The sequence below is a fragment of the Malaya genurostris genome, chromosome 1, assembly GCF_030247185.1.
Source record: "Malaya genurostris strain Urasoe2022 chromosome 1, Malgen_1.1, whole genome shotgun sequence".
NCBI lineage: Eukaryota > Metazoa > Arthropoda > Insecta > Diptera > Culicidae > Malaya > Malaya genurostris.
Window position 1 is genome coordinate 92,742,488 of NC_080570.1, and position 61,223 is coordinate 92,803,710.

General features: G+C 35.9%; 1 protein-coding gene across 1 annotated transcript; it reads right to left on the reverse strand.

Annotated features, from left to right (window-relative positions):
* Positions 1 to 527: 527 nt before the first annotated feature.
* Positions 528 to 51,221, reverse strand: LOC131440740 (TWiK family of potassium channels protein 7). Its single transcript, XM_058612270.1, has 7 exons — positions 50,620 to 51,221; positions 5,287 to 5,448; positions 5,105 to 5,228; positions 1,386 to 1,553; positions 1,053 to 1,250; positions 882 to 997; positions 528 to 822 (listed from the first exon to the last, which is right to left on the reverse strand). The coding sequence occupies exons 1-7, from the start codon at positions 50,824 to 50,826 to the stop codon at positions 553 to 555; spliced, it is 1,245 nt and encodes a 414-aa protein (XP_058468253.1). The 5' UTR covers positions 50,827 to 51,221; the 3' UTR covers positions 528 to 552.
* Between the last annotated feature and the right edge of the window lie 10,002 nt (positions 51,222 to 61,223).

The following is a 61,223-nucleotide window of genomic DNA, read 5'->3' on the forward strand; positions in this document are numbered from 1 at the left end:
AAAAGTGGAATGTTCATCTTCGATGAAAAAAACCTTCATATCGATGCAGTTGTACAGCAGCAGATATTTTGTTCTCCTTCTCAGAACGAGTTCTGATTGGCTGGTGCTGACATGGATCAAATCAGACAGGGGTTTCAATAGTGCACTATTGAAACACTTCAATGTTGTTGCAATACACGTTCAAGTTGAAAAATGTCGAATCTATTGGTAGTTAGATTATAAGATACTTTCTAGAGATCACTGAGCTACGAGCTTTCAAAATACGAGAAAGGCAAACACGCGTCATGAGTTTTTCTTTTTGATACTCGTTGATATGAAACATTTCAGAAGTTTAATTTTGAATTATTTGAGATTATGGCATACAACAGAAAATTTCAGATATTCACGATGAAAAACTTTGCACTCTCTCAGAAGGTCAATTTTTCGAAAGGTGCCCCATAGTAAAGTAAGTCCAAATAAAAAGATTCGTATTGGTTGCTGTTGATATTAATTAGATACAAAGCCTTCTCATTAGTTTCCAAAAAGATCGGCAATTTTTTTTATAGTTTGTTATTATACCGAAGACTCGTAAATTACAATTTGAACCACTTCGGGTGGATCCTTGCTTAGCTGTTTCTCTTTTATGTCCTGTAAAATTGCGTTCGTTATTGCTTCTAGAGCTGCCATTTGATTGGGATCACCCTTTTTGCTACCATGGCGTCGTGGCATCGATACTACAGTTAACACACGCCTTAGATCGTTTTGCAGTGCTGTAACGTCTATTCCAGTACCTGCCGATTCCCCTAATCGACGCAAAGTATCAGCAAGTGGTCCGGAAAGAGCCTTCATCAAGAAATGAAATTGATTAGTTTTTACCTATTTATTTTTGGAAGATTAATCACCTGAAGCTTATGCCAGCTTTGAGCATACTGCCGCCGAACAAGTTCGATGATAGTCGAAGTTAAGGCAAGTCCAACCAGAATGTATAACGTGCACAGTAACATGTAATTAGGTTTGCCTACATAAAAAGCATTTAATTGTTTATATTTTTTAATGAAAAATGTAAAACTCACTTGGAACTAAGTCGCCAAATCCAATGGTAGTCATGGTGATAAAACAAAAATAGTATCCATCGAAAAAATTCCAATCATCTTCCCATAATAGCAGAAGCCCAGTTCCTGCAGCTAAATAGACCCCAAGAAAACCTACGGCACCGACTGCATAGAGCCATTTTTTATCAGACATTTTTATTCCGACATCTGGACAAAATCCTGAAAATGATATATAAATGATCAAAACAAAGTCTCTAACGTATGTAAATTCCCGAACATATCAATGCTCGAAAAGTGAGAGCTACGTATATAAGCGAAAGTACAAATATTGTGGAATGCAGCAAAATAATTTACTTGCGAAAGGAAGTATAGTCTTCCAGTGCCGTCCCACGGTAGATACAGCTGTTGCAAATAAACGACCCCAGTCGGCAATTACGGTCAATGTTAGTGGGATTCCTATGAGTGCATAAAGTATGCAGAAGATGCGTCCTCCTAGAGTTACAGGCACGATGTTACCGTATCCTGCGGATAGAAGAAATATTTTATGATATTGTTACTTTGTGAGTAATAGCTTGATAAGGTAAACACCATTGGGGTAGACAACAATCATAACGTCACTCTAATCGTCTAGTTTTTAATAAAAATGTGATTTTTGTTTCTGCAAGAATCCAAAAATGTCAAACTTAGATCTTAATGAAAGGTAGTATGTCCCCATTGGTTTTAATCAATAATCGGCTCTAGGATGCTACGCTACGACATGCCAGTATTTTCGGAGTCGAAACAATACCATGCATTTTTTTCTGAATACGTTTATTTCATAAGCCAATATACATTAGTTTTCCTTTGCCGTAGTATCCACCATGTATAGTACTTTAAACCTAATACATTTCGGATACAATCACAACGGTTAGTATTTAATGAAACATATTACTACTAGTTTCCTTAAATATTATATTAGTATTTCGGTATTTATTAGTTTATTTACTCAAAACTGTTTTTATCAAACGATTCGTTGCTATGAACTTCATTGAAGATAAAAACTGGTTTTTATCCACAGGGCGGTGAAATGATCATTTAGGGGTACGCCAAATTTTGTACTAGAAAACATAACCTTTTTTATTATTTTTACGTTTCGTCTTTGACTCATCAGTGCAGAGCAGTTCAAATTGTACTGCTTAGTGCTAAACACGGCAGTTCAACTTGAACCGCTAAGCAGACGTAAAGTTTCTGATGTTTACAGAACACTTTTTGTTTTGCAACGGAATGCAATGTCTTTTCTGACGTGCCGAACGAAAACGTGTTTTCGACTATTTCTGGCCGATACAGGGTTGGTCATTTAGGGGTTAGCCAAATTTTGTGCTAGGGCACATAACGGTGAAATGATGCCTTTCAATAGCAACTTATGGACTATAGGACCTTTCAATTGTGCCTAAGTTTGTAAAAATCGATAAGTCCATTTCTGAGAAAAATGAGTGATTTCCGTTTTAGAGTTTTTGACCACTATTTCTAGCAACAAGAACAAAAAACTGGGCACCGTTATAACCGAAGTTGGTTCGTTCGGTAAGTAACTAATATAGCATACAAATTAAAACAGTTTTTAGTAGAAGAATTTAGAAGAATTTCACCTTTTTTCATCGCCGCTCTAAATGACAATTTTAAACACATTATGATTCCGGAACCTTAAGTTGGATCCGGATGAGATTCAATAGTAAACTATGGGACTATAAGAGTTTTTAGTTGAGACTTTGAGTTTGTGAAAATCGGCCAAGCCATCTCCGAGAAAAATTTTAAATTATTTGACACATACACACACATTCTTGGTCCACTAGCCTCCAGTTCGGTAACTCCTATCCCTACCTACAGGTAATACAGGTTGGGATACGAGCAACCCTTGCGGAGATCGGGTAATTAACCCCGGTGGAAGCTTTTGTCGTATGCTGGGGCAGAAGGTGTGGAAAAGCGGACATTGAGCGGCTACCTTCGACCAAAGCTGTGGCACAACGAACGTCCTGAGGGCTGGCTTCGTAGGGTGGCAGTAAATTGAGAATTAAAGGCTGTTTTTTCAACTACAGCATCATTAACGTGCGCTATTCACACGGAGAGGGTAGTCTCCTCATGTAGAGACATCCACAAAACTACCTGGAGATCACTTGACGAACAGACCGAAAACCAAATCGACCACGTTTTGATCGATGGAAAAATTTTCTCGGACATCGACAATGTTCGCACCTGCCGCAGTGCGAATATAGATTCGGACCACTACTTGGTTGCTATATGCATGCGCTCAAAACTTTCGACGGTGGGTACCATAGGTTGAAACCGAACGTCGCAATTCATTATCGAGTCGCTCCAAGATGCTAGATTAGCTCAAGATTACGCGCAGCAGTTGGCAGTGGAACTACCAACAGAAGAGCAGCTTGGCGCAGCTACTCTTGAAGAAGACATCCGTATAGGTAGCATTGCATCATCAACACTAGGCATGGCGGCTCTGAATGTAAGAAATAACTGGTTCGACAACGATTGTGAACAGTTAGTGACCGAGAAGAATGCAGCTAGTGCAAGAAAGCTACAACACCGGACGAGAGCAAACAAGGAGCGATACAGACAGGCCCGGAATAGATTAAACTCGGTGTCCCGTAGGAAGACCGAGATCGCGAAGCGATGGAACAGCTGTTCCGTGCTTATGACACAAGCAAGTTCTACGAGAAGGTGAGCCGTTCGCACAGAGACCATATGCCACAGGCCCATATGTGCAAGGACACCAACGTGAATCTTCTCACGAATAACTGTGTGAGTGATCGAAAGGTAGCGGCAGTATTTCGACGAGTACCTCAAGGGCGATGTGGCGCAAAACGAAATGGCGGGACGGTAACTAACTTGGGAACGCGTGCGGAGGACGATAGACTGCCGGTCCCAGACCTCCAACCAGTGGAGAAGGAGGTAGACCGATTGAAAAATAATAAGTCCGCTGGTGTTGACCAACTACCAAGCGAGCTTATTAAAACACAGTGGCAATGCATTAATAAAAGCACTGCACTAGGTCATTACCAAGATCTGGGAGGACGAGATTTTACCAGAGAAATGGATGGAAGGAATCGTGTGTCCCATCACTGAAGGTATGTTTAGGACACTATAAACATTCGGATCCCAAGAACTCGGAAACGTCGCCTTTCATGAAGGCTACTAGGGTTCGATTACCAAATTCGTAGAGTCTCTGACCCTAGAGACGAATGACCACTAGACTAAAACTACTATACCAGAAATGAAAAAACACAAGAATTCCAAGGAGTCGAAACGTTCACTGCGTCGGAGTATCACAATTGACTGATTATTGTTTCCAACAAATGCACCGGATATAGATATAGTAGATTTATACTTTTATACAACCTGTTCGTAAAGGGAAGTTTACATTGAAGTTCAACATTCACGGCCTAACAGTTATCATTTGTTTTGCTGTGTTTCAGAGAGTAAACATAGAGATTTTAAGAATCAAAAATCATTGATCGTTATGTCAAGGTACCATTTTGTCTGCTTCTAAAATTAAACTTTCCTTAAAAGAGATTGTTGTCGTAAAGGCATTTATTGTGGGTAGACTGACTTATAGTATCTTTGCACAGTTCGAAAAATTTTTGTGATTTTACATCTTATAAAATGCACATAAATGGAGCATAGTATTTCATACAAATTTGTATTCGAGAACATGTAAAATTGATTTGATTTAAAAATTACATGTCTTGAATTCGAATGAAATAAAAAATAAAAGATCGATAGCAGCAGCGCGACTTGAACCGAGAAACATTAGATCACAAGCACATCGGCTACTTGACTGGACCGCAGAGCTCATATCTGTTCATTGAGTAATTGATACATATAAATCCATACTGCGGCACTTGGTGGCCGAGGGCAAATTACACTTGGAGCAAGTAAAATTCTGTGCGAGTGGAATATTGCGTTATTTGAAAAATTAAGTAGTTGTGAATTGTATCGTTTGTAGAATTCTGCCACCTGTAAAACTAATTGTTTCTTTCTGTGTGGAAACAATGACAGTCATTGAAAATTTATTCATAGTATACCTATTGTAGTAAGAACTGTAGATGCAAAAAACACTGCCTGTAAAATACTCCATTTTTCTGATTCCACCGGGAAGTTTGTTTCCACATCTATCGATATTCCTCCTTGTGCGGCATCTTGTACGATCTGTTTAAGAAAAAGTGTTTGATATACTCACATATGTAGAGAATTAACGCTCAAGTACCTTTTCGTATTTCTGTAGTTCTAGTGAAAGTAGCACTTCCAGGTTTCGTATGTCAGTGTTGTTAACAACTGAATAAATAAATTCTACTCGCTGCTCAATAATTGATTCTCGCAATCCTCTGGTTCTGGACAGTTCAGCAGGAAGCTCCAGTTCTCTAAATACCTTTAAAAAATAAAAGTTATTTTAGGTTTATTATCGAAAAACAATATTGCATGAAAATAATACAAACAGTTTCATTAACCCTACTACTGATGATTCCTTCAAAATTGCAACACGTGAAATGCATGTATAATGAATAACGAGTCAATCGGTTAATTGAGGCACAACGATTTACAATTCAAATCATGATTTAAACAGCTACGTCTGGTAATATTTTGTTTTCCATTTTGCTAATAGAAATAAATGTGCTCACTACAATATGTTTATTTTTTCGAAATTATTGCGAACATATAATTTTTCAAAAAAGTTTATAATGTAAAATCGATATACTGGTATTAACTTCGTTAGGTGCAAATATACAATATTTATTGTGAGGTTAATGTTCATGAGCGCCTTAAAATGTTATTTCTATAATTTTGCAGTTGGCTAAAGTCAGCTTCGTTAAGAATTTGAACACAAAACGGATTAGTTTTCTTTCAAGATTTTAATAACAAAACTGCTATACAATTTAATACAATTAACATTTATTGAATGGTTTCAATTGACATGTTTTTACAATTGATGGTCAAATTGAACTTTTTTTTAGTTGGATTCATAGAGGTAAATGCAAATATTCACAATCTCAGATTACTGTGACTGTTGACACTTGAATGAAAATACAGATCCATATGGCAGATACTTGATATCGTAGCTTCATTATATAACGGTATATTACATTAAACACTCATCACCCCGTGATACCGGAACCGGAAGTCGGATCTGAATAAAATTAAGAAAATCCATGTGACTTTACTCCTTTGATCAAATGGACACACAAGCATTGCTCACGAGCTAAACGTACTGTCATTGAGGTCGGATTTAAAAGCTTGTTAGGGTAAAGTGTTATAATATGTCCCTTTTAAGAAAATATTGAGATATTTCTACATCTATATATATATATATATATATATATATATATATATATATATATATATATATATATATATATATATATATATATATATATATATATATATATATATATATATATATATATATATATATATATATATATATATATATATATATATATATATATATATATATATATATATATATATATATATATATATATATACAGGGTGATTTTTTAAGAGCTTGAGAACTTTTTTAAACAATAAAACGCATAAAATTTGCAAAATCTCATCGGTTCTTTATTTTAAACGTTAGATTGGTACATGACATTTACTTTTTGAAGATAATTTCATTTAAATGTTGACCGCGGCTGCGTCTTAGGTGGTCCATTCGGAAAATCCGCTTTTTTATCGACAAATTTTGTTCAGCGATGAGGCTCATTTCTGGTTGAATGGCTACGTAAATAAGCAAAATTGCCGCATTTGGAGTGAAGAGCAACCAGAAGCCGTTCAAGAACTGCCCATGCATCCCGAAAAATGCACTGTTTGGTGTGGTTTGTACGCTGGTGGAATCATTGGACCGTATTTTTTCAAAGATGCTGTTGGACGCAACGTTACAGTGAATGGCGATCGCTATCGTTCGATGCTAACAAACTTTTTGTTGCCAAAAATGGAAGAACTGAACTTGGTTGACATGTGGTTTCAACAAGATGGCGCTACATGCCACACAGCTCGCGATTCTATGGCCATTTTGAGGGAAAACTTCGGAGAACAATTCATCTCAAGAAATGGACCGGTAAGTTGGCCACCAAGATCATGCGATTTGACGCCTTTAGACTATTTTTTTGTGGGGCTACGTCAAGTCTAAAGTCTACAGAAATAAGCCAGTAACTATTCCAGCTTTGGAAGACAACATTTCCGAAGAAATTCGGGCTATTCCGGCCGAAATGCTCGAAAAAGTTGCCCAAAATTGGACTTTCCGAATGGACCACCTAAGACGCAGCCGCGGTCAACATTTAAATGAAATTATCTTCAAAAAGTAAATGTCATGTACCAATCTAACGTTTAAAATAAAGAACCGATGAGATTTTGCAAATTTTATGCGTTTTATTGTTTAAAAAAGTTCTCAAGCTCTTAAAAAATCACCCTGTATATATATATATATATATATATATATATATATATATATATATATATATATATATATATATATATATATATATATATATATATATATATATATATATATATATATATATATATATATATATATATATATATATATATATATATATATATATATATATATATATATATATATATATATATATATATATATATATATATATATATATATATATATATATATATGTATAAATGCAGAGGTCATTCTTTGTAACCGCATCACGGAAGAACGAATGGACGGTTTTACACAATTCTTTTTTGTTTGATTAGTTTCTACCCCCGCCGGGTTCGTACATAAAAAAATTTGGGAAATTTAAGTTATTTTGTATGGAAAATGGAATTTTCCGTTGATAAAGTCGTCAATGATTGCTAAATCTACGATTGATGTTTGGCGCGCAACGAGTGTCATAAGTGTTTGGTCGTTGAAGATAAGAATACTAGATCGTTGAAAAAATTGTTTGGCGCGCAACGAGTAGTTTTGTGTGGAGATTTCACATGCATGCATGTACATGTACTTGATCCATGCGATTTGTCATTTCGAGCCACGTGCTTAATTGGGTATCGAAGTTATTTCTTGAAAAATTACAGGATGGCGGAATGCACATGACTGTTTTAACTGACCCAGGGTACCCAGTGAAATTTGTAGACCCGCATAAGTCCGATCATCGGTCCGATTATCGGACCGATTGAGCACGATATGGGGCCGATCGTAGCGCTTCGATCGGTCCGTCATCGGACAATTCTGCACCATTTGCATCAACCGCGTCGATCTGAAAAAGCTTTATGTTTACATTATGTATCGCTATAGAAACAGAGCGAGGGAACATCAAACAAGGCATTTTCGAGCCGACGTCTCCCCGATAGGGTGTGAAATACATTCGTTTGTTTCGATCATAGAGGCTTTGAACTTATGGTCATTCGCCTCTTAGGGCCAGAAAAACTCTGGCCCTATGTTCGGGGTTGAAAATCCAACCCCGATATACCACATCCCCTGAGTATCAGACATCCGCTCTCTGCTTTGGTATTTCTTCACTCTTTTGTTCTGCCGATACACTATGTAAGCTCGAAACGCAATCAAAAGCTTTCTTGCACGATGCGTCCGATGTTCGGATTTACTGGGTAGTTTCATTAAACATACACTTTTCACGAAACTGTGTTGGGTCCGCACTTAGCAACGGGGGTTTGAGCAAACCTGATATAAAAACCAGGTTCGAAACTGACTCGATTTTCAGTCCAACAACGTTGAAACTAGGTTCGAACTCACTTTGAACAAACGGTTTGACAAAAGTTGGGGTGAATACGACATAAATGAATTAATGGCGGAATGCATATGGCTGTATGACCGCTGTACTGTCCATACTTGCATATCAGTCCCATATGGAAAATCGACATGTCGAGAAAAAGACGATAAAAATTTTATTTCCAATTTTTGGATTTATTGTACTACCTAATGCTAAATCATGGTATTATTACATGAAATATCGGTAACACACCTTTGCTATTCCAATATTGCAACAAATAAAATTATTGAAATTTGCACTGAATGGGACTGATATGAGTTGATACTTTCACATTTTACTGAACAATTCCTCAACTTTTAATGCAATTTCTAGAAGTATATTGAGGATAAATTGCATTCCTAAAGCTAACTCAAAATTGGCGAAAATCGATAAGGGACTAATATGCGAGTATGAACAGTGTAGGCAAAAGCAAAAGGTCTGATATCGTTTACACGTTAAAGGATTGTGTTTACACGCAAAAGCAAAAGGTCTGATATCGTTTACACGTTAAAGGATTGTGTGTGATGAAGTCAGATGAATTATAATTTTTTTTAGTGAATCAATGAAAAGATTGAGCTGTACACGGAGAACCCGCAGATCACAAAATTACAATATTGCAATTGTTGTTTCACGCCCTGGTTGTTTCAACTAAAATGTTGTTGATTTAACTAACATATCTGTTGATTTTGACATAACCATTCAGGTAACCAAAATTGTTGTATTCAAATGCTGTCACTTGGCGCAGAACGAAGACAGCGAAAGGCAGAACAAAATCCTCTTCATTTCACCAGAAGCGTTTCATATTGAAAATTTTCAATGGTAAATTAGCGTCATTTATGTTAGTTACGTAGTGGTCGTTTTACGTAAGTGAAAGTATGCAGAAGAATATAACAGTTAATTGTAAAACAAGTTTTCCATGTGTTAAATAGATATTCCTACAGTATAAATGTTTTAATTTCATCTGAGAGTAATGTATTCTAGGACAGTTCATGTCAATGTTATTGAAACCGCTTAACGCTTCAAAATTTGCTGCTAAAGTGAAGTGGTACTATTTGTATTTTCTTGAAAGTGTATCTGTAGTATTAGGTTTACCAGCGAGCCATTCTGCAAGTGAAGGAAAAATTTCCTAATTCCCTGTGACCATTTTTCTGGTGAGTTCACTTTTGAGAATTGTAATCCTTTGGCTCATTTCCATATCCTTTGTGAGTTTAGTGATAAAGATATAAGCAGTTAATTAGATAAAATTTCGTTGTTCAAGCAGTGAACGATTAGCTGCCCTCGAAGAGGCTAACAGTAAAAAATATTTATTGCAATTGGCGTTTTAAGTTCAAATAACTGAATAATTGGTTGAAACAACTGAGACATTTTTTTTGCTTTCATGCATACAAGTAACTTTGCTGGGATTGTGTCTTTGCTCAATTGTGCTTGGCATTGCTCAACTGAAACGTTTCATTACTTGTTGGGTGTCGTTGCTAAGCTGCCAGCACGATAAATCATGACAGATTAGTTAAAACAACAATCGATTAGTTGTACCAAATTTTAACCAATCAAAATCAGAAAAACAACTAATATTTTAGTTGTTTTGCGATCGCTGGCTTTTCCGTGTAGAAGCTCTAAAGGCAAACTAAGAAATTTTTCTTTCATTTTGCTTTCCAATTAATTAGACTACACTAAGCGCACATAATAAGTGACAATTAGATCAATGTTCAAGATGATTACAATAATGGATTGAGACTGCAATTTTATATTCCATGTTCTGTGAAGTTTTTTTCTAATTGGTAAGATCAATACCAAATTGAAATTTAAGCGTCGTCTCTCCAAGCAACCAAAAGTTCTACAGTGCCTGAAAAATATTCACTTTGTTAGAGTTAAACGCACAGAAAAAGTTCTGAGGATACTTTCTCGCTGTTTAAAAACTGTATTAGGAACTGCTTCAAAGTTTGTTCTGTTGCGTCGGGTGAACATTCAAGTATGCGCAATTCCTTAAAAACGAACTCTTCAGAATGCTTTGTGTATTACTAAAGCCAAATCCTTTTAACGAACTTTTGGTTACTTGGGCTAAATACTAATTGTAAATATATTCTTCTCTACCGAATGAACAACTCTAGAAGATAAACTCTTTAATTAGAGATGAGAATCAGTGCATTTGCTCGATTTTTGCCTCACAGAAGTATTTCACATTAATTTTTTGTGGTATTTCTTTTCGGGCTAAAGCAAATGTGTGTCAAATTCCGTTGATTGTAGGTTAAGTAATCAAAAAAATAATGGAGAGAAACGTCAACCACTTAGTCGTTTAAAAATTCTGATGTACGAAAACATAAACTCGAAAAAATTTTTGGGCGAGACGAAGTTCGACGGGTCAGCTAGTGTATTAATTATTTTCTTCGAGAATGTGGGTATTTGATTGCAACACAACTGAGAAACATTTTTTTCTATGATTCTGCGAGAAGTGATTATTTAAAAAAATATATTTTTTAAAACGATCATATTCTCAGTTTCCTCTTTTGCCTTGAACATAATGCTCCAGCAGCCGTATAAAATGCCCCATAACAAATCAGTGGTATGTTCCACAATAATATACATTATACCCCACAGCTGTAATGCATTATATTCCTTGAATTGCAACAATACAAAACCCTCCTTAATCCATATGGTGGTTTGATAATATATTTCTCTTGCCATTGAAATAATTTAATAGCCTCATTAAAAAATTTGTACGATTCTATCCTCGACCATTAGTATTGTGCGCTTTTCAAATAACATAACCAAATAGCTTTCAAGCGAATATGTAGAAATCGATTTGTTTAATTTCGAGAAGTTTTGGTACATTACATTCTTCTATTATAACTTCAACACAGCAAGTGACAACCATTTGATTTTCGAACTTCATCAAAAATTCAATAGTAGCATTCAAACGAGCCTAGAAATCGTCTAAGACATCATTGAGAAAATTTTGCAATAAAAAACCATCTTTTTCTTTTGGCGATTATGTCACGTATACCATTATATCTCCGAAACATAAAGTGACAGCTATTTGAGATTTAAACTTGAACAATGATCTAATAGCAGCATTAAATCAAATCTAAGCCAGACTCAGCCATCTCTTAGAAAATTGAGCTTAGAAAATAACAGCGCTTATTGTCGTTTACGTCACTAATATCATTATATCTCCGCAAATGGAAATGCCAGCCATTTAATCGTTGAACTCGATTCACAATTTAGTAGTAGCTTTCAAAAGAGCCTAGTCTTGTTAAAATCGACACAACCATATCTGAGAAAACTTAGCGGTAGAAAAACGCGCTTTGTTGCTTACGTCATTTATACCGTTATATCTCCGGAACCAGAAGTGCCAACCATTTGATCATCATTAATAATCCACACTTCAATGGTAGCTTTCAAACGAGTTTAAATTTGTTGAAATCGTTTAACGTTTAATGTTTTAACCATCTGTAAGAAAATTGAGCGTAAAAAACAACGCGGTATATCTGTTACGTCACTTTTACCATTATATCTACGGAATATATGGTTGAAGTCGGTTCTACCATCTCGGGAAATTGAGATATAAAAATTTCGTTGTAAGGTCTATACACACAGGTGTGTTTCGATCTCGTCGAGCTGAGTCGAATAGTATATAACACTATCTTTTTATAGAGAAAGATAAAACGAGACTTGTGAAGGGAACTTGTATTCATCGGGTGATACTGATCGCGCTTCCATATTTTCGCACCAATCCAGCTGTATTGATGCTTTGTTTAGTGTTTATATAACCTACTAGAGATCTTTCCATTAGATTGCAAAACTATCCAAAATAAATACGAACTATAAAGTCTGCGTTTGAAATTTTTTTCTAGAAAAGACATGAAAAAACGAAAAGTCGGTAATATTGGGAGCGTTATTGCAAATGTAATACGTAACGTGAATGTAAGGACAGTGAGGACATCTCATCCGTAATGTTGACATCAAGTCAACAAGAGACATCCGAAGCGTTAGTAGTTTACTAGAGCCAAATCAATCTAAACTCTAGACTTATTCAGACTAATAAACTGTTTTCATTCCAAATGAATATCATCTATCCCACATAGTCCCTCTTAAACTTTCAAAGCTTTGATACAAAGCTTATATGTGGGAGGGGATTGTGATTGCATTCTGGTGAAGCATTTTGCACCATCGCAAAGTGGTTCGAATCAATAAAAACGTGGACATAAATCAGTAGCTGCCAAACCGCTCTTTTAATGCATATACTTGCTTTTAAGAAAATATTTACAAATATATACCGCGAAATTTGATTATATCCCTAATTGTTCATGGCCTACTTTGACTAAAAATATAACCATAACTTTTTTTTTTAAGAGATAGAAAATTTTTTTCTTCTGCAAAGTTTTAGAACTATTGAAAATAATTTACTTTGTCAAATATACCAAGAGTCTATGTTGCACCGTTTCGGATATACAAAGCGTTTTTATGGCAGTCCCCTTAAAATCAGTTTTTTTTATTTATAACTTGTTTCAAGTTAGTTTTTTGTGCATACTTTATTTGGAATAATTGAAGAAAATAAAAAATCTCTTATTTTTGTTGAAGGTAGTGCATAGGTTTGTTCTTTCCTGGCAAAGTTATTCAACACTTTACCTTTTTTGCCTTTGATAAAACCTTACACCGAAGCGAAATATGCAACTCTATGCAGCTGATTTTTACAAAATTTATAGGAAAAGATATGCCCAATACTATAAAAAAATTTGAGTGGAACTCGATGGAACTTTTTTTTAGGCCTCTTCAAAGTTAGTTTAAATTATTGAATTATCACAACCCTCTTAAAACTAATTTTTTTAATCATAACTTGTTTCAAGTTATGTTTTTATACATACTTTGTTTAGAACAATTGTAGAAAATATAAAATCCTATAATTTTGTAGAAGGTAATCCATAGGTTTATTCTTTTCTGGAAAAGTTATACATCATTTTACCTATTTTTACCTAGGAAACCTTGTACTGAAGCGAAATATGCAACTTAATGCAGCAAACTTTTACAATACTTATAGGAAAATATATTCCTAATCCAATTTATTTTCTAATGAGAATATCTTGAGTACAATTCGTGTGACTCATTTTCACTATGACAATGCTGAAACCATGAACGGATAAGAAATGGAGGGCGTCATGCGTCTGCTATTTCTGTAACTCACTTTTGCAGTGAGCGTGGAGATGTGCAATTCGCTCCTGAGCTATTCCAGTGAATCGAATCTTCAAAGTGAGCTGATAGCTCACAGTTCTTTTTAAAAGAACCGCAGCTCACCAGTTCACCGCACTGGTAAGCAGGGATGCCAGGTTCACTGATTAATCTGTGTTTCTCAGATTTTCAACCTTTTGCACAGATTCAAAAAATGGTACAGATTTCTGAAAATAGTCACAGTTGAGCACCAAAAATTACAGAGCGGTAGGAAATAGTGAGACCTTACCAAAATAATTCCGATCAGTTATTATGGAAACGGGGAAACGTTCACAGACAAGTTTTTGGCTTGATCACAGACTTTTGAAAAAATTACCTGGCATCCTAGCTGGTAAGGTGGAAACAAGCTACGAACTGAACGGATCTTCGGCTCATGAAGAGCGAGTTATAAATGAATTGTTAAAGTTCTTTAACAGATTGAATGAGCCATTGTCAATAAGAAATCTTACCTCTCACTCAGTAGGCTAAGGTACATTCAGTGATGCAACTTTTGCAGATATTCTCAAATATGACATAATAAAAATTCGCAGACAAGTTAGTTCGCATAGCATTGTTCTCTGTACATCAAAGATTTCGATCGGAGTAATCGGACTTTTTGTTAATTTTTCCATTTTTTTGAATATGTGTTGAACTTTTGATAATTTTTCGGATTTTCAATATTTGAAACTAACTTTGAAAAGGCCTAAAAAAATTGCATCGAGTTCCACTTAGATTTTTTTTTCTGATATTGTTAATTGTCAAAAAGTAAACAAAATAAAAATCAAAAAACTGTTTTTAAAATAAAGTGAATATATATCAAAAAATATTTTTTTACATTATTTATATCTTCAGCAAAAATACTTCAAATGTCTTTTTCTTCAAAATGAGATAGAAAAAACATTTTCTTTGTGAAAAAAAAATTATTTTTATTTGAAATTGGTACTACCCCCTTAACAAAAATTAAGGTGCCGCTTTCTAAAGAAGCGTAACATAATCTTGTAAAACTTCTTCGAAGACACGTTAGCTTAAAAATCAGTGAAAGTCAGTACATACTTTTGACCGTCTTTTTCCAGTTTTGGACCACTGTGCATCGTCTTGATTGACAACCGATTTACTGCAAAAACAACTAGATTGCGGGAATAGTTACTTCAAAGTAGGCACGGGGGATTCTAGAAAGATGATACCGACGAGTTTCCCAATGCGCTTGCAAGTGCCGTACGTAGAGCTACAAAACTACAAATGTGCCCACCGAAGTCTCAGTACTGCTGTATCTACACCATCCATGATGTTCCTGTCGATACCTCCTGTCGAACTGTCGCAAAATTCATTTAATGTTAGTGACACCTGCGTATCACTTCCGGTGAAACCCTTAACGAGTTAACACGTCGTATCGTGTTAGTGCGGTGAAAATTCGAGTATTTCGCGAGAAAGAAAGGATTTTCATCCGTACTTCGGTGACTCCACGTTGTCACATAGCGAGGGTTTCACTTGTAGTCCAGTGAAAAGAAAGTCCATTGGACTATAAACGAAAGCTAACTGGCAATATAGCTAAATCGCTGTGCCATCAATCGGCGTCATCAAGTGAGGTGACGCCACCAGAAGTGAAGAAGAAGAAGAAGACACCTGCGTATGAAAAATAAATTTAAGAAAAAACGATTCTGAGCTTTTACCTTTTCACCCCATGGCCATTTTCGCCCCGGTCTCCGTTAGTCTTGTTATTTTTTGTCATAGTGATGATATAATTTGTGGAAAAGTATGGTAAAAGGTACTGAAAGCATGTGTAGTTAGTAATATCCAATTTTTTATTAGCAATTCTTCTTCATTGTTTTGAACGTTGCAGAAGGATGCTTACCATAGTATCATGGCTTCCCAGATGGGGCTGAATTTACCAGCAACCAACTTGACTGCGGATCGCACACATTTTTATTCCGCGTGCAAATATATCCGTACACACTGCATCCGAGTGCGTTATTGAGACGTCAAATTACTCAATTGGTAGATTCTATATTGTATTGTGTAGTATTGAAAAGGTATGCAATTTTTTCCACTTTCCACTGAACAAATCCACATAAGAGTTTCGCAACTCGATTTTTTGCCTTTCCCATATAGAAAGGTTGTTCAATCACTGTGAAAACCGACTTTTGAACCGAGGCCCGGAGGGCCGAGTGTCATATACCATTTGACTCAGTTCGTCGAGTACGCAAAATGTCTGTGTGTGTATGTGCGTATGCGTGTATGACACGTTTTTTTGCACTAACTTTTCTCAGAGATGGGTAACTTTGAAAGGCCTAAAACTTAGATTCAAATGAAAGGTCATGTGGTCCTATAAAAAATTCCTGAATATTATTTGGATCCGACTTCCGGTTCGGGAGTTATGGGGTAAAATGTGCAAAAAAAACTAAAAGGATCAGCCCCATGGGGTTGTTCGAACCATTGATGTGGAACAAGGCAACCAAAATTTCTAATGATCTACAATAAAAAAAAGTTCAATCAATCCGAACCAACACATTATTTGAATATAAACACGAGAAAAGGTTTTGAGTGCAAATGACAGTTTCTCTTTGTTTACTTTCTCTTTCGAGTATTACGGTCCAATCAGCAATCTTCCCATCTAACACTTCACATAGGATTGTAGCAAAAACCATCAACTTTCGATATACACTGTAGAATTTGTTGGAAATAACTGGAATTTGCCGTAATAATAAAAAGAGAAAGTAAACCAAGAGAAACTGTCTTTTGCACTTGGGACCTTTTCTAATGTTCATCGAGATTTGTCTTGATTTGCATTTGTTTTATAACCGACGAAATTGCACCATTATCCCAAATGTATGCAATTATATCTTTGTACATACTTGCGATTTCGATAATTAAGCTTTTCTTCGCCAAGCTTGTGTTCAAGTTTTTTATGCAAGCAGTTTTTTTAGCGTTAAGTTTCTCTACCATTCTGCGATTTCGGTTGAAGCGATAAACTATTTCTCATTATCAATCGAGTTCATCTAATATAAATTAGAAATTAATCTTAAGCACTCAAAATTTATCCAGAGGTAGTTGTCAATTTCTCATGGGGAAACGACATAACATGGAATTCCGAGCTTGCATGACACAAGATCAGAGCATACCAATCAAGGGCTGAGGCCAGTGTGTGTTTCACGCTTCAAATCTGATTTTCTCAGGAACGGTGACGAATATAAAAAAACCCAACCTCCAATCTCTTTGAAAATTAGTTTAGATTATTCTGTGAAATTTTCAGAATGATTGTTTGACTTTAGCGGTCGGGAAAGTTTTATTTCTGAAGAAAAAATTGCATAGCTGAAAACGGCAACTTTCAACTTGTTCATTGAATATCTCGCCTTCAAAAGCATGGATCAAAAATCTATCCTGACAATGTTTAGATAATTTAGTTTGGAGGCGATTAATGCTTAAAAACATATATGTTGTCGTGATAAAAATAAGTGAATGTTATTTTTGTAATGGTAAGTCCATTTCTATGGCGGCACCTGGTAACGTAACGAAACATTAGAGAGAAATAAAATCGGCTCAGCAAGGCTGCCAAACAAGCGGTAGCTTTATTGAATTTTATGTGATGTACCCGGCCACATCGAGAGTTATTTTACACATTTACGAGAGAGCATGGAGAGAAATGTAATACGCACAGCGAGCAACGCGGTTTCACGCTAACAACTTGCCTCAGCCCTTAAAGCTTCAAATCGTTTTATGACGCGTTTTTGTCTTGCACTCTAGCAACAACCTACCTCTAGCATGCTATGAGTAGAACTGAAACGTTAGCTTTAATTTCGCTTCTATTTATAGATTCGCGTGCTTCCAACAGCTTCGCTTTTGCATCGATTGACCAATCAGAGCGATGCTTTCTCTTTGATACATCGCTTACTCCTTCAAAACCGTCGTCTATGGCAGGGAAATCCGGTATGTCAAAGATTTTTAGCAACCGAATAGGACATTGCTTGCTACTAATCAAAATTTCAATTAAATATAATTGAAAATACGTGGCTTGATACATTCAAATCGAAACGTAGAAATATTTCCTATCAAATGATGAAATAATATTAATAATTGATACAAAATAGACTGAGCTGTAAGTGTTTAAAACCTGACCACATTTCTACGTGTAGTTTTTCTTGAGTTTCTGATTTGCACCACTATATAGAAAATAAAGATGTGTTCCACATCAAAAGAAAATATGTGTTCTAACTTTTCTCATAGATAGCGCGACCGATTTTCACAAACTTAGGTTCAAATGAAAGGTCCTGTGGTTTACTTTCGTGCCGAACGTAAACGAGCTTCGGCTTAAGCTGGCCGATTTAGGATTGAACAATAAATAGTTTCACTCTTCCTTTCTAGCAATTGGAACGCGAAACATACGTAAACAAATACAATGACAGTTTCTTATAGTTCTTTGTATCACTAAGATTGAGATTTTTGTAGAATCCAAGTTTTCAGGAAAAATTGTAGGATTATTAAGCATTTATTTCTAGGAGAGATAAACTTGATTTGTTTACTTTTATAAGATTAGCCCTACTTTGAAAAACAGCTGAAATTACATACATATTATCGAGACGAATGATGTAATTTTCTATCAATAATAAAAGGAAAGAGCTATGACTCAGCTTTTTCCACATAACAAGCTAACAAATATCATTCCAAAACATACTATTTTCATTGGCATATGGTACCCTCGTTTGCAGTACAATGTCAACGTCGTTTATCTTACTGTTACAAGCGATGCTATGTGATGTTATTGGCGAAAGGCGAGCTGGGAATATAGTTTATAAGTAAAAATGCATCCCAAGGGAGTTTATTTCTTACATAACAGAATAGAATGTGAGAGAGCGTCAGCACATCAAACGAATTGAATACACACAGTTCTCGACACTGTTTCCCTTTCCTTTATCATCTTTATTGGCTTCACTGTGTTTCGATGATTCTGTCCATCGTTAGTTTGTGTTTGTTGTGTTTTGATGATTTGTCTCATTCTGATAATGTTTGACATAGTTCGTTTATGTTTTGTTCAATAAACTTGCATGCTTAGGATGAATTTATCACGTTTCATATTCGACTCGAGAGTGCATAGCAGCTCATTATTGAACCACTATCTCTCTTGGCAGTTCAACATAGAACGCTTGGTATACGGAGCAAAATCTGTCTTAAGTTAGCAACTTTTTCACATTTTATATATTATGCCAAATTTATCACTCACTGGTTAAAAGTCCAGCACAATTACGTGAGTGCGTTTGACACTTGTCGATTTTAACACAACTAATACGATGTCTTTGAAAAAGCTTAAACTCTAAATGGATTGCAGGTCTGTTGATAATATGTCAAATTGCATTGTTTTTTTACTTACCTACTTATGTTGATGTTTGATATTTTACGATTCGATATTATTTATACTTTAGAATTTAGAAGATATTTCGACGATTAAGGAAATTGGTTATGCGCTGAATGGCATTTGTGTGTCTAAAATTATTATCGTTTTATATTTCATGTGAAGACATAGCAAATTGTGGTGACCGTAGGTCGATTTAGGTTTAGTGTATTGTCCCCAGATTTACATGGGACTTCACAGATTTCGAGAATATTCCGTTAAGGTTTTTTCATCGAATGCACGCGTCACAAGTGGTAAACATTATTGTTTTGTCATGAGTGGCTCAAATTTTGCATAAGAGGACTAAGCAAAAATACCTTGAGAAAAAAACGCTTAAAATTCAAATATCTCAAAATATGTTTGTATTTTTGATTTTTTTTTATTTTGGATATGTATTAATAGCTCAAAGTAAAATACTGTCCAATTTTTAGAATGAAGAAATAATATTTGAAAATGTTCCAATTTTTCAAAATAATGTCAATTTTTGAAAATCAGTTCAAACATAAAAATGTTTATTTAATATTTTTCAACAAAACTTTATGAATGAACGCAAAATTTCCAATTAAAAAGATGTTAATCTATATTGCTATATGTTCTCGAGATACAGCAGCTTTGAAAAAAATCGGGAAATTTTGTTTGTACATTTTTGGATGATCTTTGAATCTTTTCGCTTGTAAAAATACAATCAGACCTGCCTAACGACCTATTCCATGTATCATCCAAACCATACTCCTTAACGTTTGACGATATCTGGTATAGTTGGTTTATGGTACTCGTCCATTCGGATTGTTAACGTATAAGCATTTTTTTTTAAAAAAGAGTAAACAAATTGTTAAGCAAAAGCTTGTATTCATAATCGTTTATTTATGTTTAAGAAAATATTTAAATGCGTAAAGCCCATAAATCTCATATACATCAAATATACATTTACTCATTCTAGAATACTATCGGATACAAACCATTTCTTCAAAATTTAATGGGAACTTCAAATCAGGGGTGGAAATAAGCAAATTATTTGATTCACAGTAAATAAAAATAGTCAGTATTATCTCTTCATATCACATATATATTGTAGATATTATAATGAATTTTTAAATGAATGATTTTTGATAAGATAAATTTTGGTTTTACTTAGATTTTAAAAACGTCTTCAATCTCATTTCTCACAATTTTAAACATAATCACAATTTTAGTTTTGTTACCCAATTTTTTAATTCACGGTGTTCGGTTTTTTGAATAACAATCGGAAATCTTGATTCACATTTTCATGCGCAAAATGCGCTTATTTCCACCACTGCTTTAAAGTACATTTAAACTAGAATGGTTTGGTCTGCAACTTTTTGCAACCTATTGAAATGATTAGGTACGAAATATGATCGTTTTTTATATAAAACTTTCCAACCCTATTCAAAAAAAGTCATGGAGCTTTGAAGTTTTCTAATATTTTACGTATCTTTACAAAATCTAACACTCTGCTGAGCATACCATTTCCCTAGAAGTAATGTGAAAAAAATTAGAATGAGAAAACTGATTATTTGAAACCTTTTAGTAATACTATAGAACAATGAGTTAACGGTTATAGTAAGCGAAACATTTTCTTCAGCAAAGTTTGCAGAAATTACTATGACTATAATATTGTCTAAGACAAAAACCTTTTATCTGCCTCCAGAGAAAAGGTAATTTTTCTATTTGTCTTCACACATGTGCTGGAACATGGTAGTTCACTTCCGCAAACCGCGCCAATAACCCCTAACATACAACTTTGTCCAACCCCTACAACTGTGACCAACAAAAAATCCAATATTTCGGAGCAATATAATTAATATTCGTACTAATGTACGATATTTTAAGTATTTCTGAGCATGTTGTAAAATTGATCAAACAACGTATTGTTAGATATTTTTACTATAAATGATAGACTTTAGTAAGTTTTACATTGAATAACTTGTTCAAAGCATAATGTTTTTGACAATGTAACACAATAATTTTCTTTCAAACGTCCTTTACCAAAAGGTTGAGCGAAACTTGGAAGGTCGACAATATTCGATTGTATTATAAGACTAAGACAGCCGCATTTAAAAAAATCCAACATTATTGTACCATAAGCTCAATCATCATCATTAACAATCGAAATTAATCATAACTGCTAATGAGTTTTATTTTGATTTAACATCCAATTCCGAAATTGTTGAGTATGATTAGCGAAGGTTATATTATATGTTTTTTATAAATTATACGTCACGACAGAGCAAAACCAAAACTATCCAAAATGTTTTATCATGCAGTAAAAAGCATTCAAGCGAAGAGGTTGTGTTTCGATTATACTGCTCGTGAGTTAACGACTGCAGGTAGTTAAAACTGCTTGTGGTAATTGCCAAGGCAATCTCTAATGTTAATAGAGATTAAATTCAAGTTGTTGTTAACGATTTGAAACAGGCAAACGATATTGTAACCTGTAAATTATTTGCTGTTCAATATAAAGTTTAAAAATGGATTTAGTCGTTTTAAAAACTCCATGCTTACTCGAGTGCAAGCAATTGTACTCAGCATCTATTGTCGATGGAATTAAGTCTTATCGTCCCTCAGATTCATTTCGAGTAACATTTGCCGGATCTGCGTTGCCTAACCATGTCTATATCGATAAAATTCGTCTTCCTGTTCGGCTTTTCATACCGCATGTTATGAATTGCACGAACTGTAAAAAATTCGGGCATACAGCTACTTACTGTAGTAATAAGTCCAAATGTATCAAATGTCAAGGGCCTCATAAGGATAATCTTTGCGATAAAGATGTTGAAAAATGTGTTTATTGTGTGGAGAGTCCTCATGATCTTTCAGTATGCGCTGCATTTAAGTTGCGTAAAGACAAAATGAAGCATTCTTTAAAAGCACGGTCTAAGCGCACATATGCAGAAATGCTTAAAACGATCATTGATGACCACCCTTTGGAAACCGAAAACGGTTTTTCAAATCTTGCGGAGCCAAAGGAATCTGACTCTGATGAAAATAGTGAAGATACCTCGTTTGTCACTCCTCAAGGGTCTGTTAAGAGGAGATTACCAAACCACAAAATACCAAAAAAGACACCTAAAATTACACCTTCAAAAAAAAGATCCATGTGTCAAATCAAAAAAGCCGAATTTAAAACCAAAAACTGTGCCTCCCCTAAATGGCCAAACCTGCATCAGCCAGAAATAGTCGAAAACACGTTTTCGTTCGGCACGTCAGATAAGACATTGCACTCCGTTGCAAAACAAAAAGTGTTCTGTAAGTAGCAGAAACTTTACGTCTGCTTAGCGGTTCAATTTGAACTGAAATTGTCGAAGCCCTTCCTGTTCCACGTTTGATTTTAGGAGATTTCAATTTGCACGGAATGATGTGGAGTTTCGTTTACAATGATAGCAGATCATCTCTAATATATAATATGTGCGACAATTTTAGCATGACGGTATTAAATAAGGGTAGCATGACACGGATCCCAACACCTCCATTAGATTTATCTCTTTGCTCGACTAGATTGCACCTGGAAAGTATTTCCTGATTTACACGGTAGAGATTATTTACCAATCATCATCTCAATTAGTAGTAACAAAGGTATTGCTAATTCAGTTAATATTCTACATGGTTTGACAAAGAGCTCCCCCCACTTGAAGAATATGTTTTCCTCGTTTGTTCGATTCTGGAGGCCGCAGAACAAGCACAAACCAAACGATTGCTTGGTCCATCGTCTAACAGAAGGCCTCCAAATTCTTGGTGGGACAAAGAGTGCTCAGATACTAAACACGTGAAACAAAATGCTTTCAATACGTTTTTAAAGCGAGGAGGAGGAACTCCTCAGAATTTTGAAAAATTATTGACTTTAGAAACCAAGTACAAGAGCATACTTCGGGCCAAGAAATGTTTTCATCGTTCCGCTGCAAACTCTCATATTATCAAACTGGAGCGAATTCAGTATCGTTGTTTGCGAATTGCTTTAGGCTGCATGCATTCGACACATACAATGAGTCTTGAAGCTCTGGCGGGAGTTCTTCCATTGAAAGATCGTTTTTGAGAGCTTTCATCGCGACTGCTAATAAGATGTGAGGTACTGAATCCCCTGGTTATTATTAACCTCGAAAGGCTAGTTGAGCTTCAATCTCAAACAAGATTCATGACAGTATATTTTAACCATATGTCACAGGAAATCGACCCATCAAGCTATATTCCTATCCGTGGTAGCCTCCTAAATGTCCCTGACTCAACTTTATTTTTCGACACATCCATGCAGCGCGAAGTGCGTGGAATCCCGGAACACCTCGATGGAAATCCCAAAAATATTTACCAGTAAGTTCAGGCATATTGACTCTGAGAAAATATTTTACACGGACGGATCACGAATTGAAGAGGCTACTGGGTTTGGTATGTTAAACAACAATGTTTCAACTTCATTTAGGCTTCAAGAACCTGTATCTGTTTATATAGCAGAGTTAGCAGTTCATTATAGCTTGAGTATAATCGTCACATTATCTCCAAACCATTATTCCATTATTTTCTCTTCACAGATAGTGAGATGCAATTGAAGCCATTCGCTCAAACGCTGCTGCAAATATGAACAGTTTTCTTGTGCAAAATAAAACAGTGCCTGAACTTCATATTAAATAATAGTTATCAAATCACAATAGTTTGGGTCCCGGTTCATTGCTCCATTCCAGGCAATGAAAGAGACGATAGTTTAGCCAAACGTGGTGCTATTGAGGGTGAAATTTATGAGAGACCGATTGCTTTCAACGAATTCTATAGCGCGTCCCGCTAAAGAACACTTGCCAGCTGGCAAGCTTCTTGGGATAAAGATGATCTGGGTCGGTGGATGAACTCAATTATTCTTAAAATATCGACAAAGGCATGGTTCAGCGGACTGGATGTGAGTAGGGACTTCATTCGTGTGATGTCCTGACTCATGTCCAATCACTACACATTAGACGCACATCTTCTTTGAATTGGACTTTCCGAGACTAATCATTGTGCTTGTGGCGAAGGTTATCGCGATATTGATCATGTCATTTGGACATACGTGGAGTATCATGATGTCAGATCTCAACTAATACACTGAAGTCTTTTTTTATGCGAATTTACGTACCGCATAACAAAACCGCATAAAAAAAACCGCATAACTCTGAAAATTCGCATAAAAAAAACCGCATAACTCTGAAAATTCGCATAAAAAAAGTCGCGTAAAAAAAACCGCATAAAAAAGTCGCGTAAAAAACCGCATAAAAAAAGACCTCAGTGTAAATTCCTTGCGTACCCAAGGTAGACTATCCAATGTCCCAGTTCGCGATATTCTTGCTTGTCGCGACTTTCCTTATATGAAACTTCTTTATCATTTCAGTAAGTCCATTGGAGTTCCAATTTAAATTTTTTTATGTTAGACTGTTTTCTCTTCCATGAGTTCGGCTATTGGTCGCTATCGTATATTGAATAAAAGTGATGAACTGATACAAACAAACTTTAAATATTTATAAGATCATGTACAAAATGAATGTATTTTATTTAATGTAATTTATAATAGCAAATCGCTTGATAAAAACAGTGTTTAGATTAACTAATGGATACCAAAATACTAATATGATATTCGAAATGTATTATGTTTAAAGTACTATGTATTGCGGATGCCACGGCGAAGAAAAACTTATGTATATTGCCTATGAAATATACATATTTATGGAAAAAATGTTCTAGGCTTTATAGACCTGTATACACTGAAAATCATTTTTACCTATTTTTGAGGAGAAATCTCTCATTGTCGAGCTCTTCTATAAGCCAGCCAAAATTAGGTCGTTATCTACTTGAACTTTGACTTGATCGTAAAAAATGAGTAGCGTGCTTTGTTATGACATTTGGGTAAACTAACATTTACCTAAATTTTGAGGTCATCACTCCTTACCTAAAATTGAGAAGATGCACTTTTGTTGACTTTGGGCTGGTTTTGACCCAAAATTAGGTAGCGGCTGGTAAGGGTATACATCTTTGAGAAAGGCATCATTGTACCAATACAATAATGCGAAATATTGTGTCATTGCGGAGTGGGATTAGGTTTGTTGAATTCTACCGTGACGTAATTTGTTTTTTAACACACACACACACATTCCCTGTAGTTCCGAAATCGAATGTCGGATACGAATTAGACTCAGCATCAGTCTATGGATACATAACACCTTTCATTGTCACTAAGTTTGCGGGAAACCGTGTAGCCATCTCTGAGAAAGTCAGTAACATTATTTGACACATACATACATACATACATACATACATACATACATACATACATATATACATACATACATGCATACATATATACATACAAACATACATACATACATACATACATACATACATACATACATACATACATACATACATACATACATACATACACACATACATACATACATACATACATACATACATACATACATACATTCATACATACATAATTACAAACATTGACGTTACTCATTACATTTCAACATAAAAATAATTCAATGTAGTTTACATAAAATGTACGATGGTACGTCAATTGTCTATAAATCGCGTCTTGGGTCTGTTAAAAATGGCTAAGTGTATATCTTGGTATTTCAAAATAACGTAAAATAATTCGTGATGTATTTAAATAACTGATGTAATAATACTATACTATAATAATTAGGATTTAGAATAGTTTACCGGGTTTTGAAAGATTATGAAATTTTACGAGTGAGCAGTAGTTTGTACGCTTATTGATGGATATTGAATCATTTCAAAAGTTATCCACAATGGGAGACTACGCTGTAATCCTGAAGTAGTTTGTTCTAAATTATTCTCAATAGTTTTCTAAAAATAGTTACAGCGCATTTCACTTGCTTGTATTCTGACCGTCAAAGTACAGTAATTGCCGCACCTACTTATGCATTGATTTATAACCTCTTATTATCACATCTGATATCGCTTGTGTACATACGGACTAGCAAGTGAGAGAAGATCATTCACAATTATTTTTAGTTTTCTACACACCACTTTAAACAGGCCAATTTGGTCGCCTGTTAAATGATTCACTTCCTTCAACGCCGCCGCTGGAAGCCAATGTTGATCATCATAACCACTTTCCGTGCTCATTGACGAGATTGCTCTTTTTAAAGAAATGAATATTTTCATATGTTTAAGCGTCACGATCGCAATGTTACTGGTTTTATCGTGACTGCTTTATTTTTTTTTTATAGTTTTTCGAATATTTTGTTTGGTTTATGAAAAAGATTGAACTGATCTAGACTTTTCAATTGAATGTGTCAATCTCTGTGAATGAGACAAAATATTTTCCTACTTAACAATCAAATCAGTTTTGCTCAAGCTTTCAAATTACACAAGGATTACAGCGCCCTTTTGAAGAAGTGCATTTAAATAGGAATAAAATTACTAGCAAAACATTCATTGATAGTGTAAATGAACATTACTTTTGTACAGTGATGATATTTAAATCATAACTAATGAGAAATTACTGAAATTGAAAAATTAATTGAACATCGTAAGAGTAAATATTTTTGGCTGTATTCGACAATGACTAATTTGTCAAGGTTTTTGAAATCGTTTTGAAAATAGGATCCTTCAAACAGACATGTAGTTTATTTTTTTCTTAAAATAAACACCGTATATTTAATATAGAATGTAATTGTAATACTCAACACAATTGAACTGTTGAGCATAATTATCATCTTTAGAGACCGTACTCGAAAAAATGGCAACACATCCTTATGTGCGACCCCGTAAAACGCAAGGAAAGAATTACTTCATGAATATACCGAACCTTTCGATTCGGTACACCCTAATGGTTCTAGAAGAAAACACCCTTCTTAATCCACCTTTCTCCTGGCAGTTAAATAGTCTCATAATTACATTTATGAGAATATACCCTCAGCCAATAGTGTTGGTTGTCATATGGTGAGATAACTAAGTCCTCACAAGTCCCTATCTCATGCCTCCCCGAGCGTCTATGATGACATTTGGTCAATAGAACTGCGTCGACTGGGTGCTATCGCCTTCTGCGTTAGTAGCAGAATGAGAGGGTGCGAAATGGCTTGTAGGTTGAAGCCCATCCTAAAATGCAGTGTTTATCATAGTATATTACAACATATAATTCTGTTGTTTATTACATCATGTATTATTATTATTATTATTATTATTATTATTATTATTAATATTATTATTATTATTATTAGAAGAGCGTAACTTACACTGCGACATTAACTGTTATATTGTATCATAGCATATTATTTCATATATTATCGTCTTACACTATTTTATGTTATTATATACTATGCTGTATGGTATTATACTGCATTGCATTATATCACATTATATTGTATTATATTATAATATATTTTATTATGTTATATTATATTATATTATATTGTATTCTATTATATTATGTTATATTGTATTGCATTATGTTGTATTATATTATATTATATTATATTATATTATATTATAGGGTTTATTATGAGTAGTACTACGTACCTCTGCGCAAAATATAAATTTGTTTTCCTTATAAGTTATCATTTTTAAAGTAACTTTCAATTGAATATCAAGGTCGTCACAAGGTGAGCTTGGTTCTCACTGGTTCCTGTTTCATGCCTACACGTGTGTCTGTGGTGACAAATGGTCTATGGAAGGCGTTGATGGCAGAATGAGAGGATGAGAAATGACATATAAATTCAAGTAATATAATATCATAGCATATCGCAACATATCATTTTATTTATTCTATTATGTATTACATAATTCATTGTACTATATTATATTGTTTTTTATTATTTTCATAATTATATTTATTGTTATTATTATTAATTTGTCATCAATAATAATAACATATATTATTTTTATAGATGTAGATATTATTATTGTTATTAGAAGAGAAATATTCTACTTCCTGCAGTATTGCGAAGATAGAAGAGCATAACTGACACTCTACATTAACTGTTATTTTATATCGTGTTTTGTAATATATTATATTATATTGTATGACATTGTATTATATTGTAATTAATCAAAATATATTATATTATATTATGTTATATTATATTATTTTGTAATCTATTATATCATTTTATGTTATATTAATTTCATTACACTATGTTTCATTGTATTTATCAATATAAAATATTTTGCACGGGGGAGGGAGCATCAGGGCATCGGACGAATTGATAATTGGACGAGGGATTGTGGATAGCCAGCCCAAGTCACTTGAAGGAAACTTGTTTCCTTCTGAAGGTTTGACATGAGTCTGACGCGCCCTTCTCAAACAAACCATCAGGCGGGTTCAAGCATGTATAGCGATATGCTTCATCCATGCACTGGATATTATGGTTGGAAGAGCATCTTTTATTCCCGCGGAATACGAGTAAGTGACTCTACTTACGTATCCGCCCAACCCTTTTTGTTCGCTTTTCGGTAACAGCTATAGTAAGAAGGTGAATGGATGAGTCATATCGGGGCTACTGTAAGTCTACCCGCATCCACTGGCAAGTCTTTGAGGAGGTTTTATGCCTACTGGAGACATAGTGTTAGATTGATAATAACTTATCTCCAGTGGGCTTTTCCCTGCTCCAGAAATAAAATAAAATAAAAAAAATAAAATGTGTAGAACGGCCGTGTTCGAGTTCGAGTTAGACATCGTCGAGAAACCTTTGTCGGTTAAGGCATATACATGATTACATCTCCCGAAGCCGAACCCGAACATAATTTCTCAAACTCAGAGAGCACATTGAAGCTTTCGAATAAGCCTAAAACTATCGAAATTCGTTGATAATCTTCGAGTTGTTTGAGCCAATGACAAAAGTGCAGTTAGTCGATTACGTTACTTATACCATTATATCTCCTAAAGTGACAGCGTTTTGATCTTCGAACTTAGCCAATAGCCCAATAGTAGCTTTCAAACATGTCTAAGCTTGTAAAAATCGGCTCAGTCATATTCGAGAAAATTTAGCAGTAAAAATACGCACTTTGTCGGTTAAGTCGAACCAGCAGTGACAGGTACTTGATCTTCAAACTTGATCAACAGCGCAATAGTAGCTTTCAAACGAGCCATGGTTTGTTAAAATATTTGAAAAAATGCGTGGTGAAAAAACAATGCGTTTTGTCGGTTACGTCACTTATACCATCACATCTCTGGAACCAAAAGTAGCAGATATTTGATCTGAGAACCTAATTAATGGCCCATTAGTAGTTTTCAAATAAGCTCATTAAAATCGATTAAGCATCTCTGAGAGAATTGAGAGGTAAAAATACCGCACTTTGTCGGTTTTGTCACTTATACCTTTATATCTCCGGAGCTGGAAGTGACAGCTAGTTGATCCAAAGATAAACTCAAGATGGAATAGTCTATGATTTTTCATATACCATTCAAATAGGACCCTCGATGAAATCGGTTCACCGTCAGTTGCACTACAATTATTATTTGAAACAAAACAACAAGCGTCGAATCGCTACATGCGTCGTAACTATGACAATGTTTGTTTATGTAGAATTAATCTTAAGTTGCAATATGAAAGAAATCGCGGTATTTTAATGCATATGGAGTGGATGTTGAATCAGGAAAATAAGAATCAATTAGAATTTTTACTAAGAATCTATTTGATCTGTTATATTCTTATCTTACAAGGCATTGAAGTAAATGGAAGTAACAAAATATTTCGTGCGGTATGTTTACAGCCTTCCAAACTTTTGTTGTTGCTATGGAAATCAACCTTCGTTTTCAATGTTTATCGACGCTTATTAACGAAGAGTCAACAAAATAGCATTATTACCAAGTTCACTGGTTCAAAGTTACTGATCCCACATTTTTTGGTGGACTTTACTGTTTTACTTGCAAAAAGCAGTTCAGCCATCTCTGTAAAAATAGAGCGGTAAAACTAACGCTCTTTGTCGGTTGCGTCGCTTAAAGCCTGTACCCACTATACCGGGACGACCGGAACTGGACTATCCGGAACTATCCGGGACGTTTTTTTCTCATTGTCGATGACTGAGCTGCCGGCGTGTGTATGTATTGGAATCCCGGATCCGGGATAATATCCTCTCAGTCATCGCCGATAAGGAGAAAAACGTCCCGGATAGTCCCGGATGGTCCCGTCCCGGTCGTCCCGGTATAGTGCGAACAGGCTTTTATACCTTTGTATCTCCGGAAATAAAAGTGATAGCGATTTGATCTTCAAACATGATCAATAACCAAATAATAGCTTTCAAACGAGCTTCGGCTTGTCGAAATCGGCTCAGCCATCTCCGAGAAAATTGAACAGGAAAACACAGGGCGTTTAGTCGATTACGTCACTTATACCATCATATTTCCGGAACCAGGAGTCACAGCCATTAGATCTTCGCACTTGATCAATAGCCCAATTGTAACTGTCATACGAGCCTAAGCTTGTAGGTAGAGCAATATCTGAGAAAATCGAGCGATAAAATATATATTAATTCGGTTCGGTTTTTTGGTGTCAAAAATGCATTCATTTCAAAATAAAAAGAATTTAAAGATTAATGAAAGTATCGCCCATAGCTAGTTAGTACTTTTTCCCACCTCTCAGGCAATTTTCGAATTCTATCTAAAAAAAATGTCTCGTCTTTTGAGCCATTCATTACATGATTAGCTCTAGCATTATCTACAAGTTGGAGCATTATAACCATGAACATCCACAAGCAGAATATTGGTTGATAGAATTACATAGATTACATTTGAGATGGCAACGATTTTGGTTTGGTATCGAACAATTATTCTATGGAATGAACACTGGCAAAATACTAATAAAACATTTTTTTTTATTTAAAAGATATTTTTATTCAGGCCTATTTGCGTACAAGCTATACGTGGCCGATTGAGCCGATTTTTTAAATTTTTTTTTGAGTAGGATCTCGTTGTCACCCTTTTTCTAGGGGGAGAGGAGCTTCGTCCCGGGTTGGCGGTTCAATGCATAGGATGCTGGTCTTACAAGCCAGTTGTCGTATGTTCGAGCCCCGACCTGGAAGGATTCTTAGTGTCAGTAGGATCCATAGTACTAGCCATGCAATGATTCTGTACAATAAGAATCGGCTGCGAAGTCTCCACCACCAAAGGAATGTAACGCCAAGACTTTGCTTGGAGCTTCCATTTCCCTCCTGCGAGGATTGAGGGGTACTTCGTTCGTGGTTCGTCTCGTCATCCATTGTCGCATCGATGGTATTGTTGTCGATTTCCGTCTTCTTTTCGTTGCTAGTTGCTGTAGATGCACCTTGTTGTACATTGGTTGCAATTGCTGGTTGGTTGGAGGGTAAGTTGTTAACTGCAGCTGGTGTACTTTGTTCTATAGGGGATGATGATGGATTCGTTGAACGGGATGCTTCATTGTTGTTGATGACTGTCACAGTTGTACTGGGGTTGCTTGGGGTTAGTGTGAAGGAAACACTGTTGTCCTTTGGTGTAGTTGTCTCCTTGTCCAGTTTATCACATGGCTTACCGTAGTGAACAGCTTTTTGTCAATATTGACATGTGGCCATCTGATTGTCATAGGTAACAAGTTATTTGCACGGAATTCTTGTATCTTGACTGAAAATCACATAAGAAGGTATAGCCTTCTTCAAGTGTATGCGTAATAAACGTACATCATTTAGAATACCGGGGAAAAAATTCTTCCACTTTTCTTTTTCGATAGAGAGAATATCTCCGTATTGGGACATAGTTTTGCGAATATATGAATCGGTGACGCTTGAGGGAAGATCATGCACACGCACTTATATAGCACTATCTTCCATATATACTGGAGTGTTGTGCTTAATGTTCTCGTGCTCCACATAGTGCACATTGTTATTGTCTTTTGCGAATTGAATTGCATCCAACTCTTTATTACGCTGAATGTAAATAACATTATTTGTCTTATTGCATTGAAGTAAATGCACACGTTTGATGTCAAGATACATTTGCTCTTTAGGCAAACCTTCAAGTTCTCGTATCGAAGGTCGAATTTGGCACTGCCTGAAGCCGACAACAATTGTATTCTTTCGTGTCGGCGGTAGCTTTTGTTCGTTTGGTTCACTCATTTCGAGGTCGTTCTATTGTTCACTACACAATACTGTACTTGGTTTCTTCTGTCCCGAACGTAAGCGGTTTTGTTTTATCGACAGACTTGGATGAGATGTGAAAGCGAACTGAATAAAACAATTTGAAGCCATTTCATTTGCTGTGTTTTAATAATTATGAAAATATTGTAAAGATTCTCAAATTATTTGTTTATAATAATTGTAACTAAATGTGTTGCCTCTAGTTCGATTCACGTGGTTATTAAGAGTGCGATTTCTTCTTTGAACGTTGAAAAACTCAACAGATGCTCTTTCAAACTGCTATGCTGACAAATACCCTGTACAATGGCGTTCGGTTTTATATTATCTTCAGCTAGATTTTCGGACAGGGTTTGCCTGTGATCAAACACCCATTGTGGGAATTCCTGTCCACCGGAGTAGAATTCAAATCAGCAATTGTATCAGGGTTGCTATGCGATTTTTTTCTTAACCAGCTTTTTCAACCGTCGGAGGCCAACCTAACGCCGTGTACTACTCCATTCTTTTATATCTAATATGATCTATTTATTAACAATAAACAGACTATCCATAGAAACCATCATTACCACTGAACCTTAAAACTGAGGGGTAAATCAATAGATATTTCCGAACTGTTCACCGGTTCATGAACTGTAACAAAAAATTTTCCTTATGTTCTTATGGAACTAAGTAATCTTGCGTTTATCTTTGGTAGAACCATTCATATGAATCTATGTTTAGCCTCATTTATAGAGAAGAAACATTACGCCTCGAGCTCGTGTATTTGGGCTAACTGGTGACCGCCGATAATGATACCAGCAGATAAATTCAGAGGCGTATTTTGGCAGAAAATTGATCGTACTTTGTACTCAGAATAACCCTTCGGTCGAGAAAAGTATGCAGCCGCACGAAATTGACCATCTACAAAACGCTTATTTGACCGGTTGTTCTTTATGGTCACGAGACCTGAACTATGTTGGCAGAGGGCTAACGCGCCTTTAGTGTTTTCGAAAGAAAGGTGCTGACCACTATCTATGGCGGAGTGCAAATAGAAGACGGAACGTGGAGACGGTGTGGAGAATCACGAATTGCAACAGCTGCTAGGAGAACCACCCATCGTACGGACAGCTAAAATCGGACGTCTACGATGGGCTGAGCATGTCATAAGGATGTCGGACGACAAAAAAAGGTAAAAAAGAGGAGCGCAGCGAGCAAGGTGGATCTACCAAGTGGAGGGAGATTTACGAAGCATCCGTGCTTTGAGTGGCTGGCAACGATCTCGACGAGCTGATTCGAATGGTATATGGGAGTCGTGGTCTTCCGGCAAGTATTGCTGTAAACAGTTTAAATTAATATTGCACTTTTCACACCACATCAAACTGCACAATATGAAAGTGTGCTGAATCAAAAGTGTGACGTCTACATACGACTACACAATCCCTGCGGTTCTGTTTTTATATTTGCTGCTTTTCTGCTCGCTGTCAAACTAGTTCACTCCGAACGTTTTTGTATTACATGTTTACGTAGAATGAATGTTCTAAATTATGACAGAAAAAGCTTAAGCGGATGGTTTTGTATTGTTTAATTGACACCCGGCTCCGTATAGTGAAAAGTATGGCATTTTTAATGCCAACAACAATTTTTTTTGTAGTACCGTGTTATTCGGTGATACCCGTAAAAAATAGCTTACTATTGCTTCAATCTCAAAATGTATCATCACAGCGAATTTAGGTACTATGTAAATGAGCAAAAGCTCCGCTATAGAGTCGCGAAATTCGAAGCGAATACACCAGTTTGTTAATCACTATTTGAGCCAATGCTTGATTCGACCTAAACAGGACCGAGGCAGGCCAAAACTCAACGATCTGTTGATTGCCAATAGAGGTCGAGCTCGACCACCAAAACATATTAAGTAAGAAAATCATAACGCTCGTCCCATCTGATTCAGACATGTTTCTTCATTTTTTGCCTTTCTCATATAGAAAGGTTATGCAATCACTGTGAAAACCGACTGTTGAACCGAGGCCCATTCGACTCAGTTCATAGAGTACGCAAAATGTCTGTGTGTGCGTGTGCGTGCGTGTATGTGTGTGTGTATTTCCTTGCACTCACTTTTCTCGGAGATGACTGAACCGATTTTCATGAACTAAGATTTTAATGAAAGGTCTTGTAACCCCACAAAAAGTCCCTGAATTTTATTCGAATCCGACTTCCGGTTCCGGAATTACAGGGTGATATGTGCAAAAAAAATTAAAATAAATACACTTACTTTTCTCAGAGGCGACTGAACCGATTCTTACTTACTAAAAGGTACAATTGTCCTATACAAAGTTCCTGAATTATATTTTGACCCGACTTCCGGTTCCGGAGTTACAGGGTGATTAGTGAAAAAAATCTTATTTCAAATTACTTCCTTACTTTTCGCATAGATGGCGTGACCGATTTCAACAAACTTAGATTCAAATGAAAGGTTGCATGGTCCCATACCAAGTTTCCAAATTTTATCCGGATCCGACTTCCGGTTCCAGAAATATATGGTGAAGTGTGTTAAAAATTGGATACCTTCACTTAAAACGGCGAAACAAAACACGTAAAAAATTTTCTTAACTTTCCTCGAAACTATACCAATCGGTTGCTATTGTCAAACCAAACAACCCAATTTGGGTATGCTGGTTCTCGTTTTCTGATTCCGGAAATAAATAGTAGAATAATTTCTAAGCTTGCCTCAAAACTATTCCAATTGGTCATTGTCAATAGAGGTTCAAACATTAATTTGGCTTTCCTTGATCTTGGGTTTTTGAAGAATGACCGAGGATTGTAGCCATAGACTGGAAGTCACTACTCTCGAACCAACTTCCGAACTACCGGTTCCCAGATTCCGGTTTCAGAAGTACTTCTTTTCGTTTCCTCAAAGATGGCCTAACCGACCTGAGTACTGTTTCACTCTGTAGGTTATACTAGTTTATGGACAAAACCTTTTTGTTTTTTAAGAATCAAAGAAAATTTATATATATAAAAATATTAATATTAAAATGAATATCACACATTAATATATGAGAATATGTGAGATATGAGAAAGGCATCATTATACCACTAGGTGGATTAAAACAGGTTTTTATCTTCATGTTTCCTAACATGCATTAGAAACCTTGAGAGATAATAATAAATGACTTTTAATCACTTTGGTCATGTTTTCGCCTTTCTCATGTAGAAAGGCAATGCAATCACTGTGAAAAACGATTTTCTCAGATATTGCTGAACCGATTTTCACAAAATTAAATTTAAACGAAAGGTCTTATGGTCTCATAGCTAGCTGATAAATTTTGTCCTGATCCGACTTCCGGTTCCGAAACTATAGAGCGAAAAGTATCAAAACTCTCAAATTGTCATACAAAATTATGCACTCCCGGTACACATCGGTACGTGCTGGTACGGACGAAGAAAACAGTACCGCCTAACACACAGCGTGCTTTGTTCAATTTTGTATAGCGTGCATGGTTGCCTCAATTAAATCTATATCAACTTGACATAACTGTTTTCAAATTGAAGGGTTGTGGTAGTTTAAACTCGAAGAAAGTTTATTATTTTATTCAAGTTTAAAAAAAGGCGAGTAATGTGGGTAATGTCAGAGACATAACTGGATGTCGTGAATACGAAAACAGCTGACATGATCCATTACTCTTCCGAATATCAATTAGTTGATCAATTGTATGAATTATGCAAGCATTCTCCTTTTTCACATTTTTCGCAAAAACAAAGAAGGCTTCACTTGATCTCGATTACTGTGAATTTCACACAGCGAAAAGTGCACAATTCTAACCAAACTGTTCTTGATTTGCATTAAACTGAGGATAATTACCTTCGATTTGCGAACAACAAATCCTAATAGTTCTTTAGAAAACTTTTAGAGCCATTAGAACGGCTGATTTTGTGTAATGCTCTCCACCGTTGTTTTTTCACCAATGCTAATGACTGGCAGCTGTGACGTACTCGCTCTTGTCGAAAGCGAAACTAGTTATGCAGACGACACAAAACACATCTGCTCGCAGTGGTGATAGAATCTAAACTGATTGAATTTTTGTTAAGAGGTTTCTTTTTATGTGATTTCGTTTGTAGCTTTTTCACTAATGGGCGGTCCTAACGGCTATAAAAATAGCCGCATACAGAATTTTAATGTCGATTATTTCATTTCGGATTTGCATAATTTTTTGAAAGAAACTATTAATATGTTGTAGGGATTCGTTTCCAGCATTCAGAAGGGTCAAATTGCGTAATTCTCTACGACATTAAACTCTGGAACATTTTTCGTAAAAAAGAAGGCTTCACTTGATCTCAATGACTGTGAATTTCACACAGCGAAAAGTGCACAAATCTAACCAAACTGTTTTTGATTTGCACTAAACTGAGGATAATTACCTACGATTTGCGAACAACAAATCCTATCAAAATAGCCGCATACAAAATTTTAATGTCGATTATTTCATTTCGGATTTGCATTTCATTGAAAGAAACTATCAGGGTGCTGTACTGGATTCATTCCTGCCTTTCAGAAGGACCAAATTGTGGAACTCATTACGATATTAAACACTGTTCGGAACATTTTCCTCAAACGATTTGTTGTACAGCAGCAGATATTTTGTTCTCTTCCTCGGAACGCATTCTGATTGGCTGGTGTTGACATGGGTCAAATGAGACAGGTTTTTCAAATTGTGCTATTGAAATACTTCAATGCTTTTGCTATACACGTTTAAGTTGAAAAATTTCGATTCTATTAGTAGTTAGATTATATAAATCCTTCTACAGATCACTGAGCTATGAGCTTTCAAAATACGAGAAAGGCAAACGCGCCTTATGAATTATCCTCTTTGACACTCGTTTGTACCAAACATTTAAGAAAAGTTTAATTTTGAACTATTTGAGATTATGTTACACAACTGAAAATTTTATCATAAAATTGTGATCATATTTCCGATGGCATGTTGCAAGAATTATGTTGATTCATTAGATACAACAGGAGATATTCACGATCAAAAACTTATCACTCTCTCAGAGGGTAAATTTTGAAAAGGCGCCCTATAGTAATGTAAGTCGTATTCACGACAAAAATCTTGACAGAATCTGACAGCGCTGTTTTTGAAAATATAACTAATATGAGAAAGGAGTCATTACACCACTAGGTGGATTAAAAAAGGTTTTTGCCTGTCTCGTATAGAATGGCTATACAATCACTGTGAAAACCAACTTTTGAACTGAAGCCCGGAGGGCCGAATGTCATATACCATTCGACTCAGCTCGACGAACTAAGCGAATGTCTGGGTGTATGTGTGTATGGGTGTGTGGATGTATGTATGTTTGTGTGTGTGACAAATAATGACACTGGATTTTCTCAGAAATGGCTGAACCGATTTTCAAAATTCATGTTCAAATGAAAGGTCTTATGGACCCATAGATCGTTATTAAATTTTATCTTTATTAGACTTCCGGTTCCGGAATTACAAGGCAATATGTGCCAATCTATGAGAAAATGCGCACTCAATTTTCTCGGAAGTTTCCCAACCGATTTTTACAAAGTAAGATGCAAATGAACGATCATGTAATTTTTTACAAAGTCCTTGAAAATTGATCCAGATCCGGTTTTTGGTTCCAGTATTACAGCGCGATAAGTGAATTTTTTTCGAATTCATGAAGATTTTTTTCAAAAGTGATGGCGGAATGAGATGCAAATTTTTATAATAATTTAGTTGATATATAAATCTACTTTGGGAATTATAGTACCCGGTTTCCGCTTCCGAACACTCAGTAACAATTAAACCGATTTCAACAAATATGATTCAAACTAAAGCTCTCAGTATCTTAAAAGATACTGTGCAATTTCATCCAGATCCGACTACTGGTTTCGAAATTATAGAGCAATGAGTATCAAAACTTTCAAACTGTCATATTGAATGATGCAAAACCGGTGAGCATCGGCACGGAAGAAGAAAACGCCACCGCCTACCACACAGCATGCTTTGTTCAATTTTGTATAGCGTGCAGGATTGCCACGTTTAAATCTATATTAACTTGACATAACTGTTTACAAATTGGAAAGGTGTTGATAGTGTATACCCAAAGAAAGTTTTTGATTTTATTCAAGTTAGAAAAAAGATCTTGACGGAAACTTTTAGTAATTTTTTTGAGAATATAAGAAATATGAGAAAGGTATCATTACTCCACTAGGTGGATAAAAAATGTTTTTTTTTCAAAGTACCCACTGTATTCTGCTCTTGTGGAAAAACAGAGAGAAAGGAACATTTTCGTTTACAGTATGTTCGAGGGCCACTACTTAAATTTCGGGAATAGCGAATAAGAACAAACATTTTTAAGTGAAAACGGCTTTATTTTCAAAGTATTCTCCGTGATGATCGATACACTTTTACATACATCGGAACCAATCAGAAAAGCCTTTTTGCTACTGTCAAGATGGTACCTCAAAAACATGGTTTTTGAATGCTTCAACAGCATCTCCTAACGTCTAAAATCGTTGACCACGCAATTTTTCCTTGTCATGCGGGAATAAGAAGAAATCATTGGGTGCCAAAGAAGGGGTGTACAGTGGATAACCCATAAATTCGACGTTTTGGCCGGTCAAAAATGCGCTGGTTTTAGCTGATGTGAGAGCTCGCATTGTCATGATGGATGATTCGCCTTCTCTTGTTCATTTGCAAATTTCTCTAAAGACTTCAGACAAACAAATGGTTGTGTACCATTCAGAATTGACCGTTTTACATTGCTCCTTATCAGTTCAAGCTCAGCATCAATGATTTCTGGAAAAAACAACTGATTTTGGACAATCTTCATGAATTTCTTCGGCGAACAAACTATGACCACGATTGAATTCACTATACCAGCGATATACAATGGTGTTTGATGGTGCTTCATCGCCATACAAAAAAAGTAAGTTCATCGACACACTCTTGTTGAGACAATCCACGTCTAAAGTTGTGAAAAATAATCCAAAGAAATCCTTCTCTTGAAATTTCCATTTTTTAGCCAAATTGATTTTTTTAACTCACTGTAAAATGTAAACACAACTAGAGCTTGTACATCAAAACGTTCTGAGTACGTTTATGTTGAAAAATGTCAAACTTTATTTTGGTGTTGCCAGATTTTAACTAATGACATTAGTGTGGCCAGTTCCCGAAATATAAGTAGCGGCCTATTTAGAAATTAATTTTATTCTATAGGATGGGTAAAATAAAGAATGTTAAAAATTTATACAGATTTTTGAAAAAAATTGTTCAAGTCTGTATATCAGTTATCTCCATTCAAAGCATTGTCTGTATTTTGAAAAACAATGGAACATATTTTCGTACCATACATAGTGCAATGTATTTTAATGAATATAATTCTTTAGAAAGATTCCACTTGCACATATTTGCTGTAGTTCTTAAAATTATAACCAAATTATTTATCACTGAATGCACTATATACTTAGTATGAATCATTCTTTCCTTTTAGATCATGCAGAATATCGTAATCGTTATACACAATTTATATCTTTATCGTATTTATTAAACAATATTTTTACATTGATCTAAAGAGCTCTAATCACAAGCTAATTTATATAGGTCTAAGCGTAGCAGAACAGGTAGCGGTCAAAGCTTTGGTTTCCACATATTGCATGAGATTGAAACATAATACATGTCGGTAAAAGTATCTTCCGGACTAAATAGGTTGCTTTCAATCAATATTTGTATAGACTGTAGCTGCAGAGTTCAAGTAAAAGTGAGTTTCGTTTTCAATACAAAAGGAAGGAAATAAGTAATACATAGAAAACTATTTTCATTAGTTCCACTATAAGAACTACAGTTGAAATAGTTATGTTTCACTATATGAACTACAGTTGAAATACCATAGCGTCATTGTTATGTTATAGATAACATGACATCATAAATTAATTGTGATGTAGGGGAGAATCGGCAGCCTAGGGCAACTCGTGTTTTATCGAAATGTATTGAAGGAATTTATTCGAATTTTCCATTTTGAGTAAAGTGAGAAAATTCTGTGACTCAATCCAAATTTCATGAAAAATATTTGATTATTTTAAAAGAAAATGAAACAATCTCATTTTTCGACGACAATGTAAATTTTTGAATCCAAGATTTTTTATCGTTAAATTGACAGAATGTAAGTTTTTTTCTTCAGTTTTGCAAATAATAATGAAATTGAGTATCAGAGAATATGATTTTATATTTTTACAATTCGTTGTTTCATAAATAAAGATCTTAGAATGCCTTAAGCCACAACGCAGTAGTCAGTCTTGGGCCACAGCTAATAAACAGAGACCCTTCTTGATCCACCTAGTGGTGTGATAATGTCTTTCTTTTACTTCATTACAGTCTCATGATTTTTTTTTATCTTTTTAGTTTCATTAAATAATTTCGGACGTTAATTTGGGCTCATTTTTGACACCAATTGATTCAAATTGATTCGAGTAGTTCACAAAAACATGCTTCATTGTTTATGTCACATAGTCGGCATTATTTTTCCAACCCCGCACTTCACATTTGCGTTGCCTATTTGTATGAGAAAAGTAATGCTAATCTAAAAAACTCTTCCTAATCTTAATTGAAAAATCTCAAAATTTTTCAAAGTCCCAGAAAGTTGATATTAAAAAAAATGTTTTTTCGAGATAACACTAAATCTTCACGTTTTCTGACATTTTAAGACTTATGACATCAAAACAAAATTTTCTGCCTCTCTATGGTGCTTTTTCAATATCGAAAATTTTCAAACCTTAACTGCCGGGCAGCACCCCTTACCCATGTCCGATTTGGCTCAAATTTTGCATGGGGACTTTTTTCGAGGTGCTTAAACTTTTGATCCCAAATTATAGGCACCCTTATATATAAGAGCGGTAAAAACAACGTGTTTTATCGGTAATGTCATTTATACCATCATATCTCCGAAAACAGAAGTCGCAGTCATTTTATCTTCAAACGCGGTAAAAAAACAACGCGTTTTGTCAGTTCGAGTTTACATCTCATCCAAGTCAGTCGATAAAACAAAACCGCTTACGTTGGGGACAGAAGAAACCAAGTACAGTATTGTGTAGTGAACAATAGACCTCGAAAATGAGTGAACCAAACGAACAAAAGCTACCGCCGGTACGAAAGAATACAATTATTGTTGACTTCAAACAGTGCAAAATTCGACCTACGAGAACTTGAAGGTTTGCTTAAGAAGCAAATGCATCTTGACATTAAACGTGTGCATTTACTACAATGCAATTAGATCAATAATGTTGTTTATATCCAGTTCTATAAAGAGTTGGATGCAATTCAATTCGCTAAACACAATAATAATGTGCACTATGTGGAGCATGAAAATATCAGGTACAACATTCCAGTATATATGGATGATAGTGTTATAGAAGTGCGTGTGCATGATCTTTCCTCAAGCGTCATCGATCCTTATATTCGCCATACCATGTCCCAATACGGAGAGATTTTCTCTATCGAAAAAGAAAAGTGGAAGAATTTTTTCCCCGGTATTCTAAATGGCGTACGTTTGTTACGCATGCGCTTGAGGAGACCTATACCTTCTTATGTGACATTCGGTCAAGATACAAGAATACCGTGCAAATCACTTGTTACCTATGACAATTAGATGGCCACATGTCAATATTGCCAAAAAGCTGTTCACATCGGTAAGCCATGTGATAAACCGGACAAGGAGACAACTATACCAAAGGACAACGGTGCTTCCTTCACATCAACCCCAAGCAACCCCAGTACACCTGTGACAGTCACCAACAACAGGGAAGTATCCCCTTCAACGAAACCATCCAACGTAACCCCTATAGAACAAAGTACACCAGCTGCAGTTAATAGCTTACCATCCAACCAACCAGCAACTGCAAACAATGTACAACAAGGCGCATCTACAGCAACTAGCAACGAAATCAACAACAATACCACGGTAATGGATGACGAGACGAACCACGAACAAGCTGCCCCTCAATCCTCGCAGGAGGAAAATGGAAGCTCCTTTCCCCCTAGGAAAAGGGTGACAACGAGATCCAATACAAAAAAAAATTTATCTAAAAACTCAGCTAAATCGGCCACGTAAAGCTTGTACGCAAATAGGCCTGAATAAAATATCTTTAAAAAAAAAATAAATGCGTGTTGTCGGTTACGTCACTCATATCATCATATCTCCGGAACCAAAAGTCACAGCCATTTGAATTTCGAACTTAATCAATGGCCTAACAATAGCTTTCAAACGGGCCTAGTCTTGTTAAAATCGGTTCAGGTTTCTCCGAGAAACTTGCACGGTAAAAAAGCAATACGTCTTTTACGTCAATACGTCTTTTACGTCACTTATACTATTATAACACCAAGGACCAGAAGTCACAGTCATTTAATCTTTGAACTTGGTCAGAAGCTTTCAAACGAGCCTAAGTTTGTTAAAACCGGTTCAGCCATCTCTGAGAAAATTGAGCGGTAAAAATATCTTCGAAAAGTACACACACGCATACACACACAGCCATTTTCCGATCTCGTCGAACTGAGTCGAATGGTATATAACACTATGGGTCTCCGAGGCTCCGTTCGAAAGTCGGTTTTCCAGCAATTATAATACCTTTCTATAGAGAGAGACAAAAAAGGGAATCAGCAACGGCCCTTGAATGTGCAGTAAAAAAAGAGCACAAAAGAAAAAGTCCTAAAAAACTGGAAAACCAGTAAAAAAACCTGTTTTAATCCATCTAGTGGCGTAATGATGCCTTTCTCATATCAATCATACTATCATATATAATACTGTGGTGTTCTTCAAAATAATTTTCTTCGATTTTTGAGAAAATAACCGAAATCGGTTTGTTTGGCCGTCTACCGACAAAAACTATCAATTGGAGAAGATTTGAGGTCGATTTAGAATTTTTTTTACGTTTTTTTGCCCTTCTCAGTGATAATATAAAATTTTTAATGCACTTTACCCTATCTTTCTGGATCAGGAGGTTGGATGAAATTCAGTAATTCCGTATGGGACCACAGGACCTTTCATTTGAATCTAAGTTTGTGAAAATCGGTTCAACCATCTCCGAAAAAAGTTGTTACATTTAGTTTTACATTTTTTGCACATTTCACCCTATTACTCTGGAACCGGAAGTTGTTTTTTGCACTGGTCCCATACAAAATTCTTGAATATTATTTAGATCCGATTTCCGGTTCCGGAGTTATGGGGCAAAATGCGCAAAAAATAAAATATATGGTCTAACTTTTCTCATAACTGGCGCGACCGATTTTCACAATCTTAGGTTGAAATGAAAGGCCCTGCGGTCCCATACGTAATTCCTGCATTTCATCCGGATCCAACTTCCGGATTCGAAAATATAGGGCAAAGTGTGTTAAAAATTTTATACCATCACTGAAAGGGCGAAACACCGTAAATTTTTTTCTAAATCGACTTCTAATCTTCTCCAATTGATATTTTTTATCAGTAGTCGGTCAAACAAACCGATTCCGGTTATTCTTTTAAGATTCGAAGAAAATTATTTTAAAGAATACCACAGTATTATATATGATAGTATGATTGAAATGAGAAAGGCATCATTATAGCACTAGGTGGATTAAAACAGGTTTTTCTTTGCAAAAAAAACAGTATTATTCATAGTTTTATTGATTGGAAGGATTTTAATGATAGGTGTACTGCAAGGCACCCGCCATGAAGGGTGCCTTGGGCCAATTGTCAACAAATTTTGAAATTCAATTTTTGTGCATAAATTACACAAGAATCGTAAAAAAATTCCGGCTATCCTGGTTCCTGGTCTCCAGTTCCGGAAGCACCGGAAATTTATTCATTTATTTATTTATTCCATTTATTCATCTGACAATATAATAAGTCTTAATGAATATATCAGTCAAGTTATAAAATATTCGATCGTAACACTTTCTGAATAAACTTATATGTCGGTTCATTAAAATCGAAAAAGTTTTCAACAGTGGAAAATGTTCTTATACATGTAGTTATCGGTTCATGGAATCCGAACGTCGTTCGATGATATCTCGGTTGAAGTAGACTAGTAGAACACAGCAATCGTTGCGTGGCACGGAAATCAAGTAGGGACAAAAGTTGCGGTGAGTCGATATCGCCATTGATTAGTTTTGCCACAAACACAGCTTGTTGAATTTTCCTGCGCCATTTCAATGAATCAAGACCTATCGGACGACAGCGATCGGGGTACGGTGGAAGGTCAAGCGGGTTTTGCCAGGGAAGATTTCTTAGAGCCAGTCGGGCAAATCTTTTCTGAACACGTTCAATCCGTAAATCCAAATAATCTGATACGGGCTCCAGACTAAACTAGCATTCTCAAGTAGCGGTCGAACCAATGAACAGTTCGGCTGAAAAGTTCGTATCGTTTAATAGAAACACACATTTTTTGCCAAAATTCGTTTTTATTATTCAACATAATTGCCATTGCCAGCGAGCATTCTCTTGAGGTCTGAGAACAGGAAAAAGTCACTGGGGGCCAAATCTGGAGAATACGGTGGATGAGGGAGCAATTCGAAGCCCAATTCGTTCAATTTCAGCATGGTTTTTATCGACTTGTGACACGGTGCATTGTCTTGATGAAACAAAACTTTTTTTCTTCTTCAAATGAGGCCGTTTTTTGACATTTCGTCCTTCAAACGCTCTAATAACGCTATATAATAGTCACTGTTGATGGTTTTTCCCTTTTCAAGGTAGTCGATGAAAATTATACCATGCGAATCCCAAAATACAGACGCCATAACCTTACCGGCCGATTGTTGAGCCTTTCCACGCTTTGAGTTCGGTTCATCGCGTGCAGTCCACTCAGCTGACTGTCGTGAAGTGATGGAGCCATGTTTCGTCCATTGTTATATATCGACGAAAAAAATCGGTTTTATTTCGATATAACAGCTCCAAACACTGCTCAGAATCATCAATTCGTTGTTGTTTTTGATCGATTGTGAGCTCACGCGCACCCATTTTGCACAAAGCTTTCTCATATCCAAATATTCGTGAATAATATGTCCAACACGTTCCTTTGATATCTTTAGGGTGTCAGCTATCTCGATCAACTTCACTTTAAGGTCATTGAAAATCATTTTGTGGATTTTTTTCACGTTTTCATCGGTAACAGCCTCTTTTGGACATCCACTGCGTTCATCGTCTTCGGTGCTCATATGACCAGTACGCAATTTTGCAAACTACTTACGAATTGTTGCTTCGCCCGGTGCAGAGTCTGGATAACACTCATCAAGCCATTTTTTGGTATCGGCGGCACTTTTTTTCATCAAAAAGTAGTGTTTCATCAACACACGAAATTCCTTTTTTTCCATTTTTTTCACAATAACAAAAGTAGCTTCACTCAAAATGCAATATCTCACAAACTAATAATCAGACAGCAGTCAAATTTATACACGTATCTTTTGAAGGTTAGTACTAACTGAAAATGGATTTAATTCTAGTGGCGCCCTCTCATAGAAACGATACGAACTTTTCAGCCGATCTGTTAATGCCTTCAAGCAATGGGGATCTTTGAAGTCACGTCCGATTTTTACAATAAAACCCAGTTGCCGTGTTGCTTTTGAAATCAAAGTTGTAAGTTTGGCATCCAACAAAACATCAAGGCCATTTACATGATCAACTCTTTGGTGCGTTTGTCCATCAATTTGATAATCAAAATGCAATGGATTCTGTATTCGGTGGAACGTTATGACCTGACATTTCGCAGTACTGATAATCAGCCAGTTTCTTTTGCACCAAGCAACAAAAGTATCGAGGAGCTGTTAGAGCCGGACACAGTCGACAATAGATCGAATTACATGGTACAATTTCAAATCATCAGCGTAAACTAATCTGCAGCCGTTACTGAGCAGCAAAATAGCATCATTGAAAAACAAAGAGAACAGAAGCGGACCCAAATTGCTGCCTTGAGGTACTCCTGACACATTCGTAAACTGAGATGAAACGCTCGAGCCCAATTTTATTCGTGAAACTCTACCACACAAGTAAGAGTATAACCAATCAATGAACTTTTGAGTTCCACCTAATCGCGACATCTTTCGAAGGAGTATTCGGTGGTCTATTCGGTCAAACTCTGCTTTTAGATCCGTGTATACCGCATCGATTTGTACCTTTTCCTCCATACGCGAAATGCAGGTCGAAGTGAAATCTATTAGATCAGGTCCAGGCATAAACCCATGTTGTTCAGTTGAGATACAATGTTTAGTGCGAAAGAGCATCTCATTGCTTACAATTATTTCAAAAAGCTTTGAAGCAGCAGATAAACTTGTTATGCAAACATGAAGGATTGCTTCCAAATCTCAGGAAAAATGCATTGCTCGAAAGATTTGTTGAAAATAATGCACAAAGCCTCAGCTAAAGCAGCAGTACAATTAGTATAAACTGCAGCGGGTATTCCATGAGGTCCGGCTGAATACGATTTTTTCAGTTTCTTTGCAGCGGTAAGAATCATTTCAGGAGAAATTATAAACGTATCCATACGCACTAAATTTTCAGGAACGTCCATAGCAGCGACACCAGCTTCGGCGTCGGAAGCAGTATTTCCAGCAAATATCGAAGCGAAAAATGTTGCGAACAGTTCGCACGAATCCACCGTTGAGTTAGACTCCACGCCATCGAGACAAACATTTGGAGGAATGGATGAACATTTTCGCTTTGAGTTGACAAATGTCCAGAACTTCTTGGGATCCCGTCGAAGGTCAGTTTGAACTCGCATGACGTAATCTTTGTATAGCCGTGCGTTCAATTTATGATAACTTTCACTGGAGTGTTTGAACATTCTTTGTGTCTCAGCATTATGAAAACGACGATGTTTGCGTTGCCAGGCATTACGATCCCACTTGAGTTAACGTAGGTACGCTGTAGTCCAAAGAGTAGTAATGGGTCGTTTTGCTGATGGAAGATTAGAACTGAGCCATTGAAACAAAATATCACAGAATAGCGAAGACATCTCATTCACGTTATCGATTTCATACAAAACAGACCAATTAACAGCCTGCAAATATGCTTGGATGCAGTAAAATCAATTTTTCGGTAGTTCAATGGCATTGATTCGACAATAAGCTGGGTATCACATGAAACGCTTTCACAATCAACGGGCAATGAAACAGCTAACGGCGGATGGTCAAGGTCTACGGGTAGTAGTGGGGCAACACAACGATCAACTACCAATTGGCTCTCTAACGAACAAAAGATCAGATCGAGCGTTCGTCCGAGATGATTCTTATGACGATTCCTTTGACATAAATTCAAATAATCCATACCATCTATCAGTGTCGTACTGGCAGCGGGTAGAAGAGAGGAAGGAGATTGTGTTTCGTCTGATCCATGACCCCACGTTATCCGTGGCTGGTGGAATATCAAGCTTAGTGCGGCATCACTGAATGTAAACGCATACAATTTCTAATTGGTGGGTGTGTGCGCTAACTGTTCATAAGTCTCAAGAGGGTACATTCTCCGATATTGTGTACGATTACGATAGGGACCAGAACCAGCAATTGGTGTACGTTGGTTTGTCGCAAGTTACTTCGCTTGATGGTCTCTATATGACAAATTCTAACAAATTATTGTAGAAAATTGTGACTCTGCTAGCATATTGATCAGCCTCAATGTGCAAAGTTTGAGGGCTCACGCTTTGGTTATATCCACATATCGAATTTTGACCAGCGTAGACTTCCTTACATGGTTAGATGATCATTCCTCAGTAGATTTGTCAACACAGGTGCTGGAGGTGTGCTCCTTATTCGATACAACAACTAGAGAACGTGGATGATTCTTTTGGCGACATCTGTGATGCTATGATAGTAGTAATGGACACTGATGTATTACTAGTATCGATGCACATCTCGCCAAATACTACAACGAACTAAAGAAACTGCTTTATAATGCGGAAATTGGTTAGCTACATCAGGTACAACATGTCTCTGATGATTACCGTAGATTTCCATTACCTACTCCAAGTTTTTGTTTTTCTTCTCTACTTATGTAGGGTTAGAAACAGGTGGATAAATTCTATTTGCTTCCATAATAGACTGAGGGCAGTAAATTTACCAAATGCATTGAATACAGAAACGTGTAACCTATTTTCAAATATAACAACTGTCCACAGATTTCCTTGAATAACCTTCTGAGACGAGAGTATTATCTGTACTGGTCAAGAAGTTCCACCTAAAATACTCCGGCTAGGGACACTTGCTACTCCTTCCACTCACATGAAAATAACTTACTTTCCAAATGCAATAATTATCTGTACCAAGTTTGGTTGAAATCTGTTGAGATTTGTTTCAATTTGATACAAAGATCCGATTTGGGTTAACGAGTGTTTTTCTAAATATATTTAATGTGGATTAAGAAATCAAAAATCTATAGTATTAATTCATTGATTTCATGAGCAAATTTATGAAGTTGGTTATGAAATCTGCTCCTTCATAAGCTACTACCGTTGGAGGCACATGTATTGATCTCGTGTATGCTAGTCATATCAATATAGAAAGCTGTAGATATATTTCATACTTTTCATATCATAGGCCTATTGTAAGATTGATCAACCCAGCGAAGTAATGTTTTCTTCATTGGAAGAATCTGATCGGTTGTGAACGCTATACCTACGCCAACCACATCAGTGTCTCATCCACGGACAACAGGGCAGCTTGGAAATAGATGACGGAAGTCGGCGGTGTCCATCGGAACTCGAATTCAACTCATAAAAGGTTCATAACCACCATTATTTTAGTATACTATACAAATTATTTCGTAATATTTAATTCTGTGTCAGAATGTTTGATGTAGCTAATCCCTACTTTAGTGTATTTCTTTCGGAAGTGTGAGCAAAGCGTGCCAATTTTATTCGTATTCACGACATCCAGTTATGTCTCATACATTACCCACCCTTGCAGTAAACATGTTCGACATGCAAAAAAAAATCGAAGTTCGATTTTCTTATCCAATATTTTTATCCATCTCTGAGCATTCAAAACTAACCTATCCGTGGTTTTCAAAATAAAGTTACACTAATCCGACTTTTGCTTTCAGCACTATTTCAAATGGTTCCGTCACATACAGAGGAGTATTTTTTTTTTTCAAACAGACCATGTGTGTTTATCTAAGTATCTCTGGACGATAGCATGATTTAAACATTGAAGAAATAAACACGCTGTCAAATTTGAAAAATGTATTGATATTATTCCTCAGAGGAATTTATCTCGATGATCCATGCTCTATTTTCTGTGTTGCAGAACTAATGTAATAACGAATGTTAAAGTTTTAGTGTTCTGGATTATGTAAAAATGTTCTGAAGCGTTTCGAATTCTGGTGAGATACACTGAATAAAAATCAAACCTTTTTCCTAAATGCTTTCACAAGTACGCGTTAAGAAAATTTCTCTAATATCAATTATTCCCATCTCCATATAGAATACAATTAGAATGCACATAGTTTCCTATGTTACTTATCTTTTGTTTCATGTTTTTGTTCAATAGATTGATATCGATGATCGAGTCTAATAATATATATAAGAATATATTATGAAGGTGGAGTGCCGCAATAACAAAAGATACGTTTTCAAACATACCGAATTTGTGTTACTGAGTTTTACATACATTAAGGTACATAACTCGTTTGTGTTATTGAACATACAATGCAGAATATATATTACTACACATAGCTATGATGTGCGCCCAGCTATAATTTGTTGCCATTGTCCTTGGAAACATGCAAGTTATGTGTGAAACTTTATGAATTTAGTCACATCGCTATTACAAACTGGTCTATTTTCTGTGTTGCAGAACTAATGTAATAACGAATGTTAAAGTTTTAGTGTTCTGGATTATGTAAAAATATTCTGTAGCGTCTCGAATTCTGGTGAGATAGGATAATACGAGAGTTTTTTTTTCTGCGATTGAATTTCTTATCAGTATGTCTCTGAAAGAGAATTCCATATTGTACTAAAACATCATTACATGGATCATTTTTTAACCATTTTACGTTCTAAGCCAAAATACAGTCTTTGAACAAATGAACATTTCCTCATGAAATAAAATTTGAAATCTCAAAATAATGCCCTAAAATAATTGGTCGGAATCTTTCAAAAATCTTTTTTTGTTATACACGTGATTTCTTTTGTACTTACTACTCCTCCAACACCACAATAAGTCGCCAATGTTAAAAGTAATCCCACGTGAGAAAGTGCACTTTTTAATTTAAGTTTTTTCCAGAATCTCACCACTCTAACGGTAAATGATTCCTTATCATCATTATTCACTACTTTCACATCAATCTTCCTGAAATGCTCCAAAAGGTCGTTATTCCCCATTCTGTGTTCAGGAGCTATTGCCATTATGCTTCCGTCGATTTTTGCTCAACAAAGTGAGTTCATGCACACAGCTGCAATCTTAAATCACATGCTCTAGGCTATTAAATTTTCCAGGACACCAATGATTGTTCACTAATGTGCATTGCTATTAACTTTCATCGTTTCGGATACATTCCACTCGCACATGCAAGATCAACAGATGGTTCATTTCCATCTAATTTGAGAAGCAACACCTCATCACTTAGGAAAGCAGCATGAAAAGAGCAGTAGTAAAAAATACGCCAATCGTATCGAATTTTCACGCACCCTCAGTGGGCAGTACACTCACAATAGCCTTTTCTCAATAACCGATTTTCTGCCCTGCTGCGAAAGCCGAAATGCAACTGAAATCGGCGAAGATACAAATCAGACTAGTAGTATACTGAAATCTCCAACGCCGTCTCGAATTTTTCCTGCTTGAATCAGAATTTTTGCTTGTGATGAAAATACATGCAGGAAAATGCTCGTGCGACGAAAAACCTTAATGTGGAAGACGACGTGTTTGCTTTTGTTGTGTATAACATATAACATACGTTTTTCACGTCTTTGAATTCTGTTTGTAGAGTTGCGTGTACTCTGAAATGCAACAGAAAACTGTTTTCAGTGGCGAGTTGAATGGAAATGAAAATGAAAATAGAATACATTCGTGCAAAGTGTGGAATAGCGCGATTCTATCAATATTTAAAAAGTTTAGTAAAAAGTAATTATGAATTTTTGATACATTTTAAAGTAGTCTAATACAATTAAACATTGAAATTGAACTATGAATCCATGACCAGATGTACCGGTATGAAGTGAGCGTTAAGATACAAATGTGTCAATAATTAACATTTGGTGTGAAAGAACAACAGATGGTAATGAAGATCGTGGAATACTATCCCAAAAGTTTGAAGAAGCCGAATTGCAAGCAATGTTGGATGAAGATGATAATTCTAGTCAAAAGCGAATGGTAGCAATGTTAAATGTTGCACAACAAACAATTTCTGATTATTTAAAAGCTATGGGAAAAGTCAAAAATGGTGGAAAATGGGTGCAGCATGAATTGAATGAAAGATGGAAAACCGAAAAAACCCTTGTGCTGCTACCGCCGTATCCAACAGACTTGGCCCCTTCCGGCTATCATTTGATTTCATCGGCCACGAATAGGCTGAGCAGTACTTTGATTCCTACGTAGAAGTCGAAAAGTCGAAAATTTTGTGTCTGATTGGTTTGCTTCAAATAAAGAACATTTCTATCGGCGTGGTATCCATATTTTGCTAGAATTAGTGGGATGCTCAAAATACCAACTAGATAAAACCGATCGTCCCACTATCTGCCTATCTGCAAATGAGCCTCGCTTTGTTTACTTTCTCTTCCAATTATCTCCAATCTTTAAAAGAATAATCGAAAGCAACTTGTGAACTTGGCTTGACAGCTACGCGAAGAGTTACGCGTGAAATTAGAAATGAAACATATATTCTCATATATAATATAGTGGTATTCTATTCAAAAATTTTCTCTTCTATTTTAGAAAGAAACCAAGGGATTGTTTGTGCATTAAATTGTATAACATACAGAAAGAAATATTGCTTTGTTAGCAAAGGTCATCCTTAAGAAAACGAAATGGGTTCACTATTATATGCACTTCCGGCACCGGAACCCGAGAACCGGTATAATCGATGTCGATTCGTACGGGCTCCAACTAACATGACGTACAAACTCTACTACAGAGTCCGCCATGTAACTTTTTTTTATAAACATGCAATAAAACACATCCGATTTCAAAATTTATTTTTTCATATTAAAGTACAATCCTTCCGGTTTATTGTGGAATATAATTTCATTCAAAAGGCTGCCTCGGCTGGCCTTGCAGTACGCCATACGGTCAGTCCAGTTTTTTAGTACATTTTCGATTGTATGCAGCTTCATTTCAGCTATGGCTGCACGAATGTTGTCCTTCAAGGCTTGAATTGTCTCTGGATTGTCCACATAACACTTATCTTTGACAGCCCCCCAAAGATAATAGTTTAACGGCGTCAAATCACAGCTCCGAGGCGGCCAAACGACATCCGAATTTCGACTGATAATTCGATCTTCGAAGACTGTGCGCAGAAGATCGATCGTAGCGTTGGCTGTGTCGCACGGAGCGCCGTCTTGTTGGAACCAAATGGTTCCTCTTCAAGTAACGGGAAGAACCAATTGCTAATCATGGCGCGGTAGTGCTCGCCATTGACCGTGGCGGCGGTTCCAGCCTCATTCTCGAAGAAAAATGGCCCAATGATGCCGCCAGACCAAAATCCGCACCAAACCGTCACTCTCTGAGGATGCATCGGCTTCTCCATGATAACATCTCCATCATCTGAGAAGATGATTTTTTGGCAAAAATCGGCGTCTTCTTCAAGCTGATCTGCATCAAGAACTGCACTATTTTCACGCGTTCCTCAAGCGTATACACAACCATTTTCGTTCAGCGGAAGGATAAAACTAAGTTTCTGTCAAATCAGAAGTGACATTCAGGATACCAATGTCGAAATAACCGGCAGTTAAAAAAAAGTTAGATGGCGGACCTTGTATTTTTATTCAAATTTTGAAGATTTTATACAGTTTGCCATCGTACTCTAAACGACTATTTAAATTTTTGTTGTATTCGGAAATATGCAGTATTTTTTTGGTAGGACCATAAGATCTTTCATTTAACCCTAAGATTGGGAATAATGATTTTGAGTCCAGTTTACAACATTTTTTACAGTTTTTGTTTCGTCAGTTTAAGTGACGGTGGTACAATATTTAACACACTTTTACCCAGATGAAATTCAGGAATTTCGTGTGGGACCGTGAGACCTTTCATTTGAATTTAAGTTTGTGGAAATCGGTCAAATCATCGCTAAGAAAAGTGAGAGAGCGTGGAATGACCATTATTTCTGGTGCTTCCGGAACCGGAGACACAGGAACCAGGATAGCGGATTCGGTTTGTTTAGTTGGTTACTGATAACGACTATCGATTTGTGAGTTTTGAGAATAGTTTAGAATTTTTTTGGATTTTTGTTTCGCCGGTTTAAGTGACGGTGAACAATATTTAACACACTTTACCCTATAACTCCGGAATCGGACCTTTTCATTTGAATCTAATCTAAATCTAAACGGCATAAGTTTGTCAAAATCGGTTCAGCATTTCGAGAAAATCTAGTGAGATTATTTGACACGTACACACACACACACACACACACACACACACACACACACACACACACATAGAGAGAAAGAAAGAGAGAGAGAGAGAGAGAGAGAGAGAGAGGAAGAGAGAGAGAGAGAGAGAGAGAGAGAGAGAGAGAGAGAGAGAGAGAGAGAGAGAGAGAGAGAGAGAGAGAGAGAGAGAGAGAGAGGAGAGAGAGAGAGAGAGAGAGAGAGAGAGAGAGAGAGAGTGAGAGAGAGAGAGAGAGAGAGAGAGGAGGAGAGAGAGAGAGAGAGAGAGAGAGAGAGAGAGAGAGAGAGAGAGAGAGAGAGAGAGAGAGAGAGAGAGACGAGAGAGCAGAGAGAGAGATTGCTCAGCTCAATGATCTCAGTCGAATGGTTTATGACACTTTTACTAGTCGGGTTTTCATTGCATAACCTTTCTATGTGAGAAAGGCAAAATAGAGCTAACTTCACTACATTATAATTGAAGAAGCCGACTTCCGATGAGTAAGCACGTCGTCTTGTGTAAGTGCGGTGAAAATTCGAGTACTCGAGAAAAAAAAAATCGTACTTAGGCGACTCGATGTTGCTATAGAGTGAGAATTCTTCTGATAGTCTAGTGAAAAAAATGCCCATTGGACTATAATCGAAAATAATAATATGGATAAATTTCGCGCTAAATCGTATTCAGCATCCTCTCAGATTTAATTGAACTTACTGTAAATTGAAGACTTTGTTTTTCCAAAAATAATCCAAATGACGAAAATAAAAAATCCCACACAATTGTTTTGTATGAGTGGTTTTTACAAAATTAGTCAAATTTTTCATTAAAGTATTGGAAAAAATCCTGATCAACTCCTACACTGAAAAAATCTATTTTGAAACTTTATAGTCGGTTTGCAAAAAAGAAAACTGTTTTAATTTGGATGAAATTTCTTTACAAGATCGGTGATTATGTTACCTACCTACAGCCAAAAATTCATGTTGGATACTCTTATGGAGAAACAGTTATTTGAAAAAAACTTGTCCTTGTCCAAACTGTTTTTTTCTGTGTGATTTTTTCGAAAACTAAACCAACGAAAGTTATAATTATCTCAGAATTCGACGAAACTCAGTTTGCGAGAAGATTTTGTCTAATACAGCAATACAGCAGTCTAATGTATTAATCAAGAATTCAATTGAAAAGAGTTTATGTCCTTAAACAACTATTGCATTATTACTTTCCTGTTTAGTGCTGAGTAGAGATGGTCGGGTATAGAAATTCTTATACCTGAACCCGACCCGTACCCGAGTGATCAGCAAAAAAATTTACCCGTACCCGATTAAAAATTAAAAAAATTACCCGTACCCGATCAATAATAAAAAAAATTACCCGTACCCGATAAAAAATAAAAAAAAAATTACCCGCACCCGACCAGTACCCGTTTAAAAATTACCTGTACCCGTACCCGACCCGAGTGAGTAGTAAAACTTTTACCAAAATTCAGGATGGAAATCAAAATGTTTTAGATGGCGAGCCGTATCAGGCTCTAGTTGGTAAGTAAAATACATTAAAATGCTTGTTTACATTTAAACATATAAATATACTGTGAGGCAGGAATAGATTTCCAATGTCTTTGGTACTTTATACTCATTTACAAATGACAACAAAAGGGAGTAATACCCATATGCATATTTACCCAAAATGTCGTAATACCCGTTGTATTCAAGTTTGGGTAGGTATGGTTTTTACGAAACAGTGCGACTTTTGGTCCAATTCTTTAGAACCACAAGTAAGCGTGATCATTATCTTGACACACAAATGAAAATTCATATTCGAATCACTTGAAAAATCACGTAAAATGGCTCCAAATGTCAAATTGAATATTATACGTGACGAAAATGAATGTTATGCGAACATCCCCTAAAATGAATAGAGTATCATCAGTTTGTTTACGTGAATTGACCAAACATCAAATACTGTACGTGTATTCCCGGTGTGAAAAATTCTATTTTGAAAATAGTGAACAGTAAAAAGAAAGAAGTAAGTAGTTTGAACATTCGTGAGAATTTTTTTTGGTTACAATTTTTTACTACAAAGCAAAATGGATTATGATTTTGATTTAAATTAATCTGTCAACTATGCCCGTTTTGTAAGCCTCACAAACCCACACCCACGATGTTAACGGTAACTGGTGGTTTTTACAACCATTGAACTTCTGTGCCACCTCTGGTGGAACCCTCAACGAGTGAACAACCGCGTAACTTCGGAAATCCGCGTAAAAAGAAAGAAATAATAGTGATGTATCAGGTAACTAGCAGTTAGGAAACCTGTGAAATCTACACACAAATTAAGTTCTACTGGATTCTGAGATGATTATGACTTTCATTGGTTTAGGTTTGAAATGTTAAACACACATTACCATATAATTCCAGAACCGGAAGTCGAACCCGGATGAAATTCAACTATGAGACTATAGGACCTTTCATTTGAGCCTCAGTTTGTGAAAATCGATCAAATCTTCTCTAAGAAAATTGAGTGAATTTCGCTTTAGAGTTTTCGTTTTCTTCCGGTACTTCTGGAATCGAACTCCGGTTACTTCGGGAAATTTCGAATTTTGAATTATTATTATTATTATTATTATTATTATTATAATTATATTATATTATATTATATTATATTATATTATATTATATTATATTATATTATATTATATTATATTATATTATATTATATTATATTATATTATACATTATACAATATTATGCCCAATTATATCGACAACTAGCTGAATGACCCGGCGTTGCTCGGAAATGTTTCGTGAAGAAAAGGCCGAACAAAATTCCCGAAGTTGTCCTACTTAGTGTAATACTCTGAGCAGTTTTATGTTGCTATTCAATCAATTTTACCTTACACTTCCCATGTTTGTAGCACTTGCTGCACTCCCTCTCCCTTAGAATAACCTTTTAATCTACATTGACATAAAAGTAGTATCTGTATTTGCCAAGATGCATCGTTTCTCGTAGAATAAATTTTATATTGAACTCCCCTTTTATTAGTGAACTTATTACAGCTCTCCTCCATGATAACCCTTATGACCACCTCTTAGTAGTGTATGAAGTATCTGTGTATCGATTAATTCATTAAAATTAACAAAAGCAGTACTACTTAATTCAAATTAACGATAGCAATACTATCTAGCACAATCTTGACATTCTTGCCCCTCTCTTATTTTATAAAAAAATCAAGATGAAAATTGATTTTCAAGATCCCCTTCTCCTAGTCTGTCCCTATCTTGTTTGACGACGAATAAGAAAATGTCACAATAAACCTTTGTCATAAATGTCTAAGCTTGTCGTGACCACCTCTGAATAGTAAGAAGTACCTGTGCCAAGTTTGGCGATAATTTACTGAGTTCTTATGGAACTTTGCCCCCCCCCCCCTTTCCCCAGCCTGAAATATCCAACCTAATTAGGTGTGGTGAGTTTGAGTTGTTTTGGAGTTACTTTCGATTATATTAACAATTTGAACTTTGCTCCTCCCTTGAATGAGACCCTTACTTTATCCACCCGCTCCCACTCTCTTCTTAAAAATGCTCTTAGGATCATCTTAAGCGCAAATAATATCTGTACTCAGCAAGAAGTATCGTTTTATGGAAAATTCAATAAACTTCACATTAAACTTCCTTTTTTAGAGGCACTCATTATATCCACCCCCCACAAATATCCTTAAAACCATATTTGAGTTTTTCAAAATGTAAGTATGGTTTAAAAAGGTTTAAATTTTCTCTAAAAAAGATAAATTCCGACATGGCCTCCTCAAATCAAGAACGCTTGCTACACTCTCTCTCCCCTGAGAATGTCCTAATGATCATCTCTGAAGAGCAAGAAGTACCTACGCCAAGTTTGATTGCAATACGTTCAGTAGTTTTGGAGTACCTACGGAATGTAAAATGTTTCTATGGTTTTCAAAAAGTATCGATTCTCGTCAAATTAGACACATTTTTTCATGACCCCCCATGACTGTTGAGGGCACTTGCTACGCTCCATCCCCCACAAAAATACTTTTATGACCATCTCTTAGGAGCAATAAGTATCTGTACCTAGTTTGATAGCAATCCGCTAATTAGTTGCTGAGTTATTACATTACAAACATTACACCCCCCTTTTTAAAGGCACTTGCTACATCCAGCACCCATATAATATCTAATATATGCAAACTGTTTCTATGGTCTAAGAAAAGTATCGATTCTCGTCAAATTAGACAAACTTTTTCATGACCACCCTGTTGAGGATACTTACTACGCACCCTCCCCCGTTAAAATACCCTTATAACCTTCTCAGAAGAGCAAGAAGTATCTGTACCTAGTTTGATAGCAATCCGCTAATTAGTTCCGGAGTTATTAAATTACAAACATTACACCCACCTTTTTAAAGCCACTTGCTACATCCACCCTCCCGTAAAGTCATATCTATCGTATGCAAAATGTTTCTATGGTCTTCAAAACGTATCGATTCTTGTCAAGTTATATGATTTTTTTCATGACCCCCTCCTGTTAATTGCACTTGCTACGCTCCCTCCTCTATAAAAATGCTCCCTAAACCATCTCTGAAATGCGAGTAGTACCTGTGCAAAGTTTGGTGGTAATCCGTTCAGTAGTTCCGAAGTTATGGCGTTACAAACATACAAACTTACATCCATTTTTATATAAATAGATGAGGAGGGGTTGAGAGTGCATCTTACAAGTGAATGACTGGATGATGGAGTGAATTGCTTACCTGAGTTCCGTAGGGAAAACTTAGCTGGTATAGCGAAATTCTTTATTATATGGCCGGATGTTTCCACTGGAAGGCACCGGGTCCTCAAAACCCATTTTGGCCTTATTAACAGCCAAAATGTGATAGCTATCTGATAATCAAATTCGGATCTACTGTAAATATACCTGCATCCACTGGTAATGCCTTGAACTGATGGTGGCTTCACACATACATACATTTTTAATATAGAACTTTGATCTCCCGAAACACAGTATTTTTTTAGACAATGAGAGCTTGTGAAAAAACTACTCCAGATATTGACATTTTATTACTTATCTGCTGTAATGCCGAAACCAGTTTAGTTTGTGAAAATTGGTTGAGAAATTTCCAAAAAAATTGAATGTTCATTTTCTAATAGATTTAAAGATGAAATTCAATAGCAAACTATGGGACCATAAGACCTTTCGTTTGAATCTAAGTTTGTGAAAGTTGATTCAGCCCTTTCTGAGAAAAGCGAGTGACAATTCTCCCATTTTTGTGCATATCACCCTGTAATTTCGGAATCGGAGGTAGGATCAGAATAAAATTGAATAAAAGTCTATGAGATCATAAGACCTTTCACTTGAAACTGAGCCGGTTCAGTAATCTCTGAGAAAATTAAATGACACTATTGGTCACATACACACATACATACATTCATACACACGAAGACATTTTGTGATCTCGATGAAGTGAGTCGAATGGTATATAAATCTCGTCCCTTTGTTGTGAAGTCGGTTTTCACAGGGAAAGCATATAACCTCTTCTAAATCCACATAGTGACAATGCCTTTCTCTTGTCATTTAAACAGTTTCATTAAAACAATATTTTTCTCTTGGGTAATTTGTTACACGAATTCGGGCTAATCTTCAGTACAAATTTTTTCAGATTGAATCGGTTTGGTCAGCAAAGCGTGACTCAACGCTTACGTCGCATATTTGACAATATTCTCGAAACCAAAAGTTTGGTTCACAACCCAATAATAGCTTCCAAACGAGTTCAAATTTGTAGAGATCGGTTCAGTCATCTTTGAGAAAATTGAAGCGTATGATTTATGTCGTGCTTACACTATTGTGAGGGAGCACAAATTACAAATATGATTAGTGCTTATTTTGAAAAGTAATATAATAGTTTTTAAAGCTTGTATAAAATCTTTTTTTAACAACTGAACTGAGAAAAAAACAACTTGTACTTGCTTTCAAAGATTCTCTTTGAACCGTTGTCAGTTCAATTCTTTCCTAAATCTGATTTTGTGAGTGTGCGTGTTCATTGGATGACAGTTTCACTCAGAGCAAATTTGACGGTTGTAAAGTACATATGTGACACATTTATTGTGGGTTATTTGATTGATTACTTTTTAGTTTAAGTGTAATTTGCATTAAGGAAAATTCACGACCGCTATTTTGATGTTCTATACAGTAGCATTTATTGGCACTTAAATACTAAAACGAGGAAATATGATGGACTGTTATTCATATTCAGAACGTATACACAAGTTTCGACGCATCGAAACATTCACGAAAAAACTGTTTTAATCCACCTAGTGGTGTAATGATGCTTTTCTCATTTACATTTTCTCCTGTATATTACAGCAGAAATTCCCCGGAATACTACAATTTGAACTACATTGATATATTACATTTGAATTTAAGTTATTAAAAATCTATTCAATCATATGTGAGAAAATGAAGTGAGCTACATTTTATTACATTTCTTTACTATTGGTAGTGACACTCGGTTCACTGAACCATACACTAATATGACTTACACATCTATTTACTATTCTCTATGAAGATTTGAATTTTGGAAAAAATTCTACCATCTTTGAGAAAATTAAGTGACATTAATTTCACATTTTCCTTACATATCATCCTGTAATCCCGGAAGCGGGAGTAGGATAGAAATTATATTCAGGAACTTTGTATGGGACATTTCATTTGAATCTAAGTTCGTGAATATCGGTTCAGCCATCTCCGAGCAAAGTTTTGTGACAATATTTGTCACACACACAAACATTATCTCAGCTCGTCGAGCTGAGTCGAATGGTATATGATATTCGGTCCTCCGGGCCTTGGTTAAAAAGTTGGTTTTTGCAGTGATTGTATAGACTTTCTATACAAAAAATAATGGCGCATGCAAGGGGAGAGTCGCCTAACACAAACTATATTGAGCCATAAAAAAACATGTGATATACTGTGAATCTAAGTGTGCCACTCTGTGTCCTACGAACTACTGTGTCCTACGCCGCAACTGTGCAACTGTATAACAACGAAAGTGCCAATATTGATAAATGCACCAACGCATTGCGTTAATGTGTGATTGGCACATTGTTCTAAGCGTCCTCCCCTTGGTCGCATGAAGTTTTTACCTTCAGTAAAAAAGACTCAAACTCGTAATTAAATTAAAATTAAATTCTATTAAAATATTATTACTGATTCAAACCCGACATGCCA

Bases quoted from the DNA above. Each gene is read 5' to 3' on its own strand.
- LOC131440740 (XM_058612270.1), bottom strand. From the start codon at position 50,826: ATGGCAATAGCTCCTGAACACAGAATGGGGAATAACGACCTTTTGGAG. The intron at 5,449-50,619 runs GTAAGTACAAAA...TATTTTTTAAAG, and splicing joins ATTGTGGTGTTGGAGGAGTA to GTATTTAGAGAACTGGAGCT. The intron at 1,251-1,385 runs GTAAATTATTTT...TATCATTTTCAG, and splicing joins GACTATACTTCCTTTCGCAA to GATTTTGTCCAGATGTCGGA.